This window comes from Coloeus monedula (genome assembly GCF_965178545.1).
Source record: "Coloeus monedula genome assembly, chromosome: 2".
Classification (NCBI taxonomy): Eukaryota; Metazoa; Chordata; class Aves; order Passeriformes; family Corvidae; genus Coloeus; species Coloeus monedula.
The window spans coordinates 36,199,092-36,260,039 of NC_138782.1; the positions used below are offsets into that span (position 1 = coordinate 36,199,092).

At 41.3% G+C, this 60,948-nt stretch overlaps 1 protein-coding gene across 1 annotated transcript; it reads right to left on the reverse strand.

Annotated features, from left to right (window-relative positions):
- Positions 1-24,094: 24,094 nt before the first annotated feature.
- ADSS2 (adenylosuccinate synthase 2) lies at positions 24,095-60,742 on the reverse strand. The gene is made up of 13 exons (XM_082277068.1): positions 60,403-60,742; positions 45,932-46,034; positions 43,407-43,475; positions 42,622-42,672; positions 40,813-40,879; positions 37,755-37,862; positions 37,381-37,462; positions 35,552-35,678; positions 32,604-32,758; positions 32,043-32,167; positions 30,924-31,021; positions 26,143-26,292; positions 24,095-25,389 (listed from the first exon to the last, which is right to left on the reverse strand). The coding sequence occupies exons 1-13, from the start codon at positions 60,562-60,564 to the stop codon at positions 25,337-25,339; spliced, it is 1,350 nt and encodes a 449-aa protein (XP_082133194.1). The 5' UTR covers positions 60,565-60,742; the 3' UTR covers positions 24,095-25,336.
- Between the last annotated feature and the right edge of the window lie 206 nt (positions 60,743-60,948).

Sequence of the window (60,948 nt, forward strand, 5' to 3'; positions counted from 1 at the left end):
GTTGATGTGAACCCAGAAATAAAGCAGAGGAGGAAAGCACTTAAATATAAAAAGTAATCAAAGAAGTTACGTGTCTGCCTTGATCGTGCTTCCAGAAAGTTTCTGGGTCATCTGTCCATGCAGTTTTCCTGCTTCCAAATCTAAATTCTGTAGCATAACAACTATTAGACAGGAAGAGATGGACAGTGAAACAGGATGCAGACAAGGCTTCTCAAGCCAAGACAAGAAACAACTCCTGACAATGCTGATTAAAACGTCTCAGTGCACTTTCCCCGACACACATAACAAGGTAAATACATCATTAGAAAAAACACTGGAATGTCACTTCCTCAGCCACAGAGCTGGGACCCCTGCTTGCACGAACTCCCTGCTGTCCCATACGCGAGGAGGTCACGCGTTTAGGATGTTTTGATTCCCCAGGTAAAAGATGTTAAGATCAAGAATGTTCTTCTAAAAGCTGCTGTGTCCAGACAGTCATGGAGTATGTGTGCTGAAGGTTAATGTTGTTTTTAATCATCCGTCTTCCTGGAACGGCTTGGAGAACTGTTTGTATGAAGCCTAATAGCTTCCAGGTGTCACCCCCCAAAGTCCTGATGTCCCAACACAGCCAGAGTCTTCTTGCTGATGGCTACCACACACCCTCAGTCTGTGAGGCTGCAAGCAGTCAACACAGAGCCAGCCCCCTCCAGCCCTGTTCTTTGCAGCATTACCCAAATGCCTTTTTGGTTCTGCAGCTTTCTGTGATACCCTTAAGGTTTCCACAAACTGGGAGCACTTCCTCCTGCTCTTCTCCGTGCGAACTGTGCCCTCCACTCCCAGTGGAGCCGGTTTCCCTCCCCCAGGCAGGCTGATGGGCTCTGGCTGGGGGCCATTTTGGCGGGGTGGGAGGAAGCACCCTGCTCAGATCGCAATCAAGTGGAGAACATGCCGTCCTGTAATTATGCAGTTGTGCATGGCACAGCGCAGAGGGTCCTGCAATTCAAACTGCAGCTGCAATTCAAATCACAAGTAAAATGAGTAAATTTTTCAAGGGGAAACAGTGACACACAAGCCCTGTCTGCACGATTCCACTTTCCTTGGCTATAATGTATTCCGCCAGCAATCGCTGCCCCATCTGTGAGGTCTTCGGCAGGAGGAAAACCTCATATTGAGGACCTCAGAAGGGCAATGTGGGGACACACTGCGATGCTCAAGAAACTTGCCTCTGTGCTGAATGGCAGTTTTGTAACAGGCTCAGATTTGCGACGGTCTGCATCACATTCAGCAGCAGTGTTACATGTGCAAGATAAAGCCTTTTAACTCAGCTTTCTCACTTGTTTCCAGAAATTTTCACTTGTGGCAAGTACTAGGAGAGGGAGATGCTGCTTCCCTGCAGGGGCAGGTGATACCTGCTAGTTTAGGACGGTTTCCATTAGCATACGAGGCCAGGAAAATGTCAAACTAGGAAGGAGAAGAGGAATGGCCTCAGATGCACTCGCTGCACTACTCTGGTAGGAAAAGCATTTACTTCATTCAGTTGCTTGTCACAGCTTTTTTGTGTCGGAGCCATACACAACCATGCACTCAGAGCCAATTTTTGCACACTCTTGCAGGCCCATCACCTTGGGTACAGGAACCTGGACTTGCTGTTGGTGTGCAGTGCAAATAAACAGGGTTTTATCCAAGAACTTTTTACTGTTTTCTAAGTTTGCAAAGAGCTTCACATGAAAGCCTACATTGTTTTGAAGTGCTAGACATTTTCCTGCTCTAAAGTTTCTAACAGGGAACTTCTGCTTGGTTTTGGATTCAGGTCTTGTCGGTTCCTTGGCTGCCAAAATGACTTTTGTGAGGCAGATAAAACTTGGAATAGATCTGGTTCAACCTTTGCAGCCAGCTCCTACGCCTATGAAGTTTCTGAAACAAAACCCAGAGTCTCTGCGGGAAGGAAAAAAAAAATCCACCTCCAGCACTTTCGATTGTGGTTCAGTTCTCAGTCGGGTTTTATAGTTTGGTCTCGTCGCAGCCCTAAAATGGGCCAGCGAAGCCCCCTTTCGATCCGGCCACGGCTTTAATTCTTTTCCCTTTGGAGGTGCGATCCCCCGGCAGCGCGGGCAGGGTGTGCGCATCGCTAACAAAGGGCCGAGCGCGGGCCGGGGCCGGCCGGGAGCCAGGGCGGTGCGCGGCCGCTCCGCGGGCCCGGCGTCCCAGGACACGCCGCCGCTCCTGCATCCGCTCGGCGCGGGGCACCGGCGTGTGCCGCTGGCCCAGTCACCTGCGTGACACGGTAGAAAAGAACAAGTAATAAAAAGACGAAGGCAAGCAAATGCCCGGGGTGCTGACTTGCTTTGAAAGCCCCGTTCACCCCCCCGCTCCCTCTCCCCGGTCCCCGCTGACCCCGCTCTGGCGGAGGCTCCGAGCGCAGCGCTCGGCGCGGCAGGAGCGGGCCGCCCTCGGGGCCGGCGGGCGGCGGGGCGGAGGCGCTGCGCCGGGGGCGGCGAGGAAGGGGAAGGCGGCGGCGCGGCCCCGGAGCCGCCGTGCCTCGGCCCCCGCCCGCTCCCGCCCGGCGCGGTCCCGCCGCCGCCGCCGCAACCGTGAGCGGCGAGGGACCCCTGGCGGCCGCCGCCCGCTCCGCCCGCCGGCCGCGCCGCGACCCCCGCCCCGCTCCGCCCGCAGCCGCGCTGCCCTCGCGGCACCCAGAGCGGGGGAGGAGCCCTCGCGTCCCCTGCGACGGCGTGCGGGGTCCCCCCTCGAGCTGGTCCCTCGCCCTCGACGGGAAGGGACTAACAAAAACAAACAATAAATGTGGCCGGGTGCTCGTGTCAGTTCCCCGGGGACGTCTCGCCGGCTTGGCCGACCCCCGCCAGCATCCAGCGCTCCAGACGGGTCTGGCACAGCAATCGGGAGCCCAGGGGGGCTCTTTTCTCGCAGAACCGAACCCTCAGAGCCCCCCTCGGGCAAGGGTAGCCTAGGTCGACCCATCCCGGGCTGAGCTCCTCACCCAGCTTCTTCCCGGGGGCGCGGAGGGCGTAGGGGTGCCCGAGCTTGCGCCGCACCGTGCTTTTCTCTGGAGGGGCAGCAGGAGAGTTGGTGTTTGGGCAGCCTCTGTCACTTTGCTAAACTTTTAACATTCAGCCCCTGTCCAAAAACACAAAACATACTTTTGTATGGGTAGGTACAAATAATTATATATTCTAAATAAATATAAAGCATACTTTTCTCTATGAGCAGCTCTGGAGGCCTCTTGGCTTTTTCCTCTGCAGTTCAGTAACATCTCGTGTGCTCATGGGCTTCCCTGGCCCTTTGCCTGCCCCTGTCCCTGCTCCCTGCTGCATCCCCCTCCCTGTCCTCGTCCCATGCCCACGGCGCTATGTGCACAGCAGCTGAAGAGCAAAACCTGATGGGAAAACCCAAAAGTAGCCTTAAAGAGTAGAAAGGTTGCATTTGTATAACTCTGCACATAAACTGCAAAGGTGATGCTGTGGCAACCATTGCACTCCCTCTCTCTGGCAAGTTCATCACCCCACCATGCAGGCACAAGCGCCTCACTTTTCCCAAGGCACAGCCCAAGACTCAGCCACAGCTGACCTTGGCATGGGGAGTTGATACTGCTTCACACTGAGCATCCATCAGCAAGAAGCCACCACTTGTCAGGAATGGTCAATGGCATTGGGTTTGTTCACTCTAGAAATGAGAAGATGGAGGGAGGACATGGTAACGAGGAAAGACAGAGGCAGTTTTTCATGCTGGCTGGAAGCAGAGGGGGAAGGGGCACTCGCAGATGTCTGCAAGGGAGAGTGTCACCGGGAGAGGTGCTGCTTCTTGGCTCAGCAAGCAGGCATTTACTGTGCTCACCCTTTTTCTGGGAAAGGGCTTTTAAACACGACCTGGGGAGCAAATGTGCGGGTGCTCTTTGTGCAGGTTTCCCTGCCTTGCACAAGAATCAGCAGCAGTGTTTGGGCACCCATGCATCTGTGGATGGCACCTGAGCAAGCAAGCAAATGAAGAGGTTTGGTGGTTGTCTTGAGGAACCTCAAAGTGTGTGCGTCTTGAGATTTGGGAGCCTGAGGAAAGCAGCGGCCTGGCAAGAGCCCCCAGCTGGTTCACAAAATATCCAGCAGAGCTGCAGAACAAGCAACAAATGCAGTGCCAGAGCTGGTGCACGGGCAGATGTTCAGCATCCTGAGCCTCAGGGCTCTGCCATTCAGTATCTTTGTCCCTTCCACTCTCCCCGCAGTCCAGACCCAGCCTCTGCTCCCTTTGCCCAAAATCCCTTTGTCCAAAATGATTTGCCTCCTGAACTCAGCCTGCAGGCAGTCAATGCTTGCCCTCCAAGGAAATCATCCCCAAGCAACTGTTGACTACACTGTGAAATCACCACACCAATTTCTGGGTGTTTATGAACTCTTACCAATTTTGTCCTTTCTCTGCTGAAACATCCAGCACTACAATAAAGCTATTTCTGATTCCTGCTCTGTCTCCTCTTGTTTGAGTCCTTCAAGACTCAGATGCTGATGTACAAATACGTGACAATGTTGTATTCCTTTTCTGTGTGAAGGAGAACTGGAAAAATCACCTACAATACAAAGAGGGATATGTTTTCCCACCACACGAGGTAATGTCTGCCTTGCCCTGCTTTTTTTCTTGGAAGCCTGAATGGATGACAGAGGAGCTTGTCAGATTGAGACAGAAAAGGAAAAAATCAGGTGAAAATTGATTTGCAGGGAAGTTACTTAATCATATTTTTGTATTTTTTATTATCCCTCGAGCTTTTGTTTATATCCGCATATCTCATATATTTGGGAGATGCTGGAAACACATGACAGTCCTGTTGATGCATCAATTAAGGACCACACTGACAAGTGCCATGGTCTCTGAGGTGCCCAATGAGCTTTCCAAGACAAGAATCAGTGTTCCTGGAAAATTAATCTCAGAAGTAAAACAAATGTCATGACCGGGGTATCTTTTTAAATTTTATTTTAAAAAATAAAAAACGCTTTGCCCTTGTGGCCATATATCATGAGCAATGAAGCAAGGGTGTCCTTCTGGTTTTTTCCACAGAAAGCTGCCTCCAAAATAGGCAAAGAAGAGCTGAAAGACCTAAGCATGGAGAAGGAGGAGAAGCAGAATTCTGCCAATGCCATTGCACCCCGATCAATCTTCCCCCAGTCATACAGAAAGATGCAGACACACACATGGCTGCCTCTGAGCCAAGTACATCCTGAGCTATGCAGGGTCCTTGTGTCCTCCCTGCTGTGGAAGCTGTGCTGGACCCACAGTGCTCATGGCCTGAAAAACATAATTTTAAACACAAGGCAGCAAGACACCTTCCAGGCCTGGAAGTTGCTGGAGGCTCTTTGGGGATGGGGACGTGTCAGCCATCCTGAGGCAAAATCCACCAGCTCCTGCGAGGTGGCCCCTCAGGATCAGCAGCAGACAAGCAGAGGCACCATGTGCAGGGACAGGCTTGTGGAGGGGCCTATTGACCATTCCCAAATCAGCAGTGCCAAAACCTGCAAGGTCCCATCAGCTGAGTCAGGGAGGATAGGCTCAAGCAAGTGGTCAGGAGTGCAGGAGGGGCACAGAATCGAGGAGAGGAGGAGATGGCTGAGGGTACTGCAGGCCAGAGAATGCAGCCAAGACGTGATCTCTGCACTGACACATGACCCAGAAAGTTTGCATGGGAGACTGGGTGAGTTAGGAGAAAAAAAAAAGTCAAGGAAAGACAGATCCATGCAAAGTTACCAACAGTGGCTCCATCCCTGAGCTGCTAAGCAGTGGGCATGGGGGAAGCATTGCAAGGTAGGTGCTTGCCACCTGTGTCCCAGTATGGGAGGGACAGGCTGGAAAGCTGTATGGACCTCTCTGCTCCAGCACAGCCTGCTCCTGGCTGGGGAGCACAGCACCTTACAAAGGCCAGGACCGTGGTCAGGAGGAGCAGGGAAATGCTGTCACTGGAGATGAACAGAGCCAGACTGCAGGGGAGATGGCAGTGGGTGAGGCTCAGGCTGCATCGTGAGGGAATGCTGGGCTCCTTGTTAGCTCCACGTTTTCCTTTCCTCTCCCTGCTGGTGTGAGAAAACGCACGCTGCATTTGTTCGGCTGCCAGGAATATGGCAGCTAAAGCACCATCTTGTTAGCTTTGCTGTGTGTCTTTTCCCACAGCATTGCTTTAAATAATGAAAGGAGTCATGATCCACCAGCTGGATTAGACGTTATGAACTTACCTGGCTCAAATCCAATGGTGATATATTTGGCCTCATTATTTTATGCACAAATGCCACAAAACAGCACAAGATTTTTTTTCCTAAATACTCTTTTTCTTTTAGCACTGACATTTCTCTTATTTGCATTAAGATTTGCAATGAACAGCCTGTGCCAGACCAAATTTGTCAGATACTTCTGCTTTTATGGATGGTTTGTTCCAGGAAATCACGGTTGGAATTGTATCCCCTGACCTCAGGAATAGGCCAGCGAGTGCTCCCAGGATGGGGAACCTCTTCTCACTTTCAGAGAGCTGCTGTGGAAGAAATGGGGGGATAACTGGTGACTGCATCATGGTGCCATGGCCAGGACATCAGTTCAGGAAAATTGAAACCAAGGTTCTCGTGTGATGGGGCTTTTAGCAAGCATCTGAGCTGTAGTTTCCCTAGCTGGAAGGGAAGATAAAAACATTCAGCCTTCTTCATAAAGTACTCAGAGGCTTACAAGACTTTTATTAAAGGTAGGCCTAGGTGGAAGTGGTGGGAAGTGCTGTTTTATGAACTGCACCCATGCTCTGGCTGTTGCCAGCACAGGGACCCAACAATGCCTGTGCAGGATGACAGATGCAGCGGGGCAGGGAAGTGGACACGCTTGCTGTGGAGTGCAAGACTTTCTATCCCTGCAGTGGGAATCAGCCCCCCTGTTACAGGGGAGACAGAGACGGAAGGTTTTGCAAGGGAGGACAGCTGGCTGCCCGCAAAAGACAGAGATACAAGAAGATCAGAGGTCAGGGATGGATGAGAAATGCTTTGAGCACAGAAAGATTAGAGGGCAGGAGCCTTCACTGCAGATGCTTTGAGCTTGCAACAATACAGATCCTACAGAGTTTGGCCCTACCTGAGAAGCATGAAATTGCTCCAGACCAGGCTCTCGTGTCCTTTGCTATTCTAGCAGAGTAAAATAAAAAATTCACAAAGAGATGCCAGCCACCTGGGATGGTAATGCCCATCAGCTTCAAAATTATGATTTCTTAGTCATAAAACTTCAAGAAATGAGGGTGTTGTGTGGGATGCTTTACCTAGCCATCCTGGCAAGATCATGCTGTGTTACAATTCAATTCAGCCTTCAGGCAATGCACTCCTGCTCCTCTTCCAGAACCAGTCAGTGTCTGCTCTGAGTATTTCATCTGACAATCCAGAGAGAACAGGAGAAACCTACAACATTTAGGGGGAAAAAAGTGTCTTTTTTTCACGCTTTTGTTTTGTGTTTCATATAGTGTTAGTCCTGTACATACCATTGTGCTGAGTCTGCTATTTGAAGTGGTTTCTGAAAAGTCAAGACCAAGTTTAGGAGAATATGGAAAACACATGAACACAAAGAACCTGAAAAGCACAATCAGGCTCCCCCCATTTTGTTTTTCATTAAGCAGAGAAAGGGAAGAGAGTGCTCCATGTATTCAGCCACTCAAGTGGCATGTACTTGGATACCGTCTGGGTGAGCCGAAGCATCGCTCTGCAAATATTGACAGTCTCTTCATTTAAGCAAGAGCTCTCAGAGTCTAATTTTAAGTGCTCATTTTGTGAATTCCTCAATAAAAGTCAGGCAATTAGGGGAAGAACAAGCCTGAGTGTGGTTGGTATCTCTTCCAGACATTTCCACCCTATACCACAAAGAACCTACTCATGACATGGCTGCATCATTTCTGTTGTCAGAACTGAGCCTCCTCCCCCAACAGTTCATCTCCTACATGGATGTTTTAGTCTCTCATATGAATCAAATGATTTATAGGTTTTATCAATGAAACCTAGAAGTGAGGTAAATTTTTAAAATTTTTATTTTTGACTAATCTTCTGGTCTTTAGCATACTCTGGGACATTTTACAACCTCATTAAAATGCCTGATGGACTAAAGATTTTTTTCTCAAGGTGGTAAGCACTGTTCCCAGGCACTTCACAAACCAGAATGACACATTTGGATCCTCTGAATTCACAGTGGAAAAATTCCCAGCTCTGGGACAACATGCAGAAACTGTTTGACTGCCTACAGTTTAATAACATTATTGGAAAACTCAGAGCAGGAAGGAGATAATGCCTCTTTCTTGCAGTATAGTCAGGAAGTAGGATTTAGGAAGCTGGAGTGTATTTCCACCTGCACATGCACACACATACACACACACCCCCCCCACCTTGAATGTGCTCGGGATGTGGGTGTTATTCCTGCAAAAAGCACCACTAGGTGTTTAATGGCCACAGGTGGCCAGGATTTTGACTACACATCATTCACAGACAGTTCAATAAAAGAAAGGCTACTGAGCTCTCTCTGCTGGGACAGTCCCTAATCCCAGGGCTCCTGACGTAAATCGCTGGCCATCTGTGCATGAAGACGGCCCTCTCTCTTTTCCTGGGTTACAGAAATGAGATACAATAATTGGATCCTTTGAGCTGAAAGGACGTAGGGCCATGCCTCCTCCTTAATGCAGTGATATGAGGCGACAGGCAGAGGTTTCAGCAGCATTTTAAACCCGCCAGATAATCAATACAGAGGCCAAGGAGGAATGGTGGGGTTTACAGCTAAACAGATAAGGTGTCGCATCACGTTTGACCTATTTCACAGCATAAACATCACTTCTGCCCCAGTTGTCTTTTAAAAGACATCAGTGGATATTGCTACCACTGCAGAACAAAAGGTAAACATCACAGTCATCCAACAAGGTGTTAAATGGGCTCCCTCAAGGGTTAAACTACCAATCCCCAGTGCAATCTTTTTGTAATATTTCTTTAACACTGAAAGCAAAAGCAAATTATCCAGTGGTTCAGGGCAGACTGTCAGTAGGCTTCTGCCTTCACAAACCCACTGGTTCACCCAGTCAGCATCAAGTGTATTTAGGTTCCTCTCAGGCAGCCTCATCCCTACGGAAGAATGGGGCAGCGTCTCCCATTCCCACCCTCTTGCAGTCACCACAGGCTGACTGTTGCCAAAATCAGGACCCTGCTGAGCTGCCAGGCTGGAGCAGGCAGGCCCAACAATGTAGGAGTGCAATCATCCCACTTCATCTTATAAAATGAATCCTTGCTACTGGAAAAACAAAGTCATGCTGATCAGCAGGTATCTGTGTGCCAGGGGTCCTGCCCCAAGGAGGTGCATTGGCTCATATGCCTCCTGTCCCAGCATCTATGGAAGGTCAGTCCCAAATGCCACCACATGCCACAAGGAAGAAGGTGCTAGATTAGGAGAGTCCAGCCATCATCCTGCAAGTGTTGTACTGGAGCTGTAAGGCCACTAGGTCAGTAAAGGCATAGGCAATGAGGAACTGGTCCAGGTTCTTAATGGATGGGGGAGAAGGCAAAAGCAGCCATAAGGACACTTTTCCAGGTTGCCCCACTACCTGAATGGCTGGCACTAATGACTGCCCACAGTTTTTATGTTTCACTGCACAGAAATACACAGATGATAGATGGTTCTTGTCCCAACGAGAGCACAGATCTGCCTTGGGTGAAATGCAAGAGCATGCAAGAGAAGGACCATCCCTGACATGGCACAAAGTGCTTTTCACTGCTGGGACTCCATGCACCAAGTAATTTCCTCTTTAGCAAGCTTCCAGGATCTCTTCTTGCAGGGCGAAGTTAAGGCCTGAACCAGGATATTTAGAAACAGAGGCAGCAATTGGTATCTCTCCTTTAACACACAGAGCCTGCACGCTAGGTTGAAACATGAATGACGTGGCTTGGATCCTCATCTGGCATTTAACAGGCTCTGCTCCCTGTGCTACTGGCCAGGAACAAAGATATTTTGGATACACGCTGTTTCACCTCTGTATCTGATTCATAGTCAGTGAGACTGGAGTGCCTGAAGAGGACTTCCAGTCTATCTGAGCCCCTCTGACATGAAGAGAGGTGAAGGTGGCAGCAGAGTGCTCCTCCCACTTTCAGGTTTGTGCACCTTTCCATCCTGTGCTCCCGTGCTGATTGGGTGCTGCCATTCAGTGCAGCTCAGTGCAGTTCAGGACACCTCCCATGTCCCCTAAATTCCGTCCTGTTATGCATCACCCTGTCAGTTTCAAAGTACACGAACATGTTTCAGTCCCTAGGTGGAGAAACTCATGGGAATTCCAGATTCAGTTTTAAATTAATTACAAATAGATGCTGCTGGGCAGATGAATTTCTGCAGGTTGGATCCCTGCAACTGCATGTCCTGCTTCTGGATTACCTCAGGTCTAATGTGCTCCCTTTAGCAGTTTCTCCATTTTGTGCTGCAGAAGGCAGAGATCTGCTGCTTCAGTGCTTATAAATCTTTCCTTCGTGGCACCTGCTAACGCTGCTCCTGAGCTCATGCAGGTCTGGGTTTCTGTTTTCTTCTCAGGTGCTCATTCAGACAACTGCAGGGACTGAACATCTTTGAGAACATCACCTTCATCAAACTGGGAAGAAAGTTTGGGATTCCTCTGGAGGGAGCTAACAGGATGATTGTCTTGGCCTTGTTTCCACATGAAACAAGGTTAAAGAAAAGCCCCACAGATACAAATTTATGGAAGCCTCTTTCAGCCTTAGAAGAATCCTTTGCCTGTCATCCCTGATACAGCCAGCTGGTGGTCTCACCCTTCCTCTCCTCCTCACAGAAGTGTGCCTCACACCAAGACTATGACCTCTGTCTCTCAGCACTAAAATAGTTGCAATATTTAGACTTCCTTCCCAGCCACTGTGTGTCCCCAAGGGGCCCATCATCTTATTCTACAGTAACTAGCTCGATCTGGTTTTCAAGTCGCTTCCAGTTGCTGGGTCCTTTCCCCTTGCTGCCACAACCAGAAAGCCAGACAGGTTTCTCTGGGGTGGGAGCTGACTTCTTGCACCCCTTCATTTGCTCCTGCTTCTGCCTCGCTGATCCCGCTCCAGCATGGAGCTACTATTGCAGCATCTTTCCATTCTGTGATAAGGGCAGCATATGTCTGGATCATATATCTGGATCGAAGATCCAAGTTATATCTTTACAAATCGCCAAGAAAAGAACACTCCTTGATCCAGCCCATGTGTTGCTTCTCCCCCCGGTGCCAGAGCTATGATTTGAACAAGGCACCCACCTTACGTCTCCTGAGGAGAGCTCTGCACTGGTTAGGCTCGTGCATGGAGCTGCGAGCCGCGCAGTGCTGCTCCTCTTCCTCTCTGTGAGGGTCAGATCCTGGCTGTCACCCTCCTTCCCTTTTTCCACTATTGCCGGTCAGCCCTTCCTGCAATAGTGGGGGCTTGCCCCTGGCATTGTAGGGGGAGCCAGAGCATCTCCAGGTGTGCCTGGGTGACTGTTGGTGCCATCGATGCGGAGCTGTGGGACGTTCTGCCTGGGTGAGCCTCGGAGCACAGTTTTCCCAGAGCCACTGTTTATATTAAACCACTTACTCTGTTATCTTCCAGAGGGAAATTATTTTATGTTTTTTCCCCAGATGAAGAACATTAATGCCATTAAAATAATAAGAGATTTGGAATATCCCTTTGTTTATAGAGTGACATGCCACAGTGACAGGCACAATATAAATAGCTAAACACTTAGATAACCAAACACTTAGGCTGATGAAAAAACCCCAGCATTTTTCCCATTCCAAATTCTTCAGAGTAATCTGATTTGACCTCCAGTACAATGCATACTTTAATGATGCCTGAATAATGACTAGGCAAGGAATTAACTCCCACAGCAGGTTAATGCACTCACTTTCACCCAGAAGACCTAGGCTCAAATCCCAAAGAAATCAAATGGATTTGGTGATCTCATTCCAGTTCCTCACAGTCCTTTGTTCACACCCTGCAGTTTGATAGAGCCGGCGGCCCCTGCCTGCCTCCTGCAGAGAGGGGCCAGCCTTTGGGGAACAGAGATGGTGTGGGCTGGGGGGGATGCAGTAGCAAAAGCCAGCAAGCCCCTCTGATCCAGGGATCTCAGCTACTGAAACAACAGGGACAGGGGTAGGGAGGGCTTTCACAGATGAACAGTGTTGCCACACCACCTGCTGGGTGTCGGACATTCACTGTTGTCAAACACCTTGATGTTAAAAAAAAACATTTTTAACTGCATGACAGGTGCTCAAATATAAAGTGCTTAAGTGTGACCGACCACAGGTTTGTCTCTCCAGGTTCATGTGTGGGAGAGCAAACATAATTCACTTAGCCTCTGGCAGGGTCAAGTGAAGTCTTCAGTAGGTGCCTGTGCTGACAGCGCTTAGGCATCTTATGAAGGTGGTAGCGTCAGCGTGGTGGGGTGAAACTATCAAACCTATCAAACAGGGAATGTGGAGAAAAGAGACTTTTCTGGTGTCTGATTTTCTGCATTACTTTTGTGATCATTGCTAAGATCACTTGGATGACAATGGAACCTTTGGGTGGCATTTCCAAATCCTGTTACCAAAGCCAGACTGCTGGCACCCATACTGAAGCCTACAAAATACATCAGTGAAAGCTGAAGATGTCCACAGATATGAAAATTACATCACTCCTGCCTAGGCACTCCACTTTGGTTAAAAAGAAATGAAAGGCTGCTTTGTTTTCTTCTTTTTTTTTTTTTTTGGCTTCTCTTGCTAAGACTGTACCCAAGTCACAACCAGTAACACCACAGACAAGTCCCAAGGAAATAACTGAGTGAGAATATTCTTTTACCTTTCTGAACGTGGGCAGCAAAACGTGAAGGTTGATGAAACAAAGCGCATGTCTCCATGCAAATGTAACTGGTATTAAGAACACCATGCGGGTTGCGTGCTCCATCCCAAAGAAGACAGAAACATGAGCAGTTTTCCATGAAGCCTGATTCAGCATGTAAATCTAAAATGACTAAGTGCTTTTAAGAGATTAACATGGACAAGTTTTAACAAGTTTAACTCTGTCTTTTTCTGAAAGTGCCATTGACTGCAACACAGGAGCCCCCAGAGTGAAGAGAGCTTGCGACAGCTGAATAGTGCTGGCTGGTGAAATTCTGGTTACAGCAGCATCCATGGCAGTTGTGCCATCATTTAAACAGTGACAGGATGCCATCCCGTGTTTTCAAATTCTTGATGTGCATATTAATAATCTAGTCTTTGTGATGATGCCCATTACTGAAATACTCAGAAAATAGTCCAGGTTTCAATTAGGAAACCAGAGGAATGTTGCTAGCACCAAGCAGGATGTCCTTCCTGTGCTGACTTGACAGAGAGAAGCTTTATTTCACGTGTGAAACATACGGGACAAATCAATGCAGCTGAATTATGGAGCCCCAAAGGAGTTTGCCAACTTGAGCAGGCGCAGTCCTCAGCCTTTGTAACATCAATCCTATTTATTAGCAGTGGTAGAGGGGGTGTGAGGCTCTTTTCAAGCCGTAGCTCAGCAATGAATGCTTCTGGGCTTAGCTCAGTGTCTGTGAGCTGTACCTGAGGCACAGATGCTCCGTGCTGAAGGGAGTAAACCGGGGCACGGAGGGATAACGCGGCCGCTCCGCCTGGTCTCCGGGAGCAGTCGCTGCTGGGGAGCAGAGCTGGGAGGCGGTCTCGGCAGGGCACCACCCTCTTCCTACCTCCCGAGCGCCCATGGCTCTTGCCTTGGAAGTGCGGGGAAGTTCATGCTGTGTCTCCAGGTGTGGAAAATCACATCCAAACCCACATCCCACTCTGTCACAGCTCACCACGCTAAGCCAGCACAGCTGTCACAGTCATCAAGTTCTGGTTACAGGCAGGAAGCAGGCGCCGGCAACCACTGAGATGGGCTGGAAAGATGGCAAAACCCAAGTGGTTTGTACCCCGGTGAACCCACAAACACCCTGACCTTCTGGGTACCTCAGCAGGGAAAACTCGGCCGCACTGGGAAGTCCACAGCAGCTCCCAGGACGTGACTCACGTAAGCCAGGGGAGGCTGCAGCAGCACAGGATGCAGAGGCTTTTAAAATACCACGCAGACCTGCCGGAGCTGGGGCAGAGCCGCCTGAGGGGACAGAGGCGCTCCTGCCGGCCCAGAGCGATGAAGCCATGAAAGTGCACGGCGAGAGACCAAGCGGAATTCACCTCCCTCAGTGCACTCAGCACCCGCACCGGGGGCTGCGGGTCCCGCAGAGGCCGGGAGTCAGGAGAGGCTCCTTAAAGCGTCTCTCTGCCGGGAGGGTTTGCGGCGCTGGGCTCAGCCCTGCAGCTTGAGGTACGACCCCGGGGCGATGGGTTTGCGGCAGGGTTGTCTGAAGATCTCTGCCTCCCGAGCGATTTCCAGAAGCCACCAGGGCCAGGCAGGCCGGCAGCCGGGGAGGCTCTGCCTTCGCCCGTGCCCCCGGGACAGGCACCGCGCCCCCGGGAGCCGCGCACGCCACAGTGTTTGTGCTCGCGCTGTTTACACACACGAGTTTAAAGCATCTCCCCCGGTTTCTCCGCAAATTGCTGCATTCAGATGAAGTGGCAGCTGCTGTAATTAAGACACAGTTAATTACATATCCCCTTAATTGCAATGATAGGATTTTGTCAATTTGGTAAATAAGAATTGTTAGGTTTCTTCCGGCAAGCGCAGCCTCGGCAGGGCTCAGATGTGGCTCCCTTTGTCTCCCGGCACGGGGCGAGCGGCCCGGCCGCGGGCAGGGACAGCAGCTCTCAGGTGCCAGCGGCGCTCGCGTTCGGCTGCACGGCTCATCCCGGCTCTCCAGCCGCCCCTCCTGAAAAGCCCTTGCAGAGGGCAGCATCTGAAGGGAAAGGTTGAGCCTGAGCTCCTGAGCAAGGGCGGTGTTGGGAAACTTCAGGGGCAGGGCGGGTAAGTTGACAGGAGAGGCAGATTTTCTCAATTCTTTCTTTTTCTTTATTTAAGAAAGAAAAAGATAATAGAAATGAGTTGGACTCCTGAAATCTCCCAGTCACCTGGTACTGGGCAAAGACCATGGCCGTCAGTACAAGCACTGTCACAACCTTTTAAATTCCAGCTCTGCCCTCAAGAATGACTACCAAAAAAAAAAAAAAAAAAAGCTCTGCCTCTTTCTTTATTTACTGTGTCTATTTTTCTTCCTTACTGACCGTGCTGAATTTGTAAATTGCTCTTCTAACTTGCCAAGTCCAGGGCCAGCTCGAGCACATGCCGTCTGTCCCTGGCAGTTTCTGGCTCTCATATCCTGTGCAGCAGGCCCACAACTGGCAAGGCTGCGCTTCCAGGAACAAGACTCCGCCTGCACCAAGATTACCAGGTTGATATAATTTTGTCTGAAAGGAGAAAACAGGAAGACAGAAGGGTTGCTAAATGCGAGGGCTGAATCTGACCATCATCACCTGTTTCTGGATGAGAGCTGAACTGGGCTCCCACAGGAATGGCCAGAGCCTGGAGTAAGCAAAGTGGTCAATGTGAAGAGACTCCTTTCCATCCTGCTCTGGAGGCAGCTTGGTACCGATGAGATGTATGCCCCTGTTGGAATTTCTTTTCAGTGATTCAGTACACAGAGCTGTCATCCATATTAATGAATTGTGGTTGACTGGACAAGTATGTTCAGAGTGCTTGCACACAAAAAGAAAAGTGGCACAAAAAAATCATCTAACTACAGCCAATTATCTAAGATCACCCTAGAGTTAGTAGCTAGTTATGATTAGCTAGAAATTAACAAAAATATTCATTATTTGCCTCCCAATTCTTTATCCAACAGGCAAACTCAACCTTTCTCCTCATGGGAAGCAGCAAGCATCATCTCCAGGTGAGCAAGGCAAACAGGTTTGGCACAAGGCTCAGCAACCACAAAGCAAGATCAGGATATTTTCTTGACAGCATTGGCAAGCTGTTGGTATCAGCTCAAATGGTGACATATTCAGACTTGCAGGATGTTTTCATAAGCAAAAAAGGAATGTGGTTAGATAAAATTGCTTTGGGGTAGGTGCAGAGTTGGTCAGGCAACAAACAAAAATCATAATTAAAAAAAAAAAAAAATCACACCTAGAAAGATTCACCCTCAAACCAGCAAAATGTTTTCAGTAAACGGGTCCTGTTTTCATACCATTCAAATTTTTAATTGGTGAAGTCAGCAATGGTAAAAAGAGTGTCCTTAGTAAATGTGCAGTTGTTGCAAGGCTGAAAGGAACCAAAAGTACATTAGAAAACAGAAAAAAGGGTAAGAGTTCAAAATTATTTCAGAAATTACAGAAATGGTCTGAGAAAAAGAGGCTGCAGTGCACTAGGGCTGTGAGCAAGTTTTTATGTGTAAGCAAAAAAAAAAGCAATAAAGCAAATGCAAAATGGAACCGAAATATGAATCAGCAAAGCTATGACACTGAAAAGCTGGAAAACATCATACTAGAAACCATAAGTAGATTTCCTGATACAAGATACTTGATGTCATCCATCCCTTACACTCACATGCAAACATCAGTGAACAAACTGTGTCCATTTTCAGGCTTCAGCTCCCTGGGGACAGGAAAAAAATAAACTAAACACACCACCTTGGACATCTCTAAAAATGACCTCCAAGCAGAGCCTCAGAGAATTGATTAGCCTGAGGAAAAAACTGGGACACAGAAAATACCCAAAACAGTGCTGCAGTAGAAAAAGGGAATAATCTGTCCTCCCTATCCACAGCAAACAGACCACAGAACAGCAAAGCCTACACTTGCAGTAGGAGGGATCTAAATGGGTGGTAGGAGAAACTCTCTAAGGGTGAAACACTGGAGCAGATTAGCACAGAGGCTATGAGGTCTCAGGGTAAGAGTTTAGGTCTCTGTCACTAAAGGCAGAAATCCTCCTCCTATCCCAGAACCTCATGGTCCCTCCTGGCTCCAGAACGCTGTGTCTCAGAAGCAAACAAAGCTCTCTCTTCTTCCCTGCCCCACCTTGTTTTTCCTGAGGTCTCCCTACTCCAGTGCCGAGATGTAGGTCGTAGCTCATATGACAGAAGGGTGCATAAAAAAATCCAGACTCAAATTACGCCTACACTTCCATTTCCAGACAGGTTAAAGAAAGCTTTACCTTCTGTCTACAGCAAGTAATATGTACTGGAGAGCATGTCCAATAGGACATCAGAAAAAGATTTACCCTTTCAGACCCAACCCTGGGCTTCCTCCCATGTCAGATTGTTTTTATTTTCTCACCCTCTGACTCTTCTTTAAACTTCACCAGTTAGGAGATGCTCCTACACTCAGATCTAGGAGTAACTTGAGAAGACTGCAACCTGAGGACTAGCAGGTACTACAGTCTAATTTACCCAAGTGCACCAGCACTCAGGATGGTGGCTCAGGTGTGCAGGGGCACAAGTATCCAAGTGATTTGTTGACAGATCCTCTCCCCTGTCCAGCTCTTGGTCTCCCAAGACACCACTCCATTTCGTTGTGTATATAGTCAACTGCAACATTGCTAGTAACTGGCTCCAAAATGCACAGGGCTGACACCAGTGGGACTGCTCCCCCTGCCCCTTCCAAAACCAGTAAGGAAAGGAGGAACTATCACAAATCTAGGCCTAGTGAGGCACAGGGTCTTGCTCCCAGCAGCTTAGCAAGGCAAAGGGAGCCCAAGCTGACAGTACCCATGATTGTACCTGCAAGCTTTGCCTTTCCTGATCTTCATTCCATAGTTTATCTCAGTCTGTAACCTCACTGCATGGACCTGGAAAGGTAAGCTCCCATTGCAGCCTTGGTCTTTGCCCAGTCTGTAAGTAGAAATACTACTTAGTTAAAAAACTTTACTGGTATGGCCTTCCTTGGTTCTCAAAAGCAGAACAGACTTCATCCTGGAAAAATAATTCCTTTTCAGCATGTTAAGTTAGAGAAAGTTCAAAAACAAGACTAGGCTATTTTTTAATGTATTATTATTATTTAGCACAAGTAGATTACAGATGGTCCTGCAATTTCAATTGTATGGCTGTGGCATTTGGATGTACTGCTTCCCCTTGACTGCACAGGCTCCCTGCAGGTCCCTACATGAACTATTTAACCTCTGCCTTAGGCTCCTCTCCTCCCAAAGGGGCTGTCTGTTGAGACTGAAGACACTTTTGCTCACAGCATGATGAGGTTTTTTAATGCAGCAGGTTTGAAAAGCTTCTGAGACTTGTAACTAAAGTTTTCCGTGCAAAGTTGCAGGAGAAATATGTAACCCAAGCATTCTAACGGCAAATTTAAAAACTATTTCTGGATGTATATCCAGGGTGGAAGATAAATTCTGAAATGAGAGCCCTTGAATTGTACACCAGGAGACAGGCAAGCAACCCAAAGTTTGGAAGAAGTCTTGTAGATTCTGTGGTAGACACAGTCACTACTGGCACTCTCTCAGGTAGCTGGGCTGGCAACCTGAATACATGATTCCTGCTGGAGGAAGGAAGATGCAACCTCCCCCACTTCCCAAAGATGAGGGATGAGGAATGCTTCCCGCTGAAGCCACGCCAGGGTAAAACTGGAGAAGAATCACCCCCGGGGACGAGTTGGGGAGAGGAGAGGAATCTCTGTTGGTGCTGCTGACTATGATGAGGACAACAGTTGTGCAGAACTGGCTGACAGGGATATGGAAATGTTGGTAAATATAACAGTGATTCTCAACAGCTCATATTGTGTGTGAGTGTTGGAGTTGTCACTTTTGTATGTTGTATAGCTACATTTTCCAAGATTGACTGAAATTATCTAAAGCATGAAAATACATTCTTTTGTAGACTGGATTGGATAAGGAGCTTTTACATCGTGCTCTGCAACTAAGTGGAAGATGCAGTGGTCTCGGTTTCAGAAAAAAATTGAACTGTGGATGTGTTCAAGGAGTTTCTAAGATGGCTGTGTCATGATGCTATTCAAAACAATACTCCTACTCAAGATCTCTGGTGAGAACCGATCTTAAGATCAAACTCCTGGAGCTGCAATATTAATTCACACTCCAGTGAAGCCGTTGCTATGGAATAGCCAAAACATAATTCACCAACTTTGATGGGCAACAAAGCACAGAAAACATCTACTTTGTTTTCCAAATAACTGGTGAGTCAGTGTTTTACACACAGCAGCCAAATTTCATTCCTCGGGAGGTAGAATAAATTATTACTTAATTGTGACAAACAAGCAGACCATATCAGACCATGGATATAATGAATCAGTCTGTGAAGAAATTCTGCCTTGAGTCACAGAACAGCACATTTTTGTCCTGAAATAAAGCACTCTTTAAATAAGTTACTGGTTCCTGCATTAGTTTCTACTCTAAGACCTGTCACAAATATTGTGCAACTCATTCTAGAAACTCCTATAGCTCTACAAAATTTAACATTTTGTAGAACTTTTACTATTTCATGCAGATAGTTTCTTTTTTTTTCCTGGGTGATTCCTAATAGGCATGCTATCCCACAGTGAATTTTGCTACCAAAATCGAGATTAATACATTCAAGCCACGTAAGCAGGTTAGTTTAGGTCATCAGCAGCTCCTTAACAAAAGGACAAACAAACAAAACACCCAAATATTTTACACCGATGCTTGTAGGAATTTGGCATGTTATACTCTGCAAAAGAAGCTAAGGGAGTTAAACAGATCCAGCATCAGTCCTGCCACCAGCAGTATGTGCACAGGTCAGGCTATCAGTTGTATAAAAAAATCCACTGAAGACTCTTAGCATTTCAGAGGGGTACTTTTTGCAGGGGGAAAAAATAAAAGTCTGCCCAGCTTTTATTTCTTACATTTTAAAAAATGTATTCATCTGCATAAACTCACATTTTTTCAACAGAGGCAAGATTTTGCCTTGTTATCAATGTCATCCCCTTATTCATTTGTAAGCTCTGTACTGGGACAAAAATATTTTTCCATGACTTTTATACAAAAAAAAAAATCACCTTTTCACAGCTCGGGTGGGATTTTTGCTCTCCAGTCTCCTGCTTGTACCTTCACTTCACTATCCTCTATATAATTGCTTCATCAGCTCAGCCATTCATCCTGAAAAGGATGTCTGGTTTCTGTCATGGGCAGCTAGGATGGGTCCATAAGACACATGCATCCAGAGGAGCTCCAGGGTAAGTTTGTGCATCAAAGTAAACCCACGAGACCCATGGAATAAGCCTTCCTCCTTTTATGCCTATTGTGGACAATAGTGAACCACTTCTAGTGATTTTTTTATGACTTCAATCTACAAAAGGAACAGGAGAATCCAGGCAGAGGAAACCAAAGCTACATTCAAAAGCTTTTGGCTGTACCAGGAGTCCTGCATGACCTGAATTTATCATATATTTGAGAATCTAGAATGGAAATTGCTGTAAAAAAATCTGGAATTTTTTCTCCCCATGAAAATTTGTTGTATTGCACATTGACTTTGAAGTGTTTAATAAAGAAAAAAACATAAAATGTTGTAGGCTATTTATATTGGGTAGTCAAGGCTTTGAAAATTCTATCAATGTTGAACTAATGCAGTTAGTTGCTCGACTGCAAGAGGCACAACCCTTATTGTGCCAATTACAAGTCAGATGGAGCCAATCGAACAATACTGAATTATTAAGGTCTTACTGTACATTCTCAGGCTGTTAATATCTATTAGATTACAGATGCATTATACTGAGTGCTCATTTCAGCAGCAGATTAGGAAAGTACATTTATAATGCTGGCTACCCTTTGGGTGGATCATGGTATTTACATACCATATGTCAGCATGAGATTACAGAATGATTTATGCCTTTTGCCCAGACCTTTTAGTAAACTGCAACTGACTGCAGTAAACAATGAAGCTGAAACACCATCCCAACCTGGTTTTGGCAATTCAGGTCTCAGGAAAAGACCACCAGTACCACTGGTACAATCATGCTTCATTCAAAGCAACAGCTGACTTGCCCTTTCTCAACACAACTAAGTGATCCGTGCTGGGTTTCCTGTCGAGAGGGACACAGAAATGAACTAGGGAGGCATGCTTCGCTATTAACAAGCTAGCCCTAAGCTGCATGCAGGGAAAACAAGTGAATAGTCATCTCATTTTTTGGAAAAAAGAGCTGCCCCCAAATCCATGCCAACTACCAACACTTAGGTACCCCAGTTCCTTCTATAATAACCAGACAGTAACTGTCAACCAGTGAACAAAACAAGGAAAATCAGCGGTAGTTGGGCAATTGTTATTGAAAATAGTTACTCAAATACACTATTGATAATTTCAGCAGCATGCATCAAAAGAGCTAGAGAGTAAGTACCTAGATGCATGCACAAACAGATTAATCAGCGAAGAACATTGGGATTTAACAGAGTATTCTGTCTAAAGTTGAATGGAAGGTATTTCAACATGTATCTATTGCAAGGTATTTTAAAGACAACACATCAAATGAGTTGTTACACTCAGACCAATGAAAAACGGTGTAAAATTTGAAGTTAATAATGCATCAGCTGTGTGTACTCAGGCATGCACAGCAGTCTATACCTTATCTTCAGCACATAAAGCTGTCATGCACCAAAAATAAGTGTTTGATTACTACACCACCAGGTTTGTTAAGTTTCGCTGTTTCAGAGACTACAAACAGTATGGGCAGGAGAAAAAAACTCACCTGAGTTGCCCCTTTCATTCCCAGCTATTTTGCCTTTTACTTTTTCTAAACTAGTCACACCTTTGATTATGTTTCAGTAAGAGAGATGGCAGTGACAGCAAAAGGAAACTATCATCTTTTATTAGGAAGTAAATTTCCAGGACAATGGCAGACAAAAGCAGCATGACATCAACATCATGTCTGCCCCTTTATCTAAAGGTTTTGTCCATTAGCTGCATGCCAAAACCCAATTACATGTGGAACAGAAATGGAAAGGCAAAGCAGCAGAAGTATCCCTCACTTTCCCTCTTATTTCATTAGTAAAGGAGGCTCACTAATCTGTAGGGACATAAGGGTATTAAATGCTGCATTACAGCACAAGCCTGGGAGATTCAGCCTCATAAATATATCAGTGGCAGCAAGAACAGAGTGAGATCAAAATACCTTGTCTGTCATCAGCCTTGTCTGGTCTAACAGGTATCCCTGCCTCCTGAAAACATCCCATTAGCAGGAGGGGACACTTGGACGAGAATCAATTTCAACTACTATCCTATGCTGCCATCCTCTCCCCTTCCATGGCAGCACCTCTAGAGCCTTCTGAGAGAGCAAGCACAGAGGAAGGGCTTGAGAAATAGATGCTTGTCAAAGTTTGAAGGTTTTTCTTTCTACCACAGCTTACTACTAGCCTGTGACGGACAACAGAAAGCCTTTTGCCAAAGAGTGGGGCAATTCCTTTGAGAATTAGTTCAATTCCTTTCTTGATTAATGAAGGGGGGGAAAGGCAGAACACAGAATTTTATCTAGAGCTAAAAGGCTACATATGTCTTCAAAGCCATTTACCTTTGCCCCTGCTGGAGGTCAAGTATTAGGCTGTTGTTCTCTTCTTCCTTCTTGGTTCCACAGCTGAACATGAAGCTTGAAACAAACCTCTGTAACTTAAAAGTGTTTGTTCCCACAACATTCAGGTTGGTGGTAACATCCCAGCCTATTTCCACATCTGTACAAGTGAAATAAGGGAGAGAAAAGGGGGCACTGGGTGAGGGGGAAATTTGGTGGGGTATAACCATTCTTTGACACAAGGAAAGTGTTTGTGCACCAGTCCAAGACTTCACTCCAGGAAAACTTAGGCAAAACTAGGCATGCAGGGACAACATAATACACTTCACAGATGCCAAGTTTAACCACCTGAAATTGAAAAATTCTTTGTTCCAGGTCATGAGAGTAAATATACACCAACAGATCCTAGAACACATATATCCTGGACCAGTACTGGTAGGAGAATGATTTCAACTTCCCAGGCCTGCCCTTGAATGGAAGAATCAAAGAAAAATCTCAGCTGAATTTGAAAGACAGCGAAAGAATATAAATCACTATTGCATCCAAGGCAGTTCTGTTTTGTTGCTTTCAAAACACTGCACAAATACTTTGTCTCATTTTAGGCTACTGCTGTATTGCTCAGAAATACTGCTGCATCTGGGAATATGAATTCCTCCACTGAAAAACAATGGTAGTTTGTACAGTGGAGTTACAACAGTGAAAAAACGGAAACCTTGAAGGTCTCTGCTTGGCAGAAGTGAAACACAGCTCCATAGATGAGTTTTGTTTATTCAGTGATTGTAGAAGGAAACATGCCCTCATTTATTTATTTATTTATTCACTTCTTGAACCAGCTAGGCCCAGAGACCTTGGCTAGTAGTTTTCACTGAAGCACAAATCCCCTTGGTGCCTCCTACAGCTACAGGAAAACAAGAATACTTAGTAATTATTACCTCTTGCTCACACTGAAACATCAATTCCATCTACTGCCTAGAAAAAAACTAATTTTTTCCTTCTAAATAAACACTGGAATTTCTGTTTCACATAGTTCTATCCCTCCTTTTCTCTGCCTGGGAATTAGGAGGAAATCTGCAATTCAAGATGTCCTTTAGCTAGGGGGGGATGGTATGGTTCTCTCCTGGACCACAGGGCTGACAGCAAAACTAGACCTTCATCTTCTCCAGAAAAAAAAAAATTACCTTGCTTACTTTTTAATGCTGATCAGAATGATCTTTATATGCAATCCTGATACAAAGGTTTCTCACTGTATTTGCCAATTTTCCAGCATTCTGTGGTATCCACCTTTTTCCACACATGACACAAGTAAAATACAGACCCCACTTACTGCTCTGTCACATGCAAGCAATAGAAAACGCTCCCTAAAAATCAGTAGTTTTATCCTTCAACTCTCCTGTCTCTCCTCTTAGGATAAGCATTTTATTTTGTGTCAGTTTAGAATAAAAAATTGTGCTAACCACCTCAGCAGCAACATAGTCCAACAAATCTATTCTATTTCAGGCAACATATGGTTACTCAAGACAAACCAAAAGGCCTCGTATCTTTTATTTTGCATTAGAAGTTTCTTATACTCGTTCACATATTCTTATATGCAGCCAAAATCTACTAAACTAAATCTAAAACTATTGCCCCACCCTGATAGAAACTTGGGTTTAGGAAACAAAGTAAGTTTTATTTTAAAGTGAAAAGGAAGCACATGAATACCACAGCACAGTGTGTAAAAACAGAGTCATTCTTAGCAATCTGGAAAGGGAATATGTAATTACTGGGTTGTTGCTAAAAGAAATCAGATTCTTTGGAATAGATAATAATGGTTATAAATTTAAATAGTTCTAGAACATTTCCACATTTCCCAACAATAATCCAAAATATGTCAGATGTTTTGAGGTGAATACTTGTTATTTACCCTACACCCAAAGCAAATACATTAATACAAATACTTTAAATGTTATTTCTAAAGCATCTTCAGCTTATGAACACAGAGTGTCTGCACTTTGGCAATCCTCCAGAGAAAGATCTTCAATTGACTCTGAAGAAAAGAATTTAAAAGGGCATCAAAATGTTAAGACTTCTCACAAAATACAAATATAACCCCATTTAATTAGGGGAACAGTTTAAGATACATGCCTTGGAAGTGGAGAAGCACCGAGTTTTTAAAATGCCAGGGAAAGAAAGAGTAACATTATAAAACATTTAACTCAAAATCAGAACGGTTCTTTAATAATTGCAAATGAACTTTTTACAATATCGTTCTTCTAACTTTCTGGGCACACTTCCTGGTAAACACTTGAGCATCCTCTGTGAGTTACAAAGAGTAAGTTTTCTGTGTTATACAGCTAAAAAAACCTGGACATTCATAACAACTTGGCATCACATCTTTTAAAAAACAGATCACACAATAATTTAGACAGCATTTATAGCATTATAAAATCAGACTCCCCCTCTTTAATCACTCACAAGAGCAGTCATTAAGAATACAACAGCTTTAGGAATACAAATAATGAGGATGTAAAACTATCTGTGCAAAACTGCATTATTTTTACTGTCTAAAATTTCAGGGAAGTAACACCGCCAAAAGCAGAGAGAGGATAACAAAGACAAACAGTCATGAAAGCAATGCTACCTTAGATTTTCAAACAGGAATTACATTATGAAGTAAATACTAGGTAAAGAAAAAAAAAAATCTGATGGCACCTTGAACAACAATGACAAGTGTCCTGGAAATTGCAGTTGAACAGGAATTGATACAGGTTCATGTCACAGTCTCTTTCAGGAGTAGCAATTGATTTGGGGATATCAACTCTAGCATTTCTTCCCATGCAAAAATCTATCTTTCCAACATCTTTGCTTTGCGGGCTACTAATGCATTTAAGAATGAGCAGTCTTTTGAGGAGTGTGCTTTCTTCCATGCATCTGAAATCTTTAAAACAGCTGGATCATTGATTCTCTGGATTTCCCTACTCCAATCCATTTAACTGCAGGAGAGAAAAGCAAACTTTTATTGTAAGTAATACAAAGCAAGAGTGGATTGTATCTTAAGATAAACAAACTCATCTTAAGTACCACATTTTGAAGAAAACCACAGCATATACGATTCACATATTAAGAAAGGATAACTTTGTCTGTTGTTCTCAAAGAATGCACTGATAACTTCAAAAAAGCAGGTATTCTTGAGACTGCCATAATCAATTTATCACTTTTACAGATTATAAGATAAAAGATAGTTAGAAACTATCAGAAAAGTAAAGACTTTCATCATCTCCTAATTTCCATCTCTGGATGGAACCACAGGATCATCTTTATTAGGGAGCATAGAGAAATATTGATATATTCAGGATATGTTCAGGATCTCTTACTCTCACATATAATTCATCACACTAATTAATGACCCATAGTCCCACTGACTATGACAGTAGCAAAACTAAACCCCGAATATCACCAATCTAAAAGACACTTGAGCAAGTTACAAAAAAAATACATCGTAATTGAACAAGAACTACAGTATAAGCCATGGAAGGAATGAATATAAAAACTTCTCAAAATTAAGAGTTCAATAACTAAATAAAAAGTAGTAAAACCATAATCACCGGTGGCACCAGGTACATCACAATAAGCACAGTTACAAACTAGTTTTCAGTATTTTGCGTGTTCATTAATACAAAATACCAAACAGGTTTCATGCAGCAGGAATAACCCAGACAACAAGAAGAAAAATCTGCTCTACTTACCAGGAACACCCAACTCCATTTCTATAAAACGAACATAATTTTGTGCATTTACAGGCAGCTCATCGAACGTCCTCGCATTTGATATGTCTGTAACCCATCCTGGGAGTGTCTCATACTGAACCTCTACTTTGTTTAAGACTTCGTGGTTGGCTGAGAAACAAACAGAAACAAAAATTTTATGTCCATGGACACTGCATATTCTCTACATGAAACACTAATTGCAAAGCTTTTATTCTTTCCTTACACAAAGAGGTTTGCTCATAAGATAATACAAGCACTGAAGTCACTGAAGTGTCAGGTTTTTTGTTAATATAAGCATTGGGGGGGGAAAAAAATCCAGTAGCTATCAGGACTCAGACTTTAGGAATTCCAGTGCTCAGTCACATGCAATATTTTGCTGAAACCATAATCTTTTCAGTTCAGAAAACAACTTTTCAGGGAAATAATTCCCCAAAACGTTCTTTTTTTTTTCTGAACAAACACTGAGAACCAGCTCTCCCTTCAAGAGGGAATTGTGAAAGCAGAATTAAGAACCAGCCTGTAAGTATCAACAAGCTAAAACATATTTTAAAATGGCATAGGAGTATACTTTTTACTAAACACAGTCATAAGATGTAGTTAATACTTAACAGACTTCTGATGCCCAGACCGTTTGCCCCAAAACTCTACAATGAATTTGCCAACCAGTGTGGAGTCCCACTGTATGAACAGTAACTGTTCCCACTGCTTCTCAGAACAGAAGCAATATTTTGTCCTTCATTTAGTAACTTGCTACAATGTTGTCCTTTAACTATGAACCCTGTGAGGATTTCTAGTACTGAAAAACATGCTAGGCATACTGCAATGGAATTTAATCACTCCAGTAATTATCTGAACATTACGTCTTGGAATCACACAGGGCAGCAAAACAAAGGGCTTAAGTCTGAAAATGATCAAAATATACTGATAAAAAATGGGAAAAGCCAGGCATTCCTTCTTGCCTTCCTGAAAAAGGGGGCATGGCAATTAATGTTACGTAGGATCAAGTCACTCCTGCCAGGACAGCTGGTCAGCTTGGGAAAGTGTTTGAGGTGCAAGAGGCACAGTAGAGATGCAAATGCAAAACCACATACTAATCCCCTCCAGCATGTGTGTAGCCAACAAACTCAAGCTTAGCACATTGAACAATTTGTCCTGAGGCAGGCAGCAGCTCAACAGCAGCAATGCTGTAAGGGCAGCTTTATTAACTAAGCATTTTGAAAGGCTGAAAGAAGACTGCTCTGCTGTCCTCAAAGTCTATAACAGCATAGAAATGTGCAAAGTTTTGGACCAAGGTATTCCCAGGCTATGGCAAATGATCCTGAACCAATACTGGCAATCAGAACAGACAGGCAGGCACATTAAGGATGTTGGATTGTAGAGGCCAAGGATAAGCACTTTACTGTCAGCAGTAACAAGTGAGGTGCTGTCTGCTGTCCAGGTGATCTGTACAACAGAACAGATACACTCAAAGTGCAGAAACACAAACTGATCTCCCAGCAGTGCAGATGATTGCTAGCCTCCCTCTTTCTGAAGAGGGGAAATGAACGAACACCTAATCTTGGATGTCCACAGGGCTTTTTTTTCTTTGAAGCCTCCTGATGAGGCTGAGGGAGACAGGCTGAGCTGAAAGCATTTGGTACTGAATGGTCTAAGACTACAATCTTCCATTAGCCTGTATTAGTTCAATTCCTTACTTCCCCATAAGAGAGAAGAAAAAGAAGGGTTGCATTGTTTGATGCTTCAAATGATTCTTTAATTTTGTTCCAGCAGGTGTGATATAAGACGATGTGTGGTAAAGACAAGCCACAAACTGAGCTCAGTGTAGTACCAGATCTAATCACCATCTATATTTCTCTCAGCTTTTCACTGAAGGGATTTACCTTTTAGGGTTTCTAGAATATTCCTTAACAGCTTAACTATATAACAGACAGCAAATATAATGATATAATTTGGGAAGTGATGTGATGTTACTTCCAACTCAGAAAAAATAGCTCAGATTTGGGACCTTGGAACCACTGTAAGAGAAAGATCCTCCAGCAATTTCCAGAAACTGAACATGAAAATAGTCATATATAGGTCAGACCAAAGGAGCATCTAGATTAGTGTTCCAGCTCTTTAATCTACAGCAAATGCCCAGGGAAAAAGTGCAGGGAAAAAAAAAAAACAAAGATGAAAGTAAAGCTTGTCCAAAATAATCTCCCATTTTCCTAAGCACCTGTGTTTTCAAACTCAGTCTCCTGAGCTAGAGGTTACGTCTCTCTGTGCTGAAATCAACTGATGTCTGAACTTGGACAGGAGGCATTAGAGAACAAGACCATACCTTTCACATTCTTTTAAAACTGATTGGCTCAAAGCTAGCAGGAAGTTCTGTCTTCCATAAACTCCTGCCACTGGCCAGCAAAAGACTACAGCCTCAGTAACACTGCCTGAAGTCAGCAGTAACTTTACAAGACATTTTAGGTTCCTGCTTAAGAGGCAATTGTGAAATGCCCACAGAAAGCTAAGCTAAATAACCCTGAGTGAGACTTGTATGATTCTCTGATCCAGGTGGGAAAAGGAACAATATATGAAACATGGCACACTTTTCTTGAGATGGTGGGTACTGTGTGTGCTTCTAATTTAGACACAGTCATTTCACAAGAAGGGTAAATCATGAACATCTCCAAGAGAGTGGGAGGGTAGGAAGGGGAGAGAGAAAGAAATAGTCTGCCAGTGAGGGATTCCCAGACTAGTTTTCTTTAAATTAAATTCAAATGTCAGTGGCAAGTTTGAGAAAAAAAAAATTATACAAGCACACAGCATGCAAAAATGCAGACATCAGAAACAGTCCAATGGTCTGCAAAACACAAAGTGGGAAGAAAGTTACCTTTTGTTTTTTATGGCGGGGTAGGAGTACCCTGCAGCATGTGTGCTGAAAATGCTGCCAAATGTTGAGGAGTATAGCAAAGAGAGGTGTGGAACACAGAGGCACTGTGAGAGACAGCATCTTTCAGTTTACCAGAAGTTCAGCTCAAACTCCTTCCTGACACTTTAAGGAAGACAGTGTGTCAACAGCTTCTACTAAAGTTCTACCAGAATTCTTAATTGTTCATACAGTAAAGAAAAATACAGGCAGGTGAGCCACACTGTGCTGCTATGACCAAAGGTCAGCTACCTTTTGCCTAGGCATATACAGGGAACAACATCTGCCCCCTCAGGAGTTGTATCTAACAAGATTCTGGCCCTATCTGAGAAGCACAATGAATGAAGATGAATGAAAAAAAAAAAGCAGTTACTGAAGTCTTAGCACTGTACAACATGGCCACCTGCTTATGTCATCTTTAAGGATGGACTGCTAGAAAAGGTTCTCCTAGCTTGAGCACAAGGTCAGACAACAGGCTACAGGAAAAGCATTTACTGAGTAGTTCTCAATTCAAATGTGCAATCTCCATTATGTTCAAAGGCTGTTTCAAGTAAACACAAATATCCTTAATGTTTTGCTATGAGTATCAATCAGGTAATACCTGAGTTTTTAAAAGGGAAAAGCATTCCCTGGTTCAGTGCAAGATGAGTACTAATTTCCTGAATCAAAGTCATTCAGCATGCATTCAGACTGGAACTGGCACTTTTGTTTGAAGATCCTGTACAGCAAATCAGTTAGAGAACTCCCACAAGCACATGGAGAAACAAAAGATTTTTTAAAATTCCTTATGAATTACTCTTAACAGATATGTGCAATTTTCAAGGACTAGTGGCAGTCATCACTCCTTTATACGTAATTACATCTTTGTACTACATAAATCCTGTGTGTGTTGTATCCAATTACTAAGTTGATCTCCGCACCCACAAAAGTTCTCTGATGATGATGATATAATTTGAAAAACTGTAACCTGTGACCAGCCTCTAACCCTGAGGTACCAATTAGAATGAAAATGGGCATCTATGTGCACATTATAAAAATCAAAAAGCCCAATCTTTAGTACTGTTTTATGTTCTTCCTGTTTTTCTGGAGTATCTCAATTGCAAACTGAACAAGATGCATTATCTATAAAGAACACTGGCTTGTGATACTTGAATATTTTAACATACAGGTAAACTTTTCAAGTAAAAATGACCACTGCCCTCATCAGGAACTACAGTTTCTATCATGCTAAGCTGATGTACATTGGCCATGCATTAGAAAATAGTCTTGCTTTCTTTCACCTAAACTAGTTGTTAGTTTCTTCTCCCATCCCTTGTCCCTCGTTTACACTGTGTAGCTGTAACAGGTTTTTGGCTGCTCCATGAATCATTAAAGGAAAGTGAACTGTTAGAAAAGTAACAGAGGGAAAGAAAAACTTGGCTTTTCAACAGGACCAGTTCTCTCACGGGGTTCACTGCATGCTTAAACAAAGACCTGGCCTGCTAAAAATGGGCAGCGATACGGTAGTGGGAACAAGATAACAGAGTTTAGAGTATGAAACAAGCCTCCAATTTAGCTTAAAGGTGATGCAGGCTGTATAAAATAAAAAGGACAAATAGTAGCAACATGTATGTTTTACAAGCTTTATATAGCTCTTTGAATCTTTCTAGCAGGCAAAACCCAGTATTTGGTACAGGTGTCTTTAGGGTGCAGGTACAGGTGTGGTAAAAGATATGTCTGGTGCCTCTGGAAGACATTAATGGCTTGATGCTGAAGTAAAATATTGCTCTTGTAAGTTTTATAAGTAGAAGTTAAATGCATTTAAAAGTACCAGATTACATTTCACCAAAATCTGAAATTTTTAAATAAGCAGTCTTACCAGGAAAATGAGGTATGATTTCACCATCTAGTTTGTATGCAACACCAACTTTGATTTCTGGAAATACATCCAAGATATCCAATTTGGTAAGTGCCAATCTATAAAGAAACATTACTCTGGTTAAACAAGTTCAACAACCCTTGAATCTTATCACATTGTAAAAAAAAAAAAACAAACAAAAAACAAAAAAAAAAAAACAAACAAAAAACCCCCCAAAACAACAAACCAACAAAGAATCAAACAAAATTGATTCCTGCAATTAATTTTATTTCTTCAGAAAAATATCTCATATGGCACTAATCTGTTTTCTGGTCAGACTTAAAAAAAAAAACCCATCCCAAACCAAAAGCAACCAACCACTGAAACAAAACAACAAACCAAAAAAGGTTTAAAGACAGTTTTTGTTGCATCCTTAATCTATTACTACGTGAGAATGTCAAAAAAATGAAAGAACATATATTCTCCAATTGAATTAATTTGTCTACGGCTTTAAGTGTTATAATTTTAATTGGTGAGGGTGCTGCCAAGATACCTAACCATTTAAGGTATAGCCATTTAAGATGACCATTTCACTGCATGATGCCTGTTGCTGTCTGTTCCTGTCCTCTGTGAAGGCAGAAAAATAATCAAACCCTAGCTCTACAAATACCTGGCTGCATCTTATTTTAAATAAAACCCACAAAGAACAAGAAAAAAATAAACATTTAAATAAAATATGTATTTATACTACTTGATCTGCTAGAAATTTTATACCAGTTTGTTTCAGGCACCAATCTTTCTTTTTAATTAACATCCCAAAGACATATCCAAATTTTTAATATTTACACATACTAATGAAAATACTGGTGGGTTCCCATCTTTCTTATTTTGAAGACAAAGAACAAAAGAAATCTCCACAAAGAAAGGAAAGAAAAATCTATGTGTATGAAAATGTCAAATGTAAAAATATTTAATGATAGGAAAAATGAGGAATGGCTAATTTATCAAAATATCAAAACAATCAACAGATCAATATTAACAGTACAAATGTTACTAACTAGTATATGTACAATTTACAGTAATCTACAGCATTTCACGATTTTCTGTCACGTTGCCAGCAAAGCTGTGCAAACAACTCACGCAGTAAATCCATTAATCATGTAGACATATCGGAGTGACACAAGGTCCAGCCAGCCACATCTTCTCTTCCTACCAGTGGTAACACCAAACTCTTTACCTCTCATTTGCAGCAATTCTCCAATTTCCTAACAAAGAGTAATACACATGAGTATGTGGGTTTCTTTTGATTTGCAATACATGATGCAGGTGTTTACTTAACATTTTACAATATATCGTATATTACTTTAAAAGTCCTTCCCCCAGTTTTTCACAATGCTGTCCATTTGGATGAAGACAGCAATACAAAATGCTGTTTCTAATTCAAGAGAACAATTTTTAGGCAAACTTCTCAAAATTTGTTCCTGCTGTAGCCTTCTATTCCACAGAAATATCAAGAAAATTACACTCAGGTTTGATAGCCCAGTAAGCTCAGTCTAGAACCATGAGATTGAGACATCCAAACATACTGTCACCTACCTACTGGCATGTAATCATTGTTAACACTGACTTAACAAAAGACAGACAAGACACACCACATTATTTCAGCCAGCTGCAGCTCACACCAGAGGCTGTAATACTCACGTTATTCTGTTCTGTAGGAAAGGCACCAATTCCAACTCTGGTTGTGTAGGCTTTCACAACCCCGTACACTTCTCCGATGTTCTGTGGTGGCATGCCCAGACCTGTGCACACACCTCCAACTGTGCAGTTTGATGAAGTCACAAAAGGATATGTGCCTATTAAAAACCAAAACACTGGGTTTAGAAAGTTATTAAAACACTGGGATTAAACTGTTTTTTAAAAAAAGTCTAACCTGGTGAGAAACAGTATTTGCACTGCACTTACCTAGATTTTACAACATTGAAAGCCAAAACACACAATAAATGTATTTTACAGTCAAGAACACATTCAATGAGCTCTTAGATTTGTATGCACATTGTCTGATCCACCTTTTTTGGAAAAGGTAGAAATCTTACCACTTACTTCAGCTGGTAAAAATGGACTATATAACAATTCTGAATGATCATACAGGTAAAAAAAACGGGAGTAAGACACCAGAGAAATGTGCCTTGCTTTCTTATATTAAATATACTCACTAATAAAACAGTGCAAAAATTTGAAGGGAGACTCTTAAAAAACCAGTATTAAAAGCTTAGAGAATACAGGTCTACTATTTTTAATTTTTAGCGGAAAAATAAAATACAAGCTCTACAAACTGGTCAGCACCTTATAAGGATAAGAAATTTCAATGAAATGCAGAATTCTGGAAAAAACAACTTTACTTACATAATCAAATAAAAAAAGATCATCATTAAAAAAAGAAGACTCCTGGAATATAGTCTAGTGGTTCAAGTTTGTCTCTAGTTAAATATTCAGCTCTCATTTAAAATGCAGTCTAGACTGCAAAGAAAAGAGTTAAACATCTCAAAATCCTTAGGTTTATACCTTTTTGTTTTATTAAGTAGTGGAAAATGAAACCAAACATGCCAGTCCTCAGCTGAATTGTGAACAATACTTCAGCCTCACTATAGCTGCAAATAATCAAGAAACTTCTACCTGTTGTGTCAGACATGTCTTTTGATATGAATCAGAGATAGGTAACAGAGGAACAATCAAGACAAAAGGAACTGAAAGCAATATAGTTCTTTCAGCAACACATACATCTTTAAAAAGTCAAAAATCCTTCAGAGACTGCTCAGTGGGGTTTAGCTTCAGATTAGCTTCAGGTATCTCAAAATGCTCAAGAGAAAAACCTGGGCATAGAAGTGATATGTAACAGCACTTTGCAAGCATTAATTAGTTTTTAATCTGAGAACACAGTAATATAAAGCTTTTCTTTACTGACAGGTGAATATACATAGTAGATGTCAAAAACAGAGTCAATGAACAATTCTTACTTTCACCTCCCAGCCTAATAAATTTACATTGCTTTATCATCACCCTGTACTTAAAAACACAGAAGACCATACATCCCCACACCTGCACCCCCACCCCCACACAAATGCACATGTGAACTTCACTATAGGATCTGGGAAAATGGGATGGACTGCAAGCCTGGGATTTATTATCCTCATTGCCAACAGACACATATTTATAAATCTCACTTCAGTATTAAGACTCCTATGCAACAAGGCACAGACAACAGCCTCATTCAGAATGCTTAATAATCAAATTGGCAATGTCAAACCTTTCAACTAGGGCTTGTCTATTGTTAACACAAGTATCCAATCCACTAGTGGTATCTACCTAAGGAGAGCAGATACTCTGTGTGTTTGCATCTCACAGCAGAGGCAGGGAAAAAATCTAACTAATCCAAACAACTCCATATGTACTGTAGACATACATAGACATACCTGAGGTATGTCTATAATAATATGTCAGACTGCTTGCACCTTCTAATTACATGAAATCCAAAATACTCACCATTTACAAAAAAAGACCCCCTTAGATAGACTCTTTTGCAAATATTTCCGTTTCGCATCAAAGATTTCCCTGTGACAAGCGTATCTGAAGACTTCTTTCCGCCTTCTTTTTTCGTCTTGTTAAAAAAGGATGTGTCTTCTAATACTCAGATTCTCATGGGAAAGTTTGGTGCTTATACTTACAGTGACTAATCTAAGACATATCTTACTCTTAAAAGAAGAGGTTTTCAAACTGAGTATGTTTGAAAATGCCCAATATCAGAACTTTTATTGGCTAAAAGCTGAGTGCATGCCAATTTCATATTTGACAGCAGTCCTTATAGGCTTCAGTTTCAGGCATTAGCATCTTCATAACAATAAAAATGATGTGGTTACAAGGCTAGTGAGACTGAAGAAAAATGTGACAAAATGCAGGAGCCAATCATATAGGCTTCTTATGCTTACACAGAGGTATCACATTATCTGTTGTTACAACATAACCGAACATAATCCTCTAATTAAAAAGAAGCTGCTTTTACAAGCTAGAATCTTCTAATTAATTAGCAAACTTACAGTGTTTTAAGAAAAACTGCATAATTTTTAATATTAAATAGACTGGGATAATCTTTTCACTCTTGCCTCATTAGCAATCCAGATTACCAACACCTTTCCCGACACTGTGAAACAGTGGAAAACTGTTATATAAAGACTTTTAAAAAAAAAAAGCTGATTTTTCCAAAGTCAAAAAGTATTTTGCATATATGCTTTGTCTCTCAAAGCTCTCTATTTTTATTCTCAAGTGATTTCCACAGATGTATAAAATCATGAGTTATTTCATGTAAAATTTAGAGACACTGAAGCAATAGCTATACTCTAAGAGGAGCCACTTGATCTTTATTGTCATTCAAATTATTACTCTTGGCAGAGTCTCCACTTTTTGAAATAATTTAATAAACACACCCACTCACCCACTCCTGTATTATTTGCTAGTCAGAGAGAGTGCTGTTCTTCCAAAATAAAAACCATTTCTGCCATGAGAACAGCTAATCACAGCAGAGTTTATATTTAATGTTCCTTTTTCACAATGTAAGCATATAGCAACATGTGTCTCAAAAAGACCATACCTACCAAAATCTATGTCCAGCAGTGCTGCATTTGCACCTTCAACTAAGATCTTCTTTGGTGGTCCATGTAAAGCCTCATACATGAAATAAACACCGTCCCTTACCATTGGTTTTACTTTTTCCATGTAGCCCTGAATAATACAAAAGACTATTGTATAGTATAATTTCATTATGATAAAGGCAGCCAGAGTAGAATTGCTATTGTTCCCTCATAACAACGCTCATATTCCTTTCAAAAAGGAAAAGCAAACAAAAAAATGTTAAATATGCCATAATGTGAACAAAGGGAGGAAGAATATGAGACTCAGATTTACACAATAGGTATGTATATTCTTCCTAGGTGGAAAGAAAAAAGGGGGAAGGGTGAGGAGGAAAGAAAAAGCCAAACTTGTGGAATGCCTTAGAAATATTCAAGCATATTGAGTATTATCACTATACTGTATTTGGTATTTTATTTCCAAGTGTTCAAAATGTCTCCCCCAAAACCACCATGTAGGGAGTTCCCCTTCTGGCCATCTGAAGCCAACAAATGCACACAATTGTGAATTGTAATTTGTAAGTAGAAGTAAAAAGTTATTTATTGGAATTAGGCGTCAAATGCCTGAATGCCACTGAGTAGCTGGATGCAAGAAGCCAATAATGTTCAGATTATCACTTGGTAAACAGCCTTTCTCTTCCATGAGAACACATGGAAGTTCTCATTTTAACAATTTACTCCACATGAAATATAACACTTTGTTTTTCAGAACTGAATCAAGTGCATTAGCATAAGACAAGTAATTTTCCTCAAGCTACAAATACATATTGTGCTTCCACTTTAACCAGGAATTTCAGATATTCTGTAATCCTGAATTGCATTAAGTAAACTATAAAGCATTACGAAGCAATCGACTGTAACTGCTTTCTAGATCTATATATTAATAAAAATACTACAACTCAACATGTACAACAGGCCTTATTTAAAGTAAAGCAAATAGAAGTGCTAAGAACTCCCATATATCCTATTCTAGAGCTGTACAAATTAAAGGTAGAGGAAGGATGATTTCTTTGGCCTTTCTTAAAGAATTATCATATAATTGCACATGCTCCCCCTGTTCCACACACACCTCAATGGTTTTAAACAGTGTCACATTTGGTTGACATTTTAAGGGGTAAAAAGAATCTCATATAGGTAAGTTTCTATAAAAAGCATAAAAAAAAGGTGAAGGGTAAGACACCTGACAAGATTTTCAAATAATAACTTGGATGCTGTGCAAATAAAACCTAATACGAGTGAGAAAACTCTCAACTGTCCCAATAGCAAGGAAAACATCAAATCAGAATTCATAATTAACCACAAGATTAGACTGCTGACAATCAGGCTTCATTAGTTCTGCTGCTATCAATTTACATTTTTCTATGTTGGTAGACAGTATTTTTTTTTTCTTAAGGCTTATTACTTAGAAAACCAATTTACTTCAGTTCTTAACTTTCTGAGACAAGGAATTAGTATTCTGCTTTACAATGAAGCATGTGTTTCCCAACTACAATCCTGGTTTTTCTCCTAGACTCTATGTTTGAGCAAGTAAAAGTAAGTCAAGAAGAAATCACCCTATACAAACCTTTTTCTTCAAATTCACAGTATCTCTCTTGAAACCAAATTTTGAAATGTTGCATAGAACAGGGCCAAGAGTGTCCTTAAGGATAGCAGCAGACTCTTCAAAACTGATACATACAGTTTCCTGTGATATATTCTAACTCCTCACACAAGCACATGCATCAGTCACCAAGGGATTTGCACATCAGTAACTGCACACAGTGATTATGTAACTGAAGAGACAGAAGCAGGCTTACCTTCAGCTTTTCCAATTCCCCTTCAATATCTATCTCTAAGGTAGGATATATTGCTTTGTACTGATTGGCTAACACTTTGAATCTGAAAGGCAAAAACGCTTCACTGATGTTTCTGTTTATTTGTTTTCCTCCTCAACTCCCCACCAACCCTTGATTTTTAATGGTTACATATCTGCAATTATTTGGTAACTTAACCATTTCAAACAATAAATTATGATAACAATTACAATCTTTTAATTTAATAGAATTACATATAATTTTTTATTTTAAAAGAACTTTTAATTAAGAAAAGTAACAGGAACCAGATGTAATTGCTAACACAGGGTACTATCCAGAAACTGGAAACTATGCTTACAACTGTGTATAGTAATTACCTCTCAGAAAAGTCATCGAAATCAGAAACAAGATCACACATTCTGAGTCCACTTCGAGCTGCCTTTGAAGAATATACTGGACCAATTCCTTTTTTGGTAGTTCCCAAACTTTGAAAAGATAACAACAAGGAGTTATTGATATAAAGGTATTCTTTCTTTAAAGCTATTCCATCCTTAGCATAAAATGAAATGCTGTTAATTGTGAGCATTTAACTCATTTTAAGCATTTAAAACAAAAGACACTTTTCGGATGCAACCTCGTGTCAGAATACTTATACAAGCAAATATGTTAATCTTCTACATAGTTCTGGTTTTAAACCAATAATTTTTTGTACTTTAGTGAGCTCTTACATACTTATTTGTACACAATTCTGAACTTTTATACTTAAGGGACCAAATGTCAAGAAAACATCCTTCAGTATTATGAACTGAAACTAAATAAACACCTTCCTAAAATACTGTCCTGAAGACCTAAAGTCAGTCCTCCATAAAGCAACAGAACAAAGAGTATGCATTTTAAGTTTGTATATAAGAAATACCTCAGCTGGAGCCAGGAAAACAGAAAACACTACCAAACATCCAAAAGTGACAGAGACACTCAAAAAGCTCTCTCTGTGTTAAGGGTTCAGGAATGGATTTTCCACTGTAGCTGATTCTGAAAACCTGAATTCTTTTTCTTACCCTTATCTGCCCACTTTGTCTGAAAAGCCTTTTCCAGCTTAAATCCGTGATGATATAATACAAAACTTGCTTGCACTGACTTTACCCTGAGAGAAGTACAGCTAGTTCAGAGAATGTCTTCTGCCACAGTCAGGCTACATAGCTACCAAAATGGAGCCAAATTGCACTCATCACAGGCAGATTATCAAGTATGTTCCCCATCATGCTCAATACATTAAGTAGCTTTTTAAGGAGAAGTGAACAGGTCTGCAGTATTTTTAGAAGTGTGCTACATGTTGCTAAGCTTACTTGTTCATTTGTTTTAACTGGTTTGGTTTGGGGTTCCCCCCCCCATCAGACACAGAAAGCCTTCTCTTCATCAGTTATAAATTCTGCATATGCAGAGTGTCCCATAGTGCTCCAAACTGCCTTGAAAGTACCATACCATAACCCAATTCAACAGAGTCTCCAGGTAAAGTAGGAGGCACAGGTCATATCCGAACTTTATTTTAACGAATATCAATCACTTGATATGCAAGTGAAAAGAAACAGTTCATAGTAAGTACATAACTCCTTAGTAGTTCCTTAGTAGTTTGGATTACATTCAAAAATACCTCAGAAAAAAGCTGGAATTCTTCCAGTTAGACTCAATACCAAGTAATCTCAGGGAGTGATGTCTACCTCCAGTCCAAAAAAAAAGACATTCTAATGAACTTTGCATCACACTCTATCCTTCAACCAGACCAGAACATTGTGGCATAAACAACTGACTCTAGCCTCCATCCCAATTCACACTTTCCACAGAGAATCCTTTAAAAGAATGTTGGTTTCCATTTATTTTGTTTCATTAAGACATACCAATTAATAAAAAAGTTGTCAGAAGACTGTACTTACAGAAGCTAAAACAATTGTATAAGCAGAATATACTGTATTATATCAGCTTTTCTATAACGTTTCTGCAAGGGAAGCTACATAAGCCTTACTGGGGATGGTTTCTGAGTTACATTTTACCAGGTACAAGCACTCAGTTAAAAGAAAAAATTAACTTACCATTTAGAATTCTCGAAGTCTTAGACACAAGAATTTTAGCCCCAACTATGCTATGTAGTCAAATCTACAGTAAGACATGCTAGCAGACTATTTCAATTCCTTGCCACCAACAAACAAGAGACAGTTGTTTGATAGCTTGTTCTTAGTCTGTAGTACTACTCTCCCCACTACAGTCATTTAACCATAAAATTCAGGAGGAAATAGGGTAATTTTAACAAGCTTGAAAACTGTTGCAGAATATCAAGAGCTCCACTGAAAGAAGAAATACAGCATTTGTAAGAGTGACTTTAGTTTTTTTTGCTTTGAACGTAACTTTCTTCCTGCGATTTTTTAAAGCAAATTAATTGGGCTTTCCCTTACAATCTTTAACACTAACCCATAAAGTGGTGCCTTCTCTCAAGTAGCTGAATGACTGGCAGTGTTTTTAACTGCAAATATTGTCATATAGCAATTTTAGCTTGCGCTCCATTCAAGAATAGCTGATGCACACATAACGGCTCGTTAAAAGAAGTCTATTCTTCCATATCTATCTGTATGTTCTGTTTGCTTTTTAAGTCCTAAACCAGCAGGTAACAAGGGAGCTGGTACAGTGCAGGCAAGTGACCTTGCGTAAAAATAACTGACCAACCATCACTCAATAGTGTGAAGCAAGATACAACCAAATCAGACACTCTGTTAAAGGTTATATTATCATGGATGAAAGATTTTTCAGATAAGTATGTCTGAATTCCTTTTCATCCATTTAATCTCTCTTTTTGGAAGTTCTTCTAAGTTTACTGTTATCTGAGAAGTCTATAGTGCTACACTGCTTCCCAGCTGTAGATATGTCACCGTTAATTCTGCCATCTTTTTCCCTATCCCCAAGAACTGGTGAACCACTTGGAAATCACAAGTTAAAAACATAGCAAGATAGTTTCTAAAAGTTTTAAAAGCTTCAGAAAGTCACTAGTATTCTGTAGCAGTCAATGTGAACATCTACATGCACTTCTGACTTTCAGTTATTTGGATATGCCAAAGGGGTCCTTCAATATTCATAAAGAGAAATATATTTTTACAGAAACAAATACCTCCAGTAAACAATGAAAACACTAGGAAGCAGAAACTAGCAAATTAAAAACTAGGAACCTTTTCATAAGGCAAAACATTGAGATAGAGCCCTTTAATTAAGCATATAATTTTTCACTAGCCCCTGGAAGATAAAGTGTAAGAAATAATCCCTGCATAATCCACATTCAAGAGTTACACGGATAATTTTTTTTAACCCACTGACAAAGCAAAACAGAGATTCGATGTATTAAGTCCTGTTTGTACTAAGCCATCCCATGTTTGACAAAATTAAACTACCTACTTCTTTCCTGCTTGTTCTTGCCTCTGTTGTTCTTGGATGCCATCAGCAGCTTGGTGGAAATCAAACACTAAGAAAAAAAAAATAACTTAAGATGAAAATTTGTGTGAAACAAATTATTACATCAGCAATGATTTCTTTGAACCAACTCTAGTCCTGTTTACCAATGTGGAAAATAAATACACACACTGAAGAAAGGCAAATAAAATTACAAGAGTTTTTTCTTCTCTTTTACATTTTTTCACAGGGAAGAGTTCGATGGTTCTTCAGAGACTTTTTTTAAAGTGTTCATTTTATAGAATACTTGCAGAGTGAGTATACACATCCCACAGAGTAACTAAGCCATTTCGCTTTCGTAGTGGCCCCAAAGAACATATGGATAAATGAAGAAAACATGCAGTTGAAAGAAAATCCTGGAAATAGGATATAACAAAAAAAGGTCATACTGCTAAAATTTAGGCGGGACCTTCAAGTTAACATTCTCACTCATTCTACAGATTTTTTAAACTATTTTATTTTTATGTTTTAGGCAACATCAACTAAAACACATTTGAAAATACAAAAGCTCCCACCAATGTCTGTTATGTAAACAGAAGTCATAAGCCCTGATTATGTTTTTACATACTGCATTGTTATTAATGACAAAGATTATGCAAAGTATCCCTTGTATCAATACTTTGTCTACCATAAAAGAAAAAAATCCAACCCCCAAAACAGAACAAAAACAACAAAACCCAAAACACCACCAACCCCTCCCCGCCTCCAAAATTCTTACAGGACTCATGTCAAATAAAAAGATTGGTGGGTTGGTGCACAGCTTATAGGCTAACAGAACTAATTTAACTGATTTTCTTAAGTACTATTTCCTGAAAGTTAAAAACTATCTACACACTGCATGGGAAAGACCAAAAACTTGCAAGTTACTCCAAAGAAAAAACATATTTACACTGAAGTAACTGTCAGTAAGTTCACTCAATATGCTATTCCAGATTGGTGTAAAAAACAAAACAAAGCAAAACCAAAAGCAAAACCTTTCTTACCCTGTGTTACAACCTTTTATCTTATGAAGTCCTAAACAGTTTGCATCTCCAGAAATGACTACCAGAGGCACAATAATGTTATAACATCTAAAGAGCTAATCTAAAGGATGAATTTATGTAATCAAGGTGTGGTAGGAGTGGTACAGGAAGAGTTTCTAAAGCTGTGCGTTGGTGGATTGGACTCAAGACTATTTTACTTCAGGTTTTGAACTGCAGTGCTGTCTGAAGCATAGGCTGGATTCAGTGCTTCTCTGGTGAGCTCCTTGCGAGGAGGGCAGCCATTCTCTCCACCCCTACCGAGTCCTTCCCATAAAATCTCCTTTAGAAAGCATGTGGTAATTTCCTTGGTAGGGAGACAATTCGTTTGAACTCACACCCAGTCACCTGATTTCCCAGAAGAAATGTTACTGTGAGCAACACCACTTTTACACCAAAAGGGGAAATGAATCCTTACTCAATTCACTTCTGAATGCTGACTGCTGTGTGCTTCTGATCTAGAAAGTGAACCTGCTTTCCTGCTCAGGTGATGCTTATGGAACAGGATTTTAAAAATCACTAGAATATAAACCTGGGAGGGTTCAGAGTGAACAATTTTATTCTAGGACCTTCAATAAACCAAAGCTACCCAGGGAGACTTAATCCAAAGAAAAGTACAGACCTATATAAAGAGATGGCTAAAAATTATCACACTTTACTGCCACAGAAAGTCCAGAAAAAGCAAAGATTAATGAAAAAGACCCCAACAAAAAACAAACCACAAGCAGGAACTTACCAATATGAGCTCTGTCAGAAATTATTAGTCTCTTTTCCCAGCCTTCCAGTCCTTTAAAGGCAAAATGAAATAGTTTAAATTATGCTTTGTATAGCATTTTTGTCTTCTGATGTATAAAGTATAAATACTTTTCATGCTTAGTCTTCAGTCAATCTATTTTAAGACTGAGCAATCACATTGCAGAGTAAAAAAAAAAAAGTAATTTCAGTAATTAAAACTTGGCATTAACCTATAAAGCTGAGAAAATCAGGCTTATTCTGAAGAATTCAAGCTACTAGCTCCTCAATTTTAGCAAGCAATTAGTAGCTCTTTTGGTTCCACTGATTTACCCCACTTACAGTAGACTGCTGCCAAGCATGGTTATAGACATAACACGAAGTATCCAAAAACTGAGTTCTGAATCAAGAAGTGATTACCAAAGCACCTGTTTACATTAACATGGTCATCAAAGTGTACACCAATATTGTAAGATGTCAAATGACTTTGAACAGGTTAACACACTTCAAAAAAGCCATTTCACTTCTTAAATTTGCTTTTTTAAGCAAAGAAAAATGTCTGCAGACAATTCTGATTTAGATTATATTCTGAAACTGTACAGAGATTCCTTTTCTCTGCCTTCCCAGGAGGGCTCTGGCACTTCTAGCAAGGCTCCTGTCAAAAAGCAAAAGCTAAAGGGAGTTGTGGAAAAATACATTGTATGTAACCTCTACAGAGGCATCCTCCATCTAAATCATTTGAGGAGTGTCCCACAAACTATTTTAAAAGTAGTATCTTCAAATTCTCACTTTTTCCTTTCTTTAAGTTTTTTTCGGCTTCTTCAAAGAGTCCTGGCAAATGAATTACAACACCATTTCCTGAAAAAAATCATTATACAAAATTTAGTGAATTATGTTGAGCACGGGAAAAATATTTCAAACAATTCAAAGACACTTCATGTTTTGTGTGTAGAGTATTTCATTTAGGTTTTTTAACTTAATGCAATTTCGATTCTTAGGAATTTGTCTAAAAGACAGATTTGCTCCTAAAGTATTTATTTCTACCTACATGCATTGAATCTTTCTACTAAATGCAACAAACTTTCAATTTAGATCCATACAAACAGTCACAGAATTGTAGAACAGTCTGAAATCCAACTTCCTCTTTCTCATATCTAAAATTAACTTCCCTCTTTGTGCTTCATTTTAATAACCCTATTGTTTTCTAAAAGCTTAGCACATTTCCATCACCATTATAAACACCGGCATCCTTGCAGGCACTCTTTTACTGTAAACAGACACAGAATATTCTGTACATAGAGGTGGGACTGTTAACAGACAAGCAAAAATAACAGAGGAAAAAGCCCTATCAAAAGCAAGCTCGCCTTCCTACAGCTGTCACATTGCTCAGAAAAAGACTACTAGTTCATACAATTAACCAGCATCACTGAGTGCCTAGGAAGGAGCATTCTTACAGCAAAACTGAACCATCTTAAGGTCACACCAAACACAGTAGATTCAAAGCTACCAGTATAACATCTAGCAAAAGAAGGGATCTGCAATACAAAACTATTTGCATATCACCTGATTTCACACTGATAAAATCATTCTAAACATCAAAACACAAAGTATTTTAAGACTTCTTCAGTATTACCTTCAAGATGCAGTCCTAAACAATAGGAATACTCTATCATAATACTCCAATCATTTTGCCCTTACCCGTTTTTTTTTTAACATATATGCTCTTTCAGTGGAATCCTAAGCCTTTTTTTTCCTCTGAAAGAGATTTTATACACAAGGCATACCTAAAAGAATCTGGAAAAAACATCAGAACAGACAAGACCAAAAGACAGAAGATACAGGTAAGAGGGTTTGTAAAAAGTTCTCACTGAACTACTGTATTTTTAAAGAATGGGGGCTTTCCTGTTCAACCAAATCCACCAAACAACACAAGGCAAATGGGCATCCTTTTTTACTGTTTTCCAACAATAATCTTAAAAATCATAATACAGTAACATCAAAAGAGAATAGAAGTAGTATCATCATCCTCAGCCCTCAAAACTAGGAACAGTTAACATCCCAAACTTCCCATCATCAACACGAATCTGTTTCCATGCCCATTGGCTCCATTTCTGTAGAAGTATTAGGCAGGACAAGTTGGTCCATAACTATGCCATTATCAAGTCACAATGTAACAGCTGAAGAGAGGCAATTAACCACCAAATCCCTTCAAGTACAGAATTACTGCTGACAGACTATACAGTCACTTCCAGCTGGACTGTTTATGAATCAAGTGACTTGTGACAGAGGCTCTTCAGCTGCTCCTTAGCAAACTGTCAATGACCACTTGCTCTTGGCACATATACCAAGCTGAAAGGCAACACTACAGGCTCAAAGCGATGAGATGCAGCAAGAAGTGACAGAGGAACATGGCAACAGAGCCCAGATTTGGAGAAATACACTGTGGAAGGGACAGGAGCTCTGGGTATCAAAAGAGCAACACGGAAGTGTTGGTAAGTCATAGCCTTTAGCGACCCAGAGACCCAATCTGCTTGGTGAAACAGCACTCAAGCACAAACATAGTTATAATGGTGTGTACATATGTTTTATGTTTACCTTCATTTTTAGAAGGAAATTCTATGGGCTATACAGCATTATTAAGTTGGTCATACAAGCAATCCAAAGGCAAAAACCCAAACATATAGAACTGGAAATAGGATTCCAAGAAGGGAGACAGGTAAGGGGGCAAGTAGTTCTTTATGGACAACAGACTAGATAGCCTAAACCCCTTTTCACAAAGCAAACAGATGATAGATCCTGACATCACCTAGTACTGCCACTGCCCTAAACTTTGTAATGTACTCTCCTGAGATGACTTCTTGGTAAGAAGTCTAGAGTGCAGAAGTCTTTTGGAGTAAGCATTCATTGCACAATCCAGTGGAAAAGGGAGGAAAGATCTATGGTTCAAAAAGTACTCGTAAGTACTTAGCAGGGCTGAAGATTAGAAGAGAGAGCAGGTATTCTGAGAATAAAAGAAATAAATGGTAGAGAAAACAAGAGGGAATGGGAGAATGAAGATACACGGGGGGGCAGCTAGCTGTTTATATTGATAGGAAGGGTAAGAACAAAGGCGAACTATCCAAGACAATAGAAATTTCTGTCATCGAAACTTCACAAATGAGCTAGGGCAGTATTAGGAAGACAGTAGAACAGTTCAGGCCTATGAAAAACTGAAGAAAAAGAATCCTAATCCTGTATGTCCTCAGATACATTTTGTTATTTTAGTGTGTCAGAAGTCTGCAACTACAGTACTGTTTTTTAGATGTCCCACTTACCAATGAATGCAGTGACTTTTGGATTGATGATTCCACTTGGCAGAAGATGAAAGTCATACTCCACAGCATCCACAACAACTGTATGCCCAGCATTATTGCCTCCCTGAGTGGGGGGAAGGGAGAAAAAAAGTGTTAACAGTTTTTGACACTAAAGACAAATGAACACACAATAGAGAGATAGAATAAAATGATTCTGCAGTTTTCATTTGTTACTGAAAAAAGAGATTTCAGAGATTTCCTTTTCCCAGGAAATCTGCCAAAGTTGTTCTATCAAACTGGACAGTTTCAACATTAGTATTAACTGCCATACAGACTTTGGACAGTATTTTGGTTCATCAAAGGTAGAAAAGCATGAAATAAGATTAAAATGTTTCTAAAATCATCAGATAGAAACATAAATACTCTAGAGTATGCAAACATTTCTAAAAGCCCTCATCAATTTTATTAGTTTTCTGTTACAGTTAAGGAAAGTATTAAGAGTGGAACCGCAAACTTAGCAAAGGAAAAAAAACCCAAAACCCCAATTAAAGTGAGAGTATAAAACCATTCAGTTATTGGGATAGGTAACTCTTGTCGTCTGGCAACAGGCAGGCTTGTTGTTCCGAATTTTGCATTCAGTCTTTTGAATGTTTTTCTGTGAAGTAACCAGCAAAACTACCTAGTTCATTCTATACCTCTTTCCTGATGAGAGAAGTTCTGTAACAGTACAAGCAATTTATATCTGAAACATGCCGTTTAAGGAGTGAATCTAAAGACAACTACAACAACTGTGGTTTCGTAAGTTACCAGAAACCATTTACATCAAATGAACATTTCAAACATTTCTAGCTCTTTTCATTACGACAAAGAGAGTATTAAGAGATTTGTTAAACTGTGAAATCCATCTGAAATACGAAAAGCAGCTTGTGACCAAGTCTTAAAGACGGTCAAGAAAGGCTTAGGAAACTAGAAAGATTACAAAATAGTTACCAAATATCCCCAGGTCTTGTTTGTTGTACTTTCGAAAATAAGCTTATACTCTCTTGTGACCCAGTCATTTGTGCAAGACAAGGTTACATACAAAATGGTTCTGTTTGTCATAACCACAGGAACATCCTTTACAGGCACCTCACACCAGAAATTAAACAAACTGCTTCACAGAAGGAAAACCTTAAAGAAAAACTTTTAAGCTAAGCCACCTTTCAGCACAAAATTAAGAAAGGCATTATATGAAAAGAAGAAAGAAGAAACTATAAGAATTATTAATCCATGGAAATATAAATCTGAAATATTTCAGAATATTGTATCACAGATGGACTTTTCTAAGCAATGGACTCAACAGCTACTCACTACTTCTACAATGTTTACAAAGCATGAATCCAATACATAAAGCTGTATCTGACAATACAAATAAAGAGCAGTTGTAGATATCAAACATTTGTGCCAGTACACAGACACATGTGCCACAGGGAAAAGCCTAATCTCACTGAAATCATCAATGAAAATTTTGTGATTTCAGCATGATTTATTTGAGGACTTGCAACCATTTCACCTCCTCTGAAAAGAGAGAAAACCTACAACCTTCACCTAACAAAGGAAATGCCTGAATTCAGTAAAAGTTTAAGTTTTTTAATAACATACTGTAGAATTTTTCCATGAAGTAAACATTACCTTGAAGTAGCTGTAAAAATTTTTGGATGCAGAGTTTCACTGGAAGTGATCTGACTCAACCAGAGAATGACAAATTTTCAATTCACAACACATGAAACATACTGAATAAAGACATAAAGCAGGCTTTTCAAATTTATTCTTTTAAGAAAATAGTCAACACTCAGGAATAAACTTCCTGTTCCTGTTCGCATTCCTTCTATTCAACAGCTTTAAGAAAGATTATTTAGCAGTCTACCACTCTACAATTATGTGTTTGATTTAGAAGGATGTTAACTAGATACATTAGCAGATAGATCATTTACAACTATTTTTGAAATGCAATGCTGATACTCCTGAGCTACTGCAAGTTATTCTAAAAGTAGACAATATTCTAAGAACTATTAGGTTACATACTTATATAAAATATACTAGGCTTTTTTAGTAATAAAAGACATTTCTACTCAATGTTTGAGAAGCTAAGCAAAACCTTGCTTGGCAAAGAAGAACAGTTATGCACTAAATTATCATTTATAGTCAAGTACTTGTGCTGAAAGAGGTAGTTACCTTCTTCCACATCAGATTCCTTCAAATTAGTCCTTTCTATTAGATTCACTGCTAATATCAGTCTAGACAAGTTTAAGATGAGCACTGAAGTGCTTTAGATGAAAATTCAATAGGTCTAAGTACAACACTGAAGTACTGAGGTATTAGTAATTTACAAATGGGAAGAGAAGTCCAAAGTCTCCCACTGTAGCATAAATTAGTGAATGACTACTCATTTGAAATCCTCTACTAGCTGGACAAGTTAATTTCATGTTTTGCGTCTCAATTTGTTAAAAAAAAAAAAAGTTCTCTAGTGCCATGAATGTCACATAAAGAGAAACTCTAGAAATTAGATCATGATCAACAACAAATTCTTAGTGTCTTAAAGTTTGCCAGGTTGCTAGTGCCATTAAGACACGGCAGCTTAAAGTTCAGCAGTCACAGTGCTTGAATAAGGTGTGCAGCATGCAGCCTCTGACACTGCTGATCACAAGCATAACTGCTGACTTCTGGCCGTGTCAAGATTTCTTCTTTGCACTGCTGATGATGCCAAGTGTGTTGGTTCCATGCTCACTGAAAAATACCCCATGGCTGACAGAATAAAAATGGCATTTTATCTTTTAAACCTTGAACTGCTCATGCAAGAGAGCTCATGCTCACCTAGAAGCAAACTAATGGTATTTACTTCAGTGTATTTACTGTGAACAGTTCTACTTTAAGGGATTTTGCTAGAGACTGAAGTAGAAAACGTGTGATGAAATGCCATCCTAAGCCATACAAATACCTCAAGGTTTCCAAAAGCTTATTTTCAGATTAGACCCAAATTTGAATCTCAGAATTTATTGATTATAATATTATGATGCCTACAACATGAAAAGATTCAACCCCAAAAGTGTTATTGATGGAAGCTGTCTGGTAGATTGTTAAGTCAAGTCCCCAGCCTGCTCTTGATGTCATTCTGTCAACATGAGTCATTTTGAAAAGTATTTTAAATTTTAAACCCTATTTTAGGAGAGCATTAAAATAACAGCATGTCATGAACTCGATTTTCAAAATTCTTCTGCTGATTTACAGGCAAACTCTCCCCTAACTGCAGAAGTGCAAGCATGTGGTTACACAGCATGAGTTGTAATATATTAAAATAATGGTTTACACTGTACACTTTACAGTGAACTTGCAGTAAAGTGTACACATGTTGTGTGCTCAGATATTGCTCAACATGGGTTTGGTAAACAATTCTAATTACAGAAATCTGAACTCAGAGTTCTAGTGGTGGTGAGGTGAAGGGGAGGGTTGTTTTTAGGTTATGGGGTTTCAATTTGTTTTGAGTTGTTTTTTCCCTCCTCCAGAAATTGATGTTAATGCAGGCAACTACTGCCTCTGAGCATAATTTAAGCTTTAATCTGATGAAGTCACTCCTGGCTTCTGTGCTTTCCATCTGGATTTCTCACTCCTCCTCCCCTCCCTCATCAAACTAAACCAAATGGGACCAGTTAGGTCATTCAAACTAACACTCCTTTGATTCACATGTTTAAACATTATTAATGGAGAACTAACTGTGGAATTTATTTTCACTAGTGGTTAAACAAAGTTCATGCTCAAATGATCTTCAATACCTTACATGAAGCTTTTGCCTGAGGGAAATTAAGATATACAAGTCATTTCTTGAGGCTGGCAATACTCCCTAACTAACTAAATAAAAAAATCAGTTTACCACATCTCAGTAATCTTCTAGGTACCCAAACAACAGGACTTCTCTCCCATATATGTGAAAACTGAAATAACTGTGTGCCATCACAGGCAGAGGACAAATGTGCAGCAAGATCAAAGGATGCTCTTGCTCAGTTTGGAATACACTACGTGCACGTAGCAGCGGCTTCTTTTGCCCTTCTCCCTACACAAGATTTCCTTTCGCTGAACCAACAAGTGTGCCATGGCCAAGATACTCACCCCTGAGGGCAAGGCCACTCTGGATTCAGCTACAAATAGACCGAATGCACAAAAGGATTGACAGAGGTGAATGATGACTTCTTATACATGAGAGGTATAAGACTCCAGTGGCACTCTGAACAAAGAACTTCTTCACTGGGATGCTTCCTTCCCATTCTGCAGAACAGTAGCAGAGGAAGCCTCTTTCATCACAGAAAAATGAGTATATAGGAACAGAACAAAGAACAGAACACAAAACCAATTCTCCATTTGGCAACAAAACAGCAACCCAAAACAAAGAGCAGTAAGAGCCAGTAATACTACGCTCCTGTCAGGGGGCTAACTCAGGCACTACACCTGAAGTCCCAAGCATACTTCACTTAAATACAGTGCATTTATTTGTACATCTCTATCAAGACACAGCACTGAAGTCTAAGCGTACTTTAAGGATTCTAAAATTGGATTTTCAGAAGTCAGCAACCCTCTTAGCACTAAAATAAGTTAAAAGCATTCAGTTTGTTTGTCTTCCTTCCTTCCATTATTTTTTCCCCTTGTATCTTTCAACACAGTACTTGGAACAGTTCTCTCTCTGTTCCCAAAGGATTTTTGGTGACCAAAGAACCAGCGCTTTCAGCAGCCCACAGCTTTACCAAATTACAATGTAAAATACAGCTCAAAAGGGTGCCAGTTGGATTGGAATGAAAACATTTCCTTCCATTTATCAAGAGACACAGCATGAAAATAATCATGAATAACAAGCATGAACCTTTGCTGTGTGTCCCAACATGACATGAGCTGCTGGAGCAAGTCCAGAGGAGAGCCACGAAGAAGACGAGGGCTGGAGCATCTTTTCTGTGAAAACAGGTTGAGACAGCTGGAATTGTTCAGCCTGGAGAACAGAAGGCTCTGGCATGACCTTACTGTAGCCTTCCAGTACTGAAGGGACCTACAAGAGACCTAGAGAGGGACTTTTTACAAGAGCATGTAGTGGTGACAGGACAAGGGGGAATGGCTTTAAACTGAATGAGGGTAGGCTGAGATTAGGCATCAGGCAAAGATTCTTTACTGTGAGGGTGGTGAGACACTACAACAGGTTGTCCAGAAATGGTGGATGCCCCATCCCTGGAAGTGTCTAAAGCCAGGCTGGATGGAGCTCTAAGCAATTCAGTCTACTGAAAGGTGTCCTGGCCCATGGCAGAAGGGGCTGGAACTAAATGATCTTCAAGGTCCCCTCCAACTCAAACCATTCTCCAATTTTGTGATTTCGGTACAGGGATTTAGTCTAAGGACTTAGTTTGATGCTCTGATGGATGAACAATTTAAAATCCTATTAAGAGACAGTAGCCTTTTTTCTCCTTGCGTAATCTCAACACCATTAAATTATAATATTATTTTTAAATATTTCAAGTGGAATAGGAAAAGTCAGATCAGGCATATGATCATTACCCAATCTGTAATATTTAAACAAAACCTGTTGTAGTATAACTGAACATATAAAATCTTGAAAGGCATTATTCCAGTTTTACTACTGCAGTATGCTTAAATCGCTTCCTTGAAAAAGCAGATGACCCCTGACCACTAGCTGGTAATCTTGAAACATCCAAGTTATTCAACATGTAGAAGAGCTAAATTTACGGGAGACAGAAAGGTGCCCACCAATACACAAATCATCACACTATTACTGTTAAGATTGACAGCAATCCTTGTAACAAAACCTCATACCTACCTGCTTTCTATAAACATAATTCTACAAAACACCATTTTTAAAATATTTTACACTGGTAAGCTGCTCAGAGATATTATTTTCTTTAAGTAAAGAAAAATCCCAAGGTTTGTTTTATCCTCAGCTTGTTAAAGATCAAGTAGCCCAAAAATCCTTCTCTACGTAAGCACCACACCCAAGAATCTGCATATTCAATTCACACAGGTTGGTCAGTACTACACACAAACCAAGATACCATTCTAAAATATATCTATCCTGGCAAACATGAACAGAATCAGTGACACGCACACACGGGAGTCATAAGATAGCAAAGGCAGCTGCATGTATTGCTCATGTGGGAGCTGTTCGATAAACATTCTTTGCAAACACCCTTTTTACAAGGGTGTTGAGTTCCCAAAAATACTAATTTGAAAGGGGAAAAAGTCATTATCTGCTAGCTGACATTTTACCTAGAAACAAGCTTGAAACATCAATAAATCAAACAAGTGACTCCTGCTAGCCAAAAGCCACTATCAAAGCACTGGAAAGCAACACTTACCACAAACACTACACTTGTGCACCTGACACAAACACAACAGCTACCACAACACTGTGCCATTGTCCAGACAGCATCACTGGAAAAACCACTGGAGACTAGTCAATAGTATCAAAGAGGACACATTTTAAACATACTGATTAAACAGTGTTTCTAATAGGACATCTATGGTAATTTCAAGGCTAATAATTTCAGCACTTCCCCTGGCTATGAAAAATCACTTGTTTTCTTTTGCTTTCTATAAATTTAAATACTGTAACTGCCAGCATTTTGGGTAAATAACAGACCATAACTAGCAACAATAGTAATGCAAGCACCTGACTGCATTTTTACATTTTTTTTCCTTATAGCTCTGAAGAGGGAAAAATTTTTTACAAGTGTAACTCTCACAGAGGCATACTTTGGACCCAGACTGGTAAACTCATAAGGATGTATGATCAACTTTAAGGGTAAGTCTCCTCTCACTTTGAACTTTCACAAAGCTCTTTAGCTTGCTACACTGTCCATGCACAATAGCTTTCTGATCACAAATAAAGCACGAAGAAGCAGCACTGATAATAATATTTAACAGCAATTTTTCTTCTGGAATTGCACTGCTGTACTAGTGAAAAGCCCCCAAGGAACATTCATGTATTAAGCTGATGCACTGCACAAATAAGAAGCAATCTTTTTATTAGAGTTTTGGAAGAGTCTTGATAATTTAATAAAGTTAATTTGACAAAACAGTAATGACTTATGCTGGTGTTCAGAAGCCTGAATTGATGACTACACTTGATCAACATTTTTGCAACATGACCTCAACTCTCAGGATTAAAGAGAGATACTCTTTTTAAACCAAATGATTATTTTCTTACTAAATTAAAATAGCACAAGAAATTTTATCAGCTAACACTTCAAGTTTACAGTGTGTAACCAGCTGTTACCAAAACTCACCTAATGTAACTGGGTGTTACAAGCTCTGGTATATTTTATGTGGAACACCTGCTAACTTAGGAGCTCATGTGAAGCTGAGTGAAGCCAACAACTCAGGAAACATGGAATCTCACTTTCCAAAAAAACTCTGAAAATTATACAAAGCCCTACTCAAATGCTTTACAGAGGCATCCTGAACCAGAACACTTTTCCTCTGATGAGTTTGATCAGAGAAGTTCCTTACTCCTGGGTTCACCAGTCTCACTGGTTTGCCTGAAAGGTACACAAAGGACTTCACCACTTGTTTTTCCAGTTTAAGGGATAAGAATTTGCAGTTCTTCCATATTCCTTGCACACAGGACTCCTTCAGGAAAAATGTACACACTCAGTATATCCATCATTCACTGAAAGACAATCCCTTCTAATTTTAAATTCATTCTAGCTTAAAACGTGGGGGTTTTCCCTTCCTTTATTTTTGGCAAAAAAGTGCCAGCAATCTAATAGGAAACACAAATGGACCAACTTAGATATTCAGCAAAACCAAAAAGGAAAGCAGAGTTCTTGTTCATAAACTGAAAGCAAAAATATGACTCCTTGTTATAAGGAAAAAAAAAAAAAACCAGCACAACATTCCTTGTTCTGGAAAACCTTTGTGTAGAGCACAAAGAGCAAGAATACTTGTGTGCCATGTGTGCTAGCCAAGTATTACATGTGCATATACATAAATAGAACATGTTAGTAAGAAAACATTGCAGGAACACAATGCATGTGAAACTAAGAGGAACAACAGCATATCTTCCTCCATTTTAGATCTACGTAAGTTGCAAACAGGTATTTTATTTCCAGAGCATACCTTTATTAGTCAAGGTCAGACTAGATGTTAGCATAACCACGAAAACAGTTAAATCCCTTCTGAACACATGAAGACAGCAGTTCAAATCCCCTCACCTACAGCAGTCCTCTCATAGCTGCTAAGACTGGTCTGCATTACTACAACTTTACCCTAGCAGTGGAGGTGCTTAAGGAAAAAAAGATTTGAGGAAAGCAGACTAAAATTACGATTAACAGCATATTGTGAAATGGCTCTCTAAACGGGTAACTAAATACAAGAGTATTCAGAGCAGCTTTGAAATACTGACATGTGCATTTAAGAGAACCATCTACCCAAAAAGTCTATGATGACAATCACTGCCTTTTCTTATGACATGATCATGCCAAGTTGTCTATCTCAAAAATATGATGCCTCAGGGAAGAGCAAAGAAGTCTTTCAAGTTATTTCCTCTAGAATAAAAATTAGTTGTCTACTTTAAAGAGATGTTATCTCATGCAATGTTAAGGAAGAAGCCATACACTCCTTTCAACCCTCTCCATCAGATGTGTGTGTGCATAATTTTTTCTACAGTTTACTTTTATTGCTACCACATTCCAACATTCATTTTTAGCTCAGGGCAACCACTGTTGTTTCTGAGCTAGCTATCCAAGTGACTGCCAAGTTGGGCAAGAAGCAAGTCAATGTTGCTTCAGCATCACGTGGTTGTAAACATTTTCATTTAACTCTTAGATGAAAAGTCAAAAATACACCCAGAAAGCTGGATATTACTATTACTTACAAGAAACACGTGAAAGGCTGCTTCTTGCCACAATCAGACCATACTAGGAATGCTGAGCACACCTTAAAAAAATTCATCAGTCTAGCAAGGAGAGATATCTGAACCCCGTGATGTGTCCTAAGCAGGAACAGCTTTGCAATTACTATGCTACTCACTTCTCATTTCAAGACATATTGTCAAAAATCTATTTTGAACTTAAGACTGCAAACCATCCTCCTTTAAAAAATGTATAAACAATTTAAAAAACCAAAAATGTTTTGATATGAATTCATTGACTCATATTCTCATATATTTTGCGATTAATTTCTCTCTCTCCCCTCTCCATCCCCAGTGAATAAACAGCTAACAAACCCTAAGTGTATAACCTCCTACTGAATTTCAGTATAAACAGCACCCAGAAGCTAGCCATTTTCTTCTTTTACAAATCCATTCATGTTTGCAAGATCTAAACCTAGTTCAAGAAGCCATGATGTTACACATTTTATAAAGGTTTCTCAAACTTTGGTTAGACTTCAGAAATTTTTCAACGTGTAGTACAAGAATGTTGTTGCATCAGAACAAGATCAAGAATGTGGTTTGAGGCAGAATAGAACAAAATAAGCACATTATGTTTTACACGTTCACCTGTTTTCTCCTAACAAATAAAACATTAACTTTACTGAAGTCTATTAATCTCAAGAAAGTCCATCCAATTATAGAATTAGCTCTGAGAACTACCACTGAAAGAATTATTCAGAAAGACTCTTTAGAGACGGTTCTGACTTTGGTACACCTGACCTGCAAAACTTTATTCTGCTGCAATGCCTATATATGCTAGGTAGGAAACACGACTCATTACTCAAGTCCAGAATAAAGACCAACCTATCTCTAAGAGATAAAAGAGATCAAGTGAGGCAGGCAGATAAGGAACAAGAAAAAAAATCAAAGCACAGGTACGTCCAGCACTGCACTGCTTCAATGCACAAAACCCCACCAATGTTTGCTGCAATCACAATATTCAAGAAAGGACATGAAAAACAAAAAGTGACTTTGGGAACACTTACAGAAAGCACCTTCCAAATGTGTGAGGTAGTACAGTAGAAATAAAAAAATACATTGGAAATCTTAATGAGCTGCTACAGAGTACTGCATCTCAGTAACAAACACATTAAGCTTCTGTAGTAACAGGCAACAGCAAGGTGGAAAGAGCACTAAGAACTCAGTAGATCAAGGTATAATTTGCTCTTCAGTGCTTTTAAGGCCTTCTTTGTTAATAGTACAAACTTTATGAAATGGAAAATCCCATTTCAACTGTTCTTCTGTTTAAAATAATGTTTACAGTAATAGGAGATCAGCTGCCAGTGATGCTCTAAAGCAGGTCTGTAAAGCATAGGACTCACTGATGGGGTAGGCCAAAGACGTCATTTTACTGACTCTCTTTCCTCACCAGAGCACACCGCTGGCTTGCTGCCAACCACTGTAAGGTCCAACCGTGCACCCAGCACTTAAAGAAAGCTCTAGCTAGGAATCACTTACTGAATGCCTGAGCAGCTAAAAAATAAGCACCAACAGCTATTGATTATGCTATTCCTAGATCTGCATGGCTTGCACAGGCTCTAGACTAACCCATTTTTTTCAAACAAGAATATTTAGAAAAACAGTGGGCTTGGAAAATGGAAGATTAAAAAACTCCTTTTTTTTTTTTTTTTAAGTAGCCATATAAAGACTAGTGATATGGAGGTATCAGGCAGCATTGGTGTGAGGAATTCAGTCAGCAGCTGATTGATGGTAACTGCTTAACCACAAGGATCTGCACACTGAAAACTTCTCTAGGTGTTGCACTGCAGTTGCCACATATCAAGTGATTAGCAGTGGCATTGCTGTACACACTGCTGTTGGGCAGAAAAGGGAGTATGAAGACTCCACACACTATAATTCCTATGCATTAACTGTTCAGGAGTAGAATTATGTGATCCCACAGCAGGCATATCACACTGAAACCAGATGAGAAAATCTGGTAAGAAGCTGCAATTCTGTTTGGAAGTAGCAACAACATGTACGACAGAACTAAAGCAGCAGGAAAATGGGATTCTTTAGCATGGGAAATATGGCATAAAAAATAATGTGAAGGCTTAGAAATCTTACTCACTTGTGTGAATTATATTCTCTGAATAAATCAACTACCTTCAATAGTAAGAAAAGGAAGTGACCAAAATTTGCTGAGGAAATGAATGAATGAGAACAGAATCGTGCAGTGCAGACATTACATTTTTTGCGGCACGGTAAATACTGGTAGATTGGGTGGAGGGGTGCTGTTAATATAAGAGATACACAGTGTCCTTTGGAACTGTATTTGTTTTGAAAAAAATATTATCTAAAATAACTTGCTTGCATTAATTTTCCATTTCCATCACTCCCACTAACAAATTAAACCCTGGTAATTAATTCCCTAATTTGGCTGCATTCTGTAATGGTAGGAAGTCCGTATTAGAAGAAGAAACGTTTGCCTTTAACTTTCCATTATTTGTGGAATTCACAAAATACAATGTAACCTCAAAAATTGCCAGGTTTGCTGGTGGCAAGGCTAGCTGCTTACAAAGACGAAATTTTATCAATCAAATCATACAACAACATAGTTTTTCTGGCAACTACTCCTGAATCTCAGACCAATTCTTGCTCTATTTTACTGTCTGAACTATGATTTATGTGATAGCAAGTGCACAGACTTTGTTCTTTAATCCACTGAAGACAAGATGTAGGTTTAAGTAAAAAGTCTCAACAATGTATTCATTTTATCAATAGTATCATTTCACCAGGTACCTTCTAGAGGTAAATCAAGAGCAATTAAGATTTTACAGTGGAAGACACGTGTATTAATTGTATCTGAGTCCTAAGCACTAGCAGTATCTTCACAAAACTATCATAGTTGCCAGGGCAGTTGCATTAGCAACTATATACATGCAGCCCCTGGACATATTTTAATTTTAGCTTAGCTTCTTCAAACAGTTGTTTTTGAAACCCTAACAGTAACACTGATAAATTCTGAAGCTGTCTTCTGGAAAGAAAATACCATTCTCTTCCTCTGAGCACAAGACTGCTTTTCACAACCTCTAAACCCAGGACAAAATACTCTAGAGGGTGCTATTTAGAAGAAGTAGAGTCATAATGCAACTTATTTACTGACACACTCATTCAGCTAATTGCACCCAAGTAAGCACCTGGTTCCACATGCCACAGTTGGTTGATCAAACTGGAGTGATCAGCACACGTGCTACCTAGGAGACAAGAAGGCATGGCCACAGATTTCAGAGTACAACTTCTTGCAGTGCCTCTACAGGCATCATAAAACTAGGTGTTAAGTAATGTCTCGCTTCTGGGACGGGACCATTTTCATGCTCTTCATCTGCCCAGAACAAGGGACAGTGAGAAGAACCCTGGAGTGTTTCACTTCAAATATAACACACCTTTACAAGACATCTTAGACCTGCTACATCAACTTTACTAGGCTTCCCACACTTGCACTAATAAATTTTCCACAAGAGCACCCTGGAAATATCTGACGTCATCCACAGGCATTCTAGCAACTGTGTTGCATGATGAACAGAAAGAACCATCCTACAATAAGTAAGAGTATAATGGTGAAATAAGAATCAGAAGCTCCAATTACAGAAAGCTGATATTAGCAAGGGCCAGACCAAGTGTGTGACTATCTTTCTTTCTGACTTTTAACACTACAAAAAGCACAAAGGTCACACTCTAATTAACCAGCAGTAATGAAAACTTTAAAAACTTATTTAATTTTATCATTGCCACTGAAAGAGAATATTCCTGTTTTCTCCTCTCATTGTGAGAAATCATTCTTTGTGCTTACCCTGTCCTGAGCCCCTCTTTTCACCAAGGTCCTCTGAACCAATAAAATCCAGTTTTATTTATTGAACAGTAGAAAGTAAATCCAACAAGTAATAGTTTCCTGCCACTCTGATGAGTTAAATCAACTTACAGACGTGTTCAAATGCCAGAGTTAGTGCATGGGTGGAGACTCAGGGAGCACAGCCATCAACAGGAAAGGGAAGAAAGGAGGAAGAAAAACTCCTTCCTTCATCAGGAGCAACAAGCTGTTAGAAATGGCAGAAGTGCCTGGCTTGGTCATGAAGTTCAAGCTTGAGATAACGTCAGAATTTTTCCCTTTTCTTCATCCTTTACACAGCTGATTCAAAACAAGTAACAAGTACATTAAGACACGTGCACACAGAAATTCACTGTTTGCCTCTCTTGTCTCTCCTCCAAAACTTCTTATCGTTAAACATACACACTCACCTAGGTGCCCTTCAAGTTCCAAGAACAAAGTCATAAAAGACAAACTGAGTCACTGTGCTGTATGACCCACAAAGCCAGGCAGTCATACCACAGCATCACATCAGATTTTGTTATTAAAAAAAAAACCAAAAAATCAACAAAACCAAACCTAAAAACATATACGCGGAAAAAATAATTCATTTGTGAAAACTGCTACTTAAGAATATATTTGCCTACTTCAAAATTTAATTCTCTGAAGTTCAAGGTATTGATTTGTCAGCTTTGCAGCTGACTTGCTTTTGAAAACACCAGTTTACGTGCAGTTCTCATTGGATAACAACCCTTCAGCGTTTGCACTCTTTGGGGAATGGTACGCACTTCCAAAATATGTTTATTTAAGAGCAAATTTAATTTGCGCATTTAACAAAAGCACACAGATAACAACACTTACACGAAACCTGTGCATACTGTAGGCATTTTATGCTGCTGTATCTCTTAACTTTAAGAAGAACCTGCGCGTGGCTTCACCTCACTGTGTTGTGCTCTACAGAATTACTCTACTAGAGATATTAAGAAAAACATCTCAGATCTGTGTTGTTTTAACGTAGGCATTAAGACTACTGTGCTTGCAGGCTAGACTCGCTTTTTTTGCTCTTTGGCCGGAAGAAGGCTTCCATATAGAGAAAAAATATATAAATATATAAACAGATAAATGTAGGATACCACTGACACAACAACAATCTTGGAGCAAGGGCAGGCGAGTCATTTAATAGCTAGTTTTAGCTGAGGACGACCGAGTTGTGGCGGACTACACGGAGCCCCCACGTGCATCCTGCAACTCGCGGTCGGTTTCGCGCCGCTGCCGGCGCTGCGGCCCGGGAGGGCTCCAGCCGCCACTGCCGGGGCGGGATCGCGGCCCCACGGCGATGCTGCGGGAGCCGCCGAGCGCGGCCCCTTCCCGGCGCCCCCCGGACACAAAGAGTGGGAGGCCTGAGGGGGAGGGAGGACGCGACCCCGGGCGCATTCCTCCTGCCGGGGGCCAGCTCTGGGCGGCGAGGAGGGCGCCTTCCTCTTCCTCCGGCGCCGGGACAAAGGAGGCGCGGGAGGGCTGCGGAGCCCGGCACGGGGCTTTCGCCAGGGAAGGCTCCGCTGCCCCGCAGCCCCCGCCACCCCCGCGGCCGCCGGCCCTGCACCACCCCGGGCACTCAGGGTAGAACCGGGGCGCCACAAGCCCCCGGCGGGGCCGGTGGCGGGGCCGCCCGCCTCAAGGTGACACTCGCGGCCTCCCTCGCGCCTCCCTTCTCCTCCTCCTCACCTGGCACCTGCAGACGATGTCGGCGTCCTGCGCCAGCAGATCCACTACCTTGCCCTTGCCCTCGTCGCCCCACTGGGCGCCCAGCACGACGGTGACCCTGTTGCCGGGGCGGCGGGCGGCGCACTCGCCGTTGGGGATGGCGGGGCCGCCGTGCTCCGCCATGGCTCGCGCTGCCCGCTCCGGCGCCGCTCCAGGCACATGCGGCAGCGCGCGGCGGCCGCTCCGCTCCCCCCGCCTCCGCCTCCTCCTTCCCCTCCCCGCCAGGCGGGCGGGCGGTGCCGCCGCTGCCGCGTCCAGGTGCCGCCGCCTATCGGCCTGACCTGCCCCGCCACTCCCCGCCAGCCCGACCCCTGCCCTCAGCCGGAGCTCGCCACTCGTTCCTGTGGAAAACCAGAGCGGCCGCCGCCGTTCGCGGCCACTCTTTCCCCTGCCGCTCCCCACCTACGCCTCCCAGCCCCGACTACATAACCCAGCGCGCCGCGCGGCCTCCCGAGCGCGGGGCGCCGCGGGGAGCTGCAGGGAGCTGGGCGCGGTGCGTGCTGGGGC

Coding starts and splice junctions, on each gene's coding strand:
- ADSS2 (XM_082277068.1), bottom strand. CDS start 60,564: ATGGCGGAGCACGGCGGCCCCGCCATCCCCAACGGCGAGTGCGCCGCC. Junction 42,673..43,406: donor AAACTTAAAGAAAGGAAAAA/GTGAGAATTTGA, acceptor TTGCCTTTAAAG/GACTGGAAGGCTGGGAAAAG. Junction 37,463..37,754: donor TTCGATGACTTTTCTGAGAG/GTAATTACTATA, acceptor TTTGCCTTTCAG/ATTCAAAGTGTTAGCCAATC.